The sequence below is a fragment of the Onychomys torridus genome, chromosome 8 (genome assembly GCF_903995425.1).
Source record: "Onychomys torridus chromosome 8, mOncTor1.1, whole genome shotgun sequence".
In the NCBI taxonomy this organism is placed as follows: domain Eukaryota; kingdom Metazoa; phylum Chordata; class Mammalia; order Rodentia; family Cricetidae; genus Onychomys; species Onychomys torridus.
In genome coordinates this window covers 79,291,345-79,363,433 of record NC_050450.1, presented here as the reverse complement: position 1 = coordinate 79,363,433, position 72,089 = coordinate 79,291,345, and the positions used below count along the sequence as shown (strand labels likewise).

General features: G+C 39.2%; 1 non-coding gene and 1 pseudogene across 1 annotated transcript; one reads left to right on the top strand and one right to left on the bottom strand.

Moving 5' to 3' along the window:
• Window positions 1–26,633: 26,633 nt before the first annotated feature.
• Window positions 26,634–27,846, bottom strand: LOC118588739 (annotated as a pseudogene).
• Window positions 27,847–53,208: 25,362 nt separating this feature from the next.
• LOC118590440 lies at window positions 53,209–53,315 on the top strand. The gene has a single exon (XR_004945743.1). It is a non-coding gene; the product is annotated as a U6 spliceosomal RNA (small nuclear RNA).
• Window positions 53,316–72,089: the final 18,774 nt, after the last annotated feature.

The following is a 72,089-nucleotide window of genomic DNA, read 5'->3' as shown; positions in this document are numbered from 1 at the left end:
ATGGATAAGAAGCAGATTCTAACACATATGAGACTATGAAGCACATTAACAACAGAAGTTACATTTATTGGAAAAATATTATAAAGAATTTAGGAACTTGTCTATTTATGACAAAAATTGTAAAAAAAAAGTATAAAACAACCTGCCAATGTATGTGCGTATGGTAATTGGGATATATGTATGATTCAAATGTAGAAGACAAAATCCATTTAGGAAAGAAGGCCAGTAGTTTTGTGGTAAAGTGATAGGAATCTTCATAAGCAAAATTGGAAGCCGACGTGTATAAACAAAACATAAGAGACATTTTACTTATAGAATGTTTCCAAGCTCCATATGGTGGAAGGAACTATGGATCAAGTAAAATAAATTTGAAACAGAAATTTTAAAATAATGGGTAGGAAAAATGTTTATTGCCTATAAAATAAGGGAAGGAAATTTCAAGCAATAAAAGTTTCCTATATTCTATACTGAATTTATATTTGACTAATAATTCTTGAACAACAAATCACAGAACAGTGTAGATGTAAACTATTCCTTTATTATCTAAACACAGAGCCTGAAACTAGGTGGTGAAGACAACAAAATTTATTATGAATATGCCAACTTTGTATTTGGGCTTAAAATTTAAGCCTTGAGCTGGAAAACAGCTTGGGTAGAGTTCTTACCAGGTGAGCATAAGGACCTGAGTTTGATCCCTAGAATCCTTATAAAAAGGGCTGAGCATGGTAGAGCATGTGAGAGACCTTGTCTCAGATCATCAAGGTGGACAGTGCCTAAGGAACAGCATCCAATGCTGGCCTCTGGCACCTACAAATACATAATCACAGCCCCATACACACAAGCACATAATCACTCCCCTCACACACACAGACCTCATTAAGAAAAACTTAAGTAGTATTTAATTCTATTACATGAAAATCTATTTGCAAAAAAAAGGGCAGAAAAAATACTGTGAGTGACCTCCATGTAAATGTGTTTTGAAAACTGAACACTTTTCAAATTCATATTTTTTTATTTAAAATTGACAAGCTTTTAAATATTGGCAGGAAATACACAGCAATCCAATAAGAGAAGAAGAGAAGAAGTAAAGACCAAAAATATATTCTTGGCACTCAAGGACCATGGCTCAGTGGGTAAAGGTACATTCTGCCGAGCCTCAAGACCTCAGTGGATGTGTGAGATCCACGTGATGGAAAAAGAACTGATGAACTGATTCCTGTGTGGCGTGAGTGCGCCACACTAAATACATAAATGTTAAAAAATTAAAAAGAAGCCGGGGAGGGGGGTGGTAGCACACGCCTTTAAACCCAGCACTCAGGAGGCAGAGCCAGGAGGATCTCTGTGAGTTTGAGGCCAGCCTGGTCTATTGAGTGAGATCCAGGGCAGGCACCAAACTACACAAAGAACAAAACACAAAACAACAAAAAAATAAAATAAAATAAAATAAGAAGAAATATGCTCATACTTACTGGTAATTAGGGAAATAGAAATTAAAATAACACTGATTTGCCATTTTACCACCAAAAAACAACTGTACCTTTAAAGGAGATTAGAGCATGTACTGCTAGAGAGAACACAAGTAGGAAGTGTCTTTAAAAGACAAAATAAAATTGGAGTTGTTTACAGAGTTTTCATGATCTAATACAGCAACACTCCATAAAAATTAAAAATCAATATAGCATTTGAACCCCCACCTACCAGGACTGTAGCTACAAACCAAAATTAATCTATTCAAATATGTGTGCATATAGTCTCTGTGTGTGTGGGAGCATGAGCTGGATGCTGCGGTCAACATTGGGAGTCATCTCTTTTCTCAGTTAGTTTTTTGCCTATTTATGTATATGTGCAAATCATGTGTATGCAGAAGCCTCGGGAGGCCAGAAGAGATGCTGAAAAACCCCTAGAGTTGGAGTGACAAGCTGCTGTGTTCCTCTCAATGTAGATACTGGAATCTGAACTCAAGTCCTCTGGAAAAGCAACAATCACTCATAACCACTGGGCTCTCTCTCCACCACCTTTAGGTAACTTCTTCAACTGATTTCTAGCTTTTATTCTATCTATCTATCTATCTATCTATCTATCTATCTATCTATCTATCTATTTATTTATATTTGGGGATGTCTCTCTCATTGAACCCAGAACTCAGATTCACTACTCTGGATGCCCAGCAAGCCCTTGGGATCTCTTGTAGAGACCTCCTCAGCTTGAGGTTACAGGCACCTCCAATTGCACCTACCCAACTTTTTATATGGGTTCTAGAAGATTGAATTTGGAACTTCCTTTTTATGGAGCGAGCCTTTCACTGACTGAGCCCTCAGCCCTGCACAGGAATTTTATTGGTTGAAGGGTCATACATGGTGGTGATAGACTCTCCATTCCATGAAACACTGACATTGTAAGAAATAAGTGGAATTGGACCTGTGGGTTTGAAGGAATGACTATGATGTATTTGTGAATGAGAAAATTGAAGGCTGAAAATGTGTCTTTAATCCCATACCACACAAGAAGGGCAGCCTTCAGGTATGTGCATTTGTAATTTAAAATTATATACCACTAATTAAATGGGAACACAAATTTAGGACAAGTGAGGAGGTTATATGTTTTCTGTAGGATGGGAGGGCTCTAAGAAAGGAGCCATATGTGAGGGAGGAAGCACGCAGGGCAGGCAGATTTTCGTGACTGATTCTCCATGTGGGTGTTCATGACTCTGATTAGGACAACCCAACGAAAACTGTCTCAGTTCATGCAAAATAGATTCACGGCCCACCGTGTAGGAGTCTGCACAGCACTATAACAGGACTGTGGAGGTGGAGTTTCATTTTCTTAGGTATAAGGATGAGCATTCAAGAAAGCTAGCTTCTGAGACTGGTAACGGTTGTACCAGGATTACACAACACATAGAAACTGACAGCATCGTGACATTAAGGTAAAGGATATACTATGTGGTGTAGACATAAGCTGGGTAATAAGCAATGTTCTGTTTCAGGCAAATCACAATAATCCATGTCAGCCACTTAAAATCGGTTCCTAAAATCGATAAAGTCACAAAATCCGTGTTAGTTTTCCAAAGTAAGATATTATATAATGGTTTTAAGTTTTATTTATTTTTTAAATGTTTGAACACATCCAACCCTCTCTCTCAACTCTTCCCCCTCCTACTCTCTTAATCTTCTCATCCTTTCCCGTCCAACTTTGAGTTTACTTCTTTTTTTCCTTCTTTTCCCATAATATTTAGCATAATAACCAAAGATTTTGTTAGACACCCCCAAGGGTCACTAACTTAGGTCAGTTAATAAACTCTCTTGCTATTTTTAGATGTGACTTGTTTTTTTAAAGTTCTTCAACACTTTTAGCTTCCCTGCCAAAGCAGATATTGTTTCATTATTCGCTTGGATGCAGATGGTGAGTTTTCATGTCTTTCTGCAATTCTTGCCAACAGGCTTACAAGAGATTAAATGAACGGAGTGTACCAGAGAGTAAATGAACAAGCTGACTGGGAGAATAGGAGCAAAAAACCAAACCAAAACAAACAAACAAAAACTCCAAGAACAAACAAAGAAACAAAAACAGGCAGAAATGTGAATTGGATTCTCTTTACAGTCTGCTGTCTCGCAGGAGCTGGCATACATCCTAGTCAAGGAGTCAAGAGGAAGAGATCAACAGGCTTAGTGCTCGTGGACATCCTCATTCTGTGTTCTGAGGGATGCTGGAATTATTACTCAGCCATCTTATACTCAGGCTTTCAGAAAAACAGTGATTTCTTCATAATCATAGGAAGTATGAAAAGTCAAAAGGACATAAAATGATTATCAAATCATCTTCTTTAAATAGTTAATAGTGTGATAGGACAGAAGACAATCCAGAAGTTTAACACAAAAGGAAATAAATAGGATGAGGTCCAGTGGCAGATTCTGTAGAGTGCTGTGGGAACACAAAGACTAGGAATTTAGGTTAGACAGGATGACTTCTGGAAAATGAGTATATTCTATATTCCAGAAGTTTCTTCATTGTAGGAAACTATACTAGTCTAAATACCTAGATATTCAGAAACCTTTATTTAAATGCCAAGTTGTATTTAAGAAAAATTAAAGGCAGTTCTTAAAGAATGTATCAATTTAGCAAAACCAAACAGAGGTTTTCTTGGAGATGTCAGTTGATTCTTGAAAACTTCAGTGACATGTTTTATAAAAGACTTTTCAGCCTCAATGCTTGTGGTATTTCTTCTACTAATTCACAAACTTTTGTGAGCAAACTGAAGATTTTGAAGAGTCTACAGTTTAGATGTACCATTAGATGTACCAATACAAAGTGAAAACACATTTGGTAGCTTTACCCTTAAGTAAATGGTACAATAATCTAATTTCTAATCCCTGTAATGTTTCAAGCAACAGAATTAAGGGTCAAGTTGCCTTTAATGACCCATTTCATTGAACAATTCTACTGTTGTCTATTTTATATGTTTAATAACAACCTCCTAAGTGATGAGAACTTTTTTTCCCCTCATCAGTGACATTGCTCCCTCCGCAAGATCCAAAGTGATATCTTAACACATTACCTGGTATGCTTCCATTTTGTATTTTAAATACAGCCACCAAAGCTGTAAATCCTTCTCTTCAAATTCAGGGTTCCAGGAAGATGAGATAGAGAATCACTATAGGTTTAAAATGTTCTATGATAGACAGATTATGGAAATTTTCTAAAAATGCTAGCTACCTGTCCAATCTAATTGCTTATGTCCTAGAACAGTGAGGATTCCAGAGAGTTAAAAAAAAATTCTTAAAGACTTCCTTTAAGCAATAACTTCTTAGGTGTAAATCCTTTGATAATTTCTTGAGAAATTTACAAAGAAGAATTGAAAGAGTGAGGAAGGAAGGAAGTCAAAGAATGTTGTACATGTTTATTTATCCCCAAAGTGTCCTTACTTCCCTATTACCTAAACAAAATTCAGATGGTTCTATTTATGACACTCTTTGAAGAATCCTAAGAGTTATAGCCTTGTGAAGTCTTCAGGGAGCAATTCTGCTTTAGACTTCTTATTAGTTATTGAAGGAAGACAGTTTTTATACTGGGAGAATTTCCTTTGCCTGTTAAAAATAAGTGGAAGGGCCGAACAACTGAAGTTAGGAAGCTCTTACTGCAATGACAAATGCTGTGAACCATCCACTTTGGGCCAATTAATGAGCAGTAGTTGATGCAAACTGGTATCAGAATTAAATAAATAAATAAATAACATGACTGCATTGCCTTACAACAGGACAAAAGCTGGTAATCCGGTAGTTTTTGAGAAGGTAACAAGTAAGGTTATGAACATAAGGTTTAATGAAAATATTTCTTGTTCTCCTGAACACCAACGTACAATATATGTCTACAATGCCATTGATACAACTGTTTATGTACAATAATGTGTAAGACTAATAGTAATCAAAATAATGAAAATCGCATTTACTCCTTCAGCTCTGAATAGCTGACCAGGTACAAGAGAAAAACAAATTTCATCCTTTTGACCAGACATTTTTGCATCTTTAATCCTAAGGAAGAGCTCTATGCTATAATTGTAGGTATTAGGACAGATATCCTTCACAACTCTAAAAGTAAAATTTTTAGTTACAGATGTGTATTTCATATACATAAGCACATTGATTTTTACAGCAAATATAGTTCCTTTAGAAGACAGTAGAATACTTTAGATAATATAAGCATATGTATAAATACTACCATACTTTCAATGTGCATTTTTTTCTTCTAGGCTTAACTATTTGTCCATTTTACAGTTTTAGTTTTGTTATTTACACAGAACAAAGATATTAGTGGGAAAAGGAAGAACAAGAACACCTGCCATACCAAATGTTAGAGAAATGACCTTTGCTCTGGACATTTCCTAAAACAATCCAGAAAGACAGACATTACTTTTTGTAAATCTGGGACTTTCTAATCCATTATTCCTTATAAATATCATTTTATTTAGTCTATTACTCCGAGGAAAAGATGGTTAATAATGTTATACCACATAAGATAGGATATGCATATTCATGAGGCTTCATGAACTGTTTGTGAATTTGAAATAAATAAACCTTTAACATGTAGGAAAGCCACTGAAAATACTTGCTTCTCATGATGATAAATCAAAAGCAGAAAGTGTAATCCCCAAGGCATACACAACTTAAAGCTATGCAATGTGGCGTTACCCCCCAATGCTAGGGTAAGCCTCCTAGAGTGAAAACAGGATTCTAAATATTCACGTTACTTTGCGATATTGTATGTATGTAAAAATAGAGTGCATTTTACCAAGCAAAGCAGGTAGGTGATTTAAGGCACTTTTGGACAGTGTGTCATCTCCTGACATACTTGTGTTCTGAAAACCTAAAAGGTTTTATACTTCTTTATACTCTCATTAAATTATCTAGGTGACACTGAGAACCAAGAGGACTCCTTGGGAGAAGATTTAAATTTGCTCAGGCTGCACAGCAGAAATTAACAAATGACACAGGGACCCATAGCTTTCTGCTGCATTCTCTGTGCTAGTTTAATAATCAAGTGATATATAAAGTTGTCAGAGGCAGTGAGTTTAAAAAAGGAAAGGGGGTCTATAATTGAAGTAAATAAACTGGGGGAAGAGAAAGGATTGATCACACACTACTTTGTATAGGAAAAGCATAAGGCTGTGCCCTGAGGTTAATAATCTGTAGGAAGCAGTTTAACAAACGGTGTTCTAATGACATCCGATCTGGTAACACATTTCTCTGTCTTTTTCCCACTCAGGAGGATAAACACAGTTAAAACTTCTACCTGAGGAAACTTTGCTTTTATGAGTGCCTGTGTGACACAGTTGGGAACAGCACTTCTCTGCTTGTCTTCTGATTGCCAAGTACACCTTGGTGGTGTTGCTCTGTAACATTAATTGGCATTGTTTAATATTCTGTTTGAAATACTCTTAGTTCTTTCTAAGGTGTCAGGATGACTACTCCAGTTTTAAGACACATGCGGGTTTTAAATTCCGTTTATTTTGTATGACTGCCTCCTATTTCCCTAATAACCCTTTCCCTGTCAAACGTCCCACACCCTCTTAAAAACAAGACAAAGAAGAAATACCTGTCTTGTCCAGAAAGCTGAATTGAAAGGTTATTGTCTTTTCTTGTTGTTACTTTTTTAAATATTTATTTGTTGTTTTGGGTTTTGAGACAGGGTCTCCCTGTGTAGCCCTGGCTGGCTTGGAATTCTCTCTGTAGACTACCCTGGCCTCAAACTTACAGTGATCTGCCCTGTCTCTGATGCTCAAGGGCTAGGACTAAAGTCATACACTACCACTTTAATTCTCAATGTTTTCTTTTTTTATCCAGTAATCCTTCATTAGTTATCTTATTTTCTGTGGTCTCTGAAGCCTGAGATTATTTTATCTACCTCAGATGCTTTTACTTCATTAAAAGGGAAAAGTACAAGCACGATGAGTCAATTGAAATTAGCCAATTCCCAAACACCCAAGAATAGTGGAATAATAATTGACCTGAAATTAAGATTAGAGTCATAGCCAAAATCCCATTTTGATACTTACTATTGTTTTCGAAAGAAATTATCTCAATAGATTCAAAACCTCAGTTTCATCTATAAAGCCATAAGTTAAGACTTGATGTGATGGTGAATAAAGAGTGGTGTATACTGTAAAGTACTGGGAGTGCGAAAAAACACTGAGATAGATTTCATAATGGCTATGACAGCTGAGATACTGCAGCTTTCTTATTTCAGGACTAGGGTTGCACATGCTGATATTGCTGATTCCTAGAAGCTCACACCTGGATGGTTGCAGCTTGAGATCCTCCAGGAAGGGCTTGGGAGATAGCTCAATATGTAAAGTACTTGTTTTGCAAGCATGAGGACCAGAGTTCAGATCCTGATACCCACAAAAATGTCAGGAATGATAGTGCATGCCTGCAATCCCAGGGCTGGGGCCAGAACCTGAATGATCTCAATGGATCACTGGGCACACAGTCTAGCCAACATGGTGAGCTTCAGACTTAGTGAGGGACACTGTGTCAAAGGACAGAGACTAATAGAGGAAGATATTCTGGTGTCAACCTCTGGTGTATAACCCTAAAATGGCCCCAAACCCTCCCTATCTCCTCCCAACATACACATGCAAAAATATGCATATACACACCATAAAAGCACATACATATACACATTCACACAAATAAGATGTAATAAATGTAAGGAGAAATGTATGGTTCAAGAAAATCCTTAAAGCTTGACTAAATCTTGATATTTTATGCCACGGAATGTCTCTAACCACCCAAGACTACATGTATTCTTTCATCTTCTCATTTCATTTCATTCACACTGGCACATGGTCATAAGTCAATGACAGGAAAGATATGGCCCTTCGCCATCATTTACTCAACTTTGAATGTACCTAAGAATCACCCTACCCTCATTTTTAACGTAATTTTTATTGATTTGGGGGGGATTTCACATTATGCACCCCAATCCCATTTATTCCCCAGCTGCTCCATATCCACCATTCATCCTTGCTGTCCTTTACCAAAAGAAAATTTAAAAAAATAATAATTAAAAAGAGACACTTCACTCCTCTGTCTTTCCTGCCTCTCCATCATCTCTCCATTCATCTTAGTAGCACTGGGAGCTGTGGTACGCCATGCACTATACCCCTTTGTCCCAACAGCTTTATTTGTAAATATTCATTTTAATGAGTTGTTGGTCTGGTTCAATGACTCTGGCTTCTGGTACACCATCAATACTGGATACCTCACCAAAACTCCTCTTCGATAGCTTGCTGTTGCCCTGAGTCACAGAGATCCTGTGGCTATGATTCCAAAGAACAGTTTCTTCACATGCTCCAGCAGGTCACAGATGGGGTGGGTGTGGGTGTGGGCCAACTCAAAGCACTGGATGTGGGCCTGAGTGATAGCTGAATTGGTCAGTCCAGGTCTCCACCGGAACAGCAGCTCCCCTCAGGTGAGGGGTGGAGCCAGCTCTCTTCCACCTATGCTATTGGTGTCAGTTCTCCTACACCTGTGGTGAGTAGTGGGGCTAGCTCTCTGAGTGTGGGGTGAGGGGAAGCTCTCCCACAAGGAGCAGGTCCAGCTCTCCCACGAGGAGCAGTTCCAGCTCTCCCAGGGCCAGTGAAGGGCAGGGCTGACTCACTATGGCTTTTGGACTTCAACACCCATGGTTTGAATATTCCCCCACCGCTCAACCACCTTTGGTAATATGGGCTATGTACATCAGACCCTGGCTGAAGTAGGGCCATGGACCCAGATATGACCCTTGGCAGTTCAGGTTGAACAACACCATGGTCCTGGGTGGCAGTACAGGCCACCCGGATCTGAATGGCCCTGGCAGTAGCGTGGCCATTAGACACCAACATGGCCACAGGTGGTATCCCAAACCTCAGGTATATGTGTGGCTTTTTGTGGCAACACAGGCCAGGGACATCAGCACAGACCCTGGCTGCAGCAGAGCTATGGACCCAGCCTGAGCCACATGTCACTATGGCCCCATGTGGCAACACAGGCCACCCACCCACATCAGCCTGTTCCTCAATGCCTTTGATTTTTTAGTTCTGTCTCTCTCCACAGCACGTGAACGAATGCTCCGCTTCTCTTTCTCTCCCATTTCTCCACCATACATTTGCTCATCCACTGGGAGGGGCTGTGGGTATCTTCTACCTGCCTGTCAGAAGCACCCTTCTTAAAAGAGGAATAAAGATTACAGATGTTTATATCTGAAGGATTAATGACCCAAAAGCCTCAGGTGGATTGACTTGATAACACCTGTGGAAGTTTGGATAATGAGATCAGCAGACCAATGCCTTCTGGTATCTACCATTTTGAGGCTGCAAGGGAACTGCCCTGCAGGAGAAGTCTTCCAGCCCCTAGTGTCCCCATTTTCCTCCCTATGAGACCCCACATGCACACAGCTTCCTCTTCTATTGTCCTTCGGTTGTTCTGATTAAAGAACCACATGTTTTTGTAGATACCTATCTTTTTTGTTTTGTTTTTGTTTTTTATTTTTTTTCTTTATTATTATGTGTTTTAAATTTTATACATCAGCCATGGGTTCCCCTGTCCTCCCCCCTCCCGCCCCCTCCGCCATCTACTCCCAGCCCCTCCCCTCCATTCCCATGTCCTCCAGGATCTAGGCACCCCTTGGGATTCATTTAAACCTGGTGGATTCAGTACAGGCAGGTCCTGTCACCTCCTTCCAGACTGAGCAAAGTGTCCCTGTGCAAGCCCAAGGTTTCAAACAGCCAGCTCATGCACTAAGGACAGGTCCTGGTCCCACAGACTGGGTGCCTCCCAAACAGATCAAGCTATTCAATGGTCTCACTTATCCAGATGGCCTGATCCAGCTGGGGGCTCCACAACCTTTGGTTCATAATTCATGTGCTTCCATTCATTTGGCTATTTGTTGCTGTGATTTTTGCAATCTTGGATTCAACAATTCACGCTCTTGCAGACCCTCCTCTTTCTCGACAGTTGGACACCTGGAGCTCCACCTGGGGCCTGGCTGAGGATCTCTGCATCCACTTCCATCAGTTATTGGGAGATTCCAGCTGGATCAAGAACAGAAAGGGAGAATGAGGAATAACAGACCATGATAAATGAAGACCACATGAGAACAGGAATAGGCAGAGTGCTCGAGAGGTCCCCAGAAATCCAAAATGATATATCCTCTGTAGTCTGCTGGCAATGGTTGAGAGAAAGCCTGATCTGACCTAGTCTGGTGATCAGATGGCCAAACACCCTAACAATTTTTTTTTTAATGTTGCTTCCATCAATACCAATCAAACAGGGTCTGAGCTAGGACCTCAGACTCATCTCTGACAAGTTCTCATGACATGAAACCGTTACTCTGGGAACCGCACTTTGATTGGTGAACCTCAAAGACACTGGTTCTTAACCGTGTCTATAAATCAGAATCACTGTAGACATTTTTTTAAATCTATGCTCATCTTCTGAGTTCCACATTCCAGATATTTTGATTTAATTAGATTGTGGCCGATATGTACGTGTTTGAATGTTTCCTTATGACTCTCCTGTGCCATATTCTTTAGAACCACCAATCTTTGGTAAGGTGTCACACCCCTAAGCTGGTAAACGGATCCATGGCAACCTCACATCCCATTTTTCAAGTAAGTCCTTGGAACTAACATCTACCCTGCACCTTTTTTTTTTTTTTTTAAATAAAGAATCATTTTAGTTTTAGGGTTTTTTTTTTGTTGTTGTTGTTCGTTTGTTTTTTGTTTTTAGTTTTTTTTGTTTGTTTGTTTGGTTTTTTTTTTTTTTTTTTTTTTTTTTTTTTTTTTTTTTGTGTGTGTGTGTGTGTGTGTGTACAAGTGAGTGCAGTGTTCTCAGGATCCAGAAAAGGCATCAAATCTCCAGGGGGCTGGAGTTAATAGATACAGGTGCTGGGAACCAAACTTGGGTCCTATGCAAGAGCAGTACACATTAACTGCTGAGCAATCTCTTTAGCCATCCATAATCTACTTTAAAAAGTTGTGTTTCTCATTGTGCCATGTTGCATTTTCTTCCTCCCATTCAAGGAGAGAAAGTATTCATCTCAGGCCTCAGGGGGAGGGATGTGACAGAGAGAAAACTAAAAATAGTCTACAAGTCACCCAAATTCTAATTTCCCTCAGCCTGAGTCACTGGAGGATTTGGAAGTGGGCATGAGGAGGCAAATGGTTAAACAGAGCGAGAATGAGTAAAATTCACATAACAACAACAAAAAAAGAAAGGAAGTTCTAGATTTGGGGCACAAATGGCCCAATTCTCTTTTCTGGAAACTGTGTAGTCCTCCAACACAGACTCCAGACAGGTATTTCCACTTCATTCATACAGTTTCCACTTCATTCATAGAGACAACAGGCAACATGAATGCTGAAAAATGACCAGTAGAAACAGTGAGCTGTCTTAGCAGCAGAGAAGTATGTTGATAATCTTTCCCCAGGTCTTTCCTCCCATTCTCTGAGACAAATGCTTAGCATATTTGGGTTCTGGAACAATTCTGAGGTCAAGGAGGAAACTCTAGAAATACTAATTCTGAGTTTGGAATTGTCTTTCTGAAGACCTACTTGAATAGAAGCTTTAAATCAGAAACAAAGTTAAGCTGATGAAAAACAATCATTTGTTGTATGCATTTTTTTTTTACCAACTCTACTACTATGGCATTCTATCATCAAAGAAATATATTCTGAATTTTCTATGTCTCTCTAATCAAATTAATATATAATTGCTTTAGAATATTAGTAGAAGGCAGTCCCAAGGTACTCTTGCGATGAGGTATGGAATCTCTGCTTATCCGTATTTCTCCATAGCTTATCCTCACTCTGGAACCTGAGGCACTGCAGGGTTAGTATTCCATTAATGTAGTATAAGCTACTTTTAGAATCTTGTAGGTGAAAAAATATTCCCAAGTTTATGAAAACACTTTTTCTACAAGAAAGCATTTTTGTTGATGTTACAATTAATGTATTTTGTCTTCTGTAGCTATTCAAACATCATTTCATTTTATTTATTTCCCTGTGGCAATTCTCTGACTACTTCCTTGTTCATTACTGGAAGAATACATTACATAATAAGACTACATAAAATTTATTGTACTTTTAGCTCACTTTGTGTTTGGTATCTAATTTTTTTTCTAAAAGTAACTTTCCTCTTAAGCATTTGACTTTTTTTAAAAAAGTACCTAAGTAAGATTTATTGTTGTGAGAATACATGAACTGAGTAACTCTGAACAAAATACAACCATTTCAGGCCTACTCAATATGGAGAGAATTGGCTGTTTGTCTATGTCAAAGAACTGTTCTGAGAAAAGGAGCAGAAACAGAGAGAAGGCCTTGCCTGGCAGAGGTGGTGCACGCCTTTAATCCCAGCACTCAGGAAGCAGGGGCAGATGAGTCTCTGAGTTTGAGGCCAGCCTGGTCTACAGGGCAAATTTCAGGACAGCCAAGACTACATAGAGAAACCCTATCTCGAAAAACCAGAAACCAAACCAAAACAACAACAACAACAAAAAAAAAAACAGAGAGAATTCCTGGCAGCCTCTGCCCATTGTGAGGTTAGGGTCCAGTATTTGAACCTTGCTTTGGTCTGAACATTTGCATTTCCCTGAAAGGCATAAATTGAGAATTTAATCACCAATACAAGTGGTGATATTATGCATATGATTATCTTGTGAAGGCAGAGTCCCTGGAATGAGATTAGCATCCTCATAAAAACTCCATTGGAGCTGTGTTGTCTCTCACACCACCTGTAGGTGCAGTTAGCAAGAACCTTCTAGAGTAAGAGAGAAGGTTCTCAATAGACACTGAATTTGCCAGTACCTTGATCATGATCTTCCAGATTTTTTAAACTATGAGAAATAAGTTTCCATTGCTTATAAGCCACCAAGTTTGTGACATAACAAACCAAAATGTCCTAAAACAGGCATTTCTGTGGTTCTGAAGGAAACCATGTAAGAGAACAGCTACAGAAAGATGCCTCTCCCATATTTAGATTATTGAGAGAGAGAAGTAAGATTATTTGGAGAGCAGTGAGACTGAAGCAGAATATAAGAAAATGAGTTAGTCCGAGGAAAAGGAATAAATGTTCCCATTTGCTCTTCAGAAACCAATTGAGACACAGGGACAATATGACAGATTCTCTGGCATAGACACCACATTTGATAGTTGGTAACACTTTTTCAAACGTGCATAGTGCGTGCCTCCCATGTCTAGATAAGGCCAAGAACTTGGAAAGGGATTTTGTCTCCAGCTCTTCATGATGCAGATATAGATTTCAGAAGATGTCTTCACATCACCCCCATTAGACGTGTGTTTTCATGCACCCTCTCATACATTTACTACATGGCTATACATTACTAAGCAGATTATCTGTTGCATTCACTTAGTCTGTGAGGGTCATCCTTGCTAGTACAGAACTCAGTCACTCATCTTTATTGTCTCATGCTCCACCGTGGGATGGCTGGATGCATTCACACTTTATCATTTATTAAGCATTAATATACTGATTGCTGAACTGATCTTAACACGTTTAGCTGAGCCATCAGTGTCATGACTAGATCTCTCTGTGCCATACAATCATCATAACTTGGTAGAGTCAACTATTTCATGAGTGTGAGGGGAACCATTACAAATTTTCTTCTTGAGGTTTTTCTGTCCGTGTAGAGCAGAGGAGTGACTCATTCTCTTCCTATATTTTGCTTATTTTTCTATTGAATTCTAGGAATCATAATTTTCACATGGCATAAGATTTTATATTTTAATTAAAATTTAGCTTTTCTTTCATGGATTATTATCTTTGAATAAAGAAATATTTTCTTAATTTAAAAAGGTCAATTACATGTTGTAGCACATCCCTTTAATCCCAGCATTTGGAATGCAAAGGTGAAAGGATCTCTGTAAGTTCAAGGCCAGCTTGGTCTATGTAGTGAGGCTCTCTCTCTCTCTCTCTCTCTCTCTCTCTCTCTCTCTCTCTCTCTCTCTCCATACATACATACATATATACATGCATACATACATATGTATGTGTATGTATATACATATATATTTATAATCATCCATTTTTATTATTTATAAGCTTTAAGCTTTTCTTGATTACTACATATTTAGAGTAATCTTGTGATCCACTACAATAATTTTCTTTTCTTTGGCATCTCCATAAACTATAAATTTCCAAAGCACAATACTATAGATTCAACTTTTAGATTAATTTTAGGATAATATTTCATTTGTAAACTTGAGGCCTCCCATACCCAAACATTGTTTTTCATTTGTTTGTTTTTTCCTTTTATTGAAAATAAATTTTTTTCTTCCATAATATATCCTGATTACAGTTTCCCCTCCCTCCACTCCACTCTACCCGGTCTTCCCCACCTCCCCTCCCATCCAGATCCATCCCTTTTCTGTCTCTCATTAGAAAGTAAACAGGCTTCTAGTGGATAATAATAAAACATAATAAGATAAAACAAAACTAACACACCAGAATAGGACAAAACAAACAAACTGAAGGAAAAGAGCCCAAGAAAAGGCATAAAACCCAGACATAGACATGAAGACCCACTTGTTCACACACTTAGGAATTCCATAAAAGCACTAATCTAGAAGTCATATTATATAAACAAATGACCTGTGGGGTAAAAAGAGAAGGAAAATATAAATAAATTAAAATTAAAATAAATAAAAAAATAAGATAAAAATATTCCTGACATGACATTTTAAGACCAGAAACCTCCAGAAATGCTTTGTTTTCTGTTGGGGAATGCAGCCTACCTTAAAAGTGGTTTGTTTCCTTAGTGATACTCCCTTTAAGAAAATTAGCTTTTATTTGCAAGTGGTTATCAACTTGAGATAGATTCTGGGTTAGGGATGGGAGCACATGCCTACTTCTCCTTTCAGATCTAGAATTCCACCTGGTGCAGACCCGCGCGGGCCCTGACCATGCTCCCTTAGTCCTCTGTGAGTTCATATGTGCATTGATCCTGTTGATCTAGAGGATCACATTTTCTTGGGGTCGTCCATGTCCACTGGTTTGTCCATTCTTTCCACCCCCTTGTCCATAGGGTTCTCTCAACCCTGAAGGGAGGGATTTGATACAGGTATCACCTTTAGAGTTGAGTGTTTCAAGGTCTCTCAATTTCTGCCTACTGTCTGGCTGTACATCTGCTATAGGAGGAACTTCTCTGATGATGGCTGAGCAAGGTGCAGTTCTATGAATATAGCAGAATATCATTAAGAGTTATCTTATTGCTATGTTCTTTTAGTAGAACAGTAGTATTTAATTTCACTCTAGGTCCATGGGCTATCTAGTCTTAGATTCTTGGTCACGCAAGCAGTATTGCGTATGGGTTCCATCTCATGGAGTAGGTCTTAAGTCAAATCAGATACTAGTCGGTAACTTCCATACATTTTGTACTACTATTGCACTAGCATATTTTTCAGGCAGGACACCATTGTAGACCAAAGGGTTTGTAGCTGACTTAGTATTTATGTTTCTCCTCTGGTGACATACAGAACACCTTCCAGTACCAAGAACACTAGCCCAGAAGGATGAAGGCTCTATGTAGGCACCAGCTTGACTTCTCCATATTCAATGAGTTGTATAGATGTTGTAATCAGCAATAGGCTCTTGCTGCCAGTTTGTGGAGACCAACCTGTAGTCTTGGCAACAGTTTCATTTGTTTGGGTTCCCAGATGTCACCCAATCCCTGTATTGCAAACTTCTTTTGGTGAAAAGAAATGTCCAGTTGGGGCCATGTCTCCCCCACTATTTGGTGATTTCACTCAGATCACCTTCATGTGTATTTTAGGAAGCTTCTGCTATATGCGGTTTCCATACTACCCCTCAAATGCCCCCTTGGTTTTGGCTGTCTCTCTGCATATTCGCCCTCTCATCTCCCTCTTCCTTCTCTTTTGTTTTTTGAAGCTTTGCTGTATATTTTGGATACTAGATCTCTATCAGATGCACATATATGTATATGGGTGTATTACGTATATTCAATATCCATGGCTTAGAACTAGGAAGCCTACTTCAAAATGAAGGAATGGGGTTATAATAGTCAGGAAATACCAGACTGATGCACAGTAGAAAACCAAAAGTGAAAACACTAAATTGTGTGGCTGCACGTGTGACACCTTGATCTGTGGCATGATTTGAGATCCAACAGCCTCAAGTTCTGCCGTTATCAGTTCCTACTGCATCTCTCTTAGTACAGCTCCATCTGGTACCTGCAGCTGTGTTTGGCAGAGCTCACACAGTCCTGCCATCTTACCACCCTGGCATCTCCTTGGAAATTTCACACAATGGGCCTCCTTTTAGGGATCCGGGTCTTTCCACGGTGCCTAGCCTCAGAAGCATTCTGTATCCTCAGCAGAATATTCCAGATCCCATTCTCTTGCCTTTTATATACTTGTAAAACCAGTGCCCTATGAAGGATGGTGCCAGGTTCTACTTGCCAGGACATACATCAAATGGCTTCCGTCTAACTCCCAATTGAGTGCTCACTCTTCTGAAACACTGTGAGCTGTGACTTCACTGTCCACATTTCTCTTAGCCATTTGTCTTACAAAACTCCTAACATTAAGCTCTGCTTAGGGCTCATCTCCAGCCCACAAACCTGAAATCTTTCATATTCTCCCTTTAAACCAGTTCCAAAGGCAAGTGAACCATGTAGTGCCTGTTTCTTAGCCAATTCACTCACTGGAATTAGGAACATTTAAGAAACAGATTTTTATTTTTTGTTTTAAATTTTTTATAAATTGTATTTATAGTAGTTTGCCTAAAAGTTGACCTGCATTTTTTTAAAAATTGTGTCTCTTTCTGTCTCTGTCTCTCGTCTGTCTGTCTGTCTGTCTGTCTCTGTCTCTCGTCTGTCTGTCTGTCTGTCTCTGTCTCTGTCTCTGTCTCTGTCTCTCTCTGTGTGTGTGTGTGTGTGTGTGTGTGTGTGTGTGTGTGTGTGTGTGTGTGTCCTGTTTGTTTAAGTGGCCATGGAGTCCAGAAGAGGGTATCAGACCTCCTACAGCTGGAGTTATGGTGCCTGTGAGTCACAGGATTTGAGTGCTGGGAATCAAACTTGAGAACTTCCTTTAGAAGAACAGTGAGTGCTCTTAACTGCTGAGCCATCTCTTTAGTTTTGTTGTGTATTATTATTTAGATAGTGTTGTTATTTGATAATAAGGGGAATTGTATGATTGTCTTCAGTATTTTAATTTCCTTTATTTTGTAGTTTTCCTGTTGTACTGCCTACAATTTTAGTACAATATTGAATATTATAGGTAATGACAGATTTATCTGTATCATTTAAAAAATTTCCTTATAGTGTGTGTGTGTGTGTGTGTGTGCACGCATGTGTGCGTGTGTGTGTGTGTGTGTGTGTGTGTGTGAGGATTTTCGTGCCATAGACCTCATATGAAGAATGGAGAACAACTCTAAGGGTCTCTCCTCATACCTTTAGGTGGGGTCCAGGGATTGGACTCAGGCCCTTAGGCTTGCATGGCTTCTCTTCCCTGTTGTCATCTTAGTAGCAGTCTAATTTTTGAATTAAGGAATTTCCTCAAACTTCACTGCTTCCTTTAACTTTGCTATAATTTCCCCACATAGTAACTCTTTATCAATTTAAAACTAAAGTGTTGTTTTTCTATTCCTGATGAAGAAAATGATATCAACAGCAGAGAGCACAGATGGCTCTGCACTAGACTTCTTGGTCTGGGGTGGGGGCACAATCATCCAGGTGCCCACTGAACACTCAAACCACCATACCGCCAGAGTTTTCTAGTCCTGGGCACATGAAGGAAGAAAAGCAACAGCTCTGTACCATGTCTTGCTGTTGGGGTGGGCAGGACTCAACCAAGGACCACCTATGACCCAGCCAAGAGTTTTGGTGCCACACACTTGGGAATCATTACGGTGAGTGACACAAGGGAGATGGAAGAGAGAGAGAGTCAAAACAGTTCATGGGCTGGCGAGAGAGGCAGATCTGAAGAGATGAGGGTGAAGGAACAGGCTAAGTCCATGGCCCTGCAGCAGCTACGATCTGGGGTGATATCCATGGCTCCTGTTACCACCAAGAGCTCTACAGATGCCCAGTATCTGGTTAGCCACCTAGAATCATGTTGGTGTCCAAGGGCCATGCTGCCACCAGAGCCATACTGGTTCAGAGGGCCTGTGCTGTCACTGGGGCCATGGTGATGTCAGGGTATGAGAGGCTGCTGAGGGCCATGACTGGGTCCATGGTCCTACAGCAGCTGGGGTCTGTGATGATGATGTTCATGGCCTGTGTTAGCACAGGGGTCATTGGAAACATGCAGTGCTGAGCCAGTCCTGCCCTTCATTGGTCCTTTGTTTAATGTCTCTGACCCTCACTGGATACTGCAGTAGGAAAGGTGCACTCCTCAGGGGAAAGCTGCCCACCCCCACTCAGGAAAGATGGCCTCAGCCCTCACCGTAGGCATGCACCTCACTTAGACAGCATACTAGTGCTGACCTTTTGGTTGGGGACACAGGTGGGCTGACTCTGAGGGCCTGAGAGCAGGAGAGCTGACCATGGACCCCTCATCTGCCATGTAGTGGCATGGGTGAGAGAAAAATGCCCTCCCCGCCTCACCCATGACCACCTGCGGCAGGCAAGGGAGCTGGTTCTGGAGTCATAAGAGTAAGAGCACTAGGCCTGCGCCTCACAGCACACAGGAGAGCTGGACCTGCACCCTTCCTGAACAGCACACCAGAGCCGAACTGACCCTGTTGTCAAGTGTGCAAGCAAGCCAGCCCTGAAGGCTTGAGATAGCAGGAGAGCTGACCCCGCCCCACCCCTCACATGCCCTATCCAGCGATGGGGAAAGAGGGTCCCCTACACCTCACCTAGGCAAAACAGTCGAGTGGGCTCTAGGGGAATGAGTGTGGGTGACCTGGATCTGAGGACCTGATACCAGGGGAACCAGCCCTATTCCTTGATGCAGAATGCATTGGGTAAGCTAGCCAGGGCACTGCTGGAGAACTTGCCTGGGTAGTAATGATGAAGGAAAGCTGTCGGGCTGACCAACCCCGCTACTACCCAGGCCCAGAACCTGGGCTATGAGCTGGCCTATCCCAACATCCAAATCATCTCATCTATAAACTGTAGAGCAGGTAAAGGGGACAAAACTACCGATCCACAACAGCAGGGTATCCTTGATAGGACAACAACAGAATATCCAAGAGGAGCCCCAGTGAGAACTCATTATCAGTGGCTGGCAGAGCAGAAGCCAGAGACTGGCAATGAACACTTGCAAGTAAAGATAAATGGACTAGGGGCTGGAGAGATGGCTCAGAGGTTAAGAGCACTGGCTGCTCTGCCAGAGGACCTGAGTTCAATTCCCAGCACCCACATGGTGGCTCACCACCATCTGTAATGAGATCTGATGCCCTCTTCTGGCCTACAGACATACATACAGGCAGAACATTGTATACATAATAAATAAGTTAATTAATAAAAAAAAGATTACATTTATAAAAAAAAAGAAAGAAAAAAGATAAATGGACTAAAGGCTAAACTGTGTGACTCAACAGCCATAATATAGCTTCCACGACAAGATTCTTCTCTCTCTCTCTCTCTCTTCTCTCTCTGTTCTGTTCCTTTGTTTTGTGTGGTGTTTTTTTTTTTTTCTTTTAAATTTGGCTTTGTTTTGGAGGGGAAGTTGCAAGGGCAGACAGTGGATGTGAGGTGATGGGGAGATAAGTGGGATTGGAGTGCATGATGTGAAATTCACAAAGGATCAATAAAAGTAAAAAAAAAATTTAAGATATCAAATAATTTTCCATACTTAAATAGGTATGCAGTGTTATGATTTACTTGAAGCTTTTAATGTGATATTATGACAAAAATATTTTTAATATTTAATAATCAATATATTATTTGGCAAATAATATTTTTGATTGTTTGAATAGTTTTGTGTACATGTGTGTTTGTATTAACATATATGAATGCACATACTTATTTTTGGTAGATTCATACATCTGTATGTTACTTGTGAAAGCCAGAGGTCAACTTTGGGTGTCACTGACAAGGAATCATCCAGATTATTTTTGAAATAGGGTCTTTCACTGGGACCAGAGGTTCACCAATTCTGCTAGGCTGTCTGACCAACAAACATTAAGGGGTCTCCTTGTCCCTGCCCCCCACCAAGCAATGCTTTTTACATGGATTCTTGAGATTAAACTTGAGTCTTCAGGGTAGAGGACAAGCCCTTTACAGAACCAGATAGCTCCTCAGTCAAGTTTTGTCTTTTTGTTAATACGTGAACATATTTGATTTGTTAATATTACATATACAAATGTTGAACCTATACATTCCATAACTATAATTGGTTTATGCTTCCTTTGACCCACTTTTTGATCATTTAGAACTTCAAGTTTGTTGAAGATTCACAAAATAAGTTTAGTAAAATGATTTCTTTATGCTACGAAGAAGTTTGCATTTTATAGATTTTTGTTTTTGTTTCTTAATAGTCTGGCACCTGGTCATTGTAGAAAAGATGCAGGTGTCGAATTCAATGAGCACTGACTTATTCTACAACCCATTTAATTTCTAGATCTGAAACAGTTTTGCTGTATTCATAGTTGTACAAATTTCTAGTTCTATTCAATTATTTTAAGTAACAAGCTTGGTTTTCTATTCATCTCTATAAACCCTGGGGACAACTTACTATTTTATTTAATTTTTATTGTCTTGCTTGAAAGACCCCCACTGGAGATCTTCCCTCAGGAGAGACCCCGAACCCAAGGAACACGCCAAAACCACGGATCAGATGCAAACAGCAAGAGGGTTTATTTAAATGCACAGGTACCTGGGGCGACAAAGTCTCTTGGAGGACTTGCGCGCCTTCCTAGGGAAAGGGGGACTTTTTATAGGATCCCAGGGGCAGAGGTGCGGTTACAGAAGCGAGAAGCATAGTTACAGGGTTCCCATTGGTTGATTCAAATAAGGCCAGGGTGAACTTGGGGACATCTTGGAAATTTGATGTGTGTGGCTGACCTGGCCTTGTCTAGGGCACAGTGGGTGTTTTCCTAGCCCCTAGCCCAACTGTTTATTCCCCAAGGCCAGGTGGCCAACCACAGATATCCTGTTTTGACTCAACGGTTTCTCTCCCAAGGCCGGGTGGTTATGAACTCCTGTTTTTCTGGTACTTGCCTTGCAGAATGGCGTTTCTTAGGCTAAGTTATTGGGACCGGGGGTGGGGGGCTTTCAGCTCACCATTTTTAAGTTTCTTTTAAACTTTTATTTTGTTAGTTTCATATATTATATATATATGTATATGTATATATATACTTCTTATTTTTTAATCCCCTTCCTTTGAACACAGAACAGAAAAGGCTCATAGAAGAAAACTTTCCATATCACATCCCTATGTAGAAAGCAAAATAAATTACATAGACTTGGGATTACCTCAGTGGTCAATTGCTTGTCCTGTATGTACAAAGCCTTACTTTTGCTCCCAGCATCATATTTAATAAATAAATAAGCAAACATGATTTGACTCCGACACCAATCACTCTGAGGCATTACATCTTTCTTTTAAATCAGGGTTAGTCACCATGAAAATTGGGCTTTTCAACTAAGTTCTCAGATACTGACATTGCTTCTGTTTGGAGGATAACCGATCTAAAAAAAAAAATTCAAGTTATTTTGGGGGGCCGGGCAAGCTCATTTCCAATGAATACTATGATTTTGTCTTGTTGTGGTTTGAATGTGAAATGTCTCTCACAGGCTTACACTTGGTTCCCAGCTGGTGGTGCCAAGAGAAAGAAGACTATGGAATCTGTAGGCGATGAAGCCTTGCTGGAAGAAGCATGCCACTTAGAGCCTGGCCTCACTTCCTGTGTGTGGATGCAGTGTGACCTTCCATCATACCATGTCTGCCACCATACCTCTCCCACCAGCTGCCATGTCTCCTCCATCATGGTGGCGTATATCCTTCTCACCCTGGAAGCCGAAACTAAACTTTCGCTCTCAAGTTGCTTTTATTGGAGAGTTTTGTCACAGCAATTGAAGAAAAACTAAGGCATGTTCATTTCCGTGTAGAGAGGTGAAAGAAAGAATTCCACAGGATTTATTAGCTGTCACTGGTAACATTTTCAGGCATGCCCAACCTTTTAAATGTGACACGATGTTGTTATCTACAAAGCACACGCCTGAGAAATGCACAGTCCAGTTACTAGAAAAATCACAAAAGTGCCTCCTGATGTTTTAGGTGAGTTTATACTTTTGTGTTAGTCTCATTCACAGCTGCCCTGGTCCTCCTGCCGACCAAGAGCTATAGGTCAGATCCACCTGCTAGTTTAGAATATGTGGAGACTGAAATTACTCGAACATGTCTGTTGTTGGTGTCCTTCAGAGCCTTGTACAAGGCTGTAGTGATGTTTCACAGTCATAAGCTGTTGAAACTTCTCCAACAGCTGATAATTAACAGTTGAAGATGATGCCAGTGACTATTGGTTGGTGATGCATTTCCTTTCCCTGGAGTTAAACACATTGAGCAAAGCTCTTCTTTTGACAATTTAACATTTTGGCTGAGCAATTTCTGACATTTGTTTTGTGTTTCGATGCCATATAATATATACCTATAAAACCTCCTTGCTGTGGCATGGCAGGTGTTTCTGAGTTATCCTTGCTGGGACACAGTTCCAGGTTTTGATGAAAGATTTGCTCTTTGAATCAGTTATCTTCCTTGCTTATTCTCAAGATAGAAATGTCTCTTTGTAGAAGTAATAAACAAACAGACATTCTGAATTTATCATCATCTGAAAAGGTCAGAGGAGAAAGAGAAGTGTTTAAGAACTCTAGCTACCATTAAGGCGTCTACAGTGCAACGTCCTGTAGATGGCTTTAAAGGGGACTTTTGTGCTCAAATTATGTCTAATATGTAATCTATTTCTCTTATTCTAAAGGTTGCGCAAATACAGAAGTTCATAAGAAAGAACAAAGATTTGTTTCTTCGCCAAAGTAATAAACTGAAAAAAGTGTTGTCTGGCTTGCATGATTGCCTGAAATCTCATTAAATGTTAAACACGCTGAGTCTCTCAGATAAATTAATAAAAAGCTCCAGTTACTAGTTAGAAAACACCCGTCTGAAATTTGTAACGATGAACTAATTAACAGAAGAGCATTTTAAGCAGATTTATCTGACATGTGTTAACTGTGGTCTAAATATGGCAAAGAGGATTCTTCCCTCTTCTTCCCCTGTCTCTGTGCTGTTTGGAATGGGCTGTGCCTGATGCACAATGAAATGCTTCTCTAGTGAGGAAGGCAGTCAGAATCATTTTGAACACTCTGGATGGGCTAAAAAGATGTATCAATGGCTAAAGTACTTGTACAAGGGTGGGGTCCTGTGCTTGAATGCCCAGAACCCATGTTTGTATTGTTTTATTTTCATGTCTAAGCCAGGTATGGTAACATATATCAAGAGATCTCTCTGTGTTTGAGGCCAGCCTGCTATGCATAGTGATTTCAAGGCAAGCTAGGACTATGCAGTGAGACCCTATATTCAAGACAACCTTCCCTCCTCGGGGTCATGGTTTCAATCTATAACTCCTATGCTGAGGTTGCTGAGGATCCCAGTATATCCTGGAGGTTTGCTGGACAGATTGTTTAGTTGAAATGATGAGCAGAAGGTTCAGTAAGAGGCCCTATCTCAGACAAACACAAATGGTGAAGAGTGATGAGAGAGGATGCCTGACATCAATTACGGTTGCCACACACATGAAAGAGAGAGAGAGAGAGAGAGAGAGAGAGAGAGAGAGAGAGAGAGAGAGATTAAGGAAATAAATCCCTCTCAGCACTAACATTGGGTTTGCTAAGATTTGAACATTTTCTTGTTACTCACTCCATATTTCATTAAATAGTCCTTTCTGAGAGACTTTCACACTCAGTCTTCTGAAAAAAAAATAGGTCTAAAAGTAGATTTTATTTGTGTGTTTTGCATTTTTTCTACTGAAAATACAGATTTATTTCACTCAAGAATGCTGACTATTTATTAGGAAAATACCACTCTAAATGCGCCCAATCTCATCTAATCCTGGAAAAATATTTTAAATCAGATATACATCTTTCCAAAACTAGATACATGTGCTTACTGGCTTGTCATTCAATGCAAAATAGTTGCCATAACAACCACTATCTCAACTGGAAGCAAAGAATCATTTGGGGTTTTTTTGTTTGTTTTTTACTAGAACAGGCAAGGGAGTTTATGAAGGAGAATATGCTAACACCTCATTCTCATTATACTGTCCCACTAAACCACCAGAGGAAAGTCACTCAGTCTCCATGAATTCAAATTTACTCTGGATGTCTCTTTGGGGATGTACATTTTTACCTCACTCCTTGGCTTAAAATAGACCTTGACACAGTCTCTCTTGTTTTGTCTGAAATCCTTCAGTGATCTGCCTGGTTCAGCCTCTGGGAGTCAAGTCATTTGGTAACTTGATATGGAGTGTGAGGAATGTTACAGGATCTCATTGCTACTTCCATGGAGGACTTGGTACTTCTATTTCTTAATTCTTTATCCTGGAGTGCTGCAGTTGGTCAAATTCGCATCTTAACAGTTTTTACCATTTACCTAGTTCTTTCCCATCTTCATGTACTGTCTTTCAGGTCTGGGACTTTCTCCTAGCTTTCCTGCAGAGGGACTTGCTGTCAGCTGTTCTTGTTAAATTGAGGTCCTGAGGAGAAGTTAGAGAAATATCTTTCTTAAAATAGATAGCAACCCGAAACTCTAAGTTCTGAAAGTTTCAATTCTATAAACATGGGATTTCGTGTTCACTGTCCTAGGAAAGTGGTCATGTTAATAATGAGTTATTATGACATATTTAAAATATTATTTTGTTTGAAGACACTTCTGGTTAATGTCAAGTAGTGATTCTATAATTAGTACTTCTCTTTGCCATATAAGGTGCTTCTTTTAGAATTTCTCTTTATTGTTTGTGAGTCTCATATATTTGTGTGACTGAATTTTAGTTCATTTCAACCCCTATTCCTGTCTCCATCCCTCTTCTTCTCTTGTTAGGAGCCCTTCTTCCTAATAAGATCCTACTTCACGACTTCTTTGTGTGTGGCCCATGCAACTCAAATCAGTTTCTTGCCTGAGTGGGTGAGAGGTTGTTTACTGGAGCAAGGGCAACCATGAATGGATACATTAGTAAAGAAAGTGACACCCCTAAATGTCATGGCCACATCACATCCTCTAAGATCCAGAGAACATCACAGAAGAAGGGCAGAAAGAATGTAAGAATGAGCATATTTGGTACATACAACATCATCTGAATATGGCACTCAGGAACTTGCTCTAACTGTGATTTTACCTGCACAGATCAAGCTGTCAACATTTCATTAAGAAGTTTCTAGTCTGGTGATCAGATGACTAAACACCCTAACAGTCGTCTTGGAACTCTCATCTAATAACTGATGGAAGTGGATGCAGAGATCCTTGGCCAGGACCCAGGTGGAGCTCCAGGTGTCCAACTGTCAAGAAAGAGGAGGGACTGCAAGAGCGTGAATTGTTGAATCCAAGATTGCAAAAAGCACAGGGACAAATAGCCAAACGAATGGAAGCACATGAATTATGAGCCAGCAGCTGTGGAGCCCCCAGCTAGATCAGGCCCTCTGGATAAGTGAGACAATTGAATAGCTTGATCTGTTTGGGAGGCACCCAGTCTGTGGGACCAGGACCTGTCCTTGGTGCATGAGCTGGCTGTTTGGAACCTTGGACTTACACAGGGACACATGCTCAGCCTGGAAGGAGGGGACCCTGTACTGAATCCACCAGGTTTAAATGAATCCCCAGGGGTGTCTTGGTCCTGGAGGACATGGGAATGGAGGGGAGGGGCTTGGGGGAAGGTGGGGGTGGGAGCGGGAGGGGGGAGGACAGGGGAACCCATGGCTGATGTATAAAATTAAAACACATAATAATAATAATAATAATAATAATAATAATAATAATAATAAATAAAAAATAAAATAAAATAAAATAAAAAGAAGTTTCTCATTTGGGTGTACTGGCTATTGCATTGCACCTCATGTTAACTTTTTTTTTTTTGTCACTGGAAAAACTTTTATTGAGACCCCACCAGCTGCACAAAGTGCTTCTGGCATTAGGTATCTTCCTCCTTGGCAATGCCGTCTTTCTTGAGTGGTCCCATAAATGCTTTCTTCTCCTCCATGGTCTGGAAATGACCGTGGCCAAACTTGGAGGTGGTGTCAATGAATTTCAGGTCAATCTTCTCCAGAGCACGTTGTTTGGTCTGCACCAGCAAGGACTTGCGTAGAGTAAGCACTCGCTTCTTGGTTCCCACCACACAGCCTTTGAACATGACGAAGCCATTGGTCACCTCACTATAATGGACAAAACCGCCCAGAGGGTTGATGCTCCTGTCAGACAGGTCATAGTCGGTTTACGCGTTGTTCTTGATCAGCTTACCATCCTTGATGAGGTAGCCTTGACCAATCTTGTAAATATTCTTGTTAATCTCTGTTCGATGATGGTAGCCTTTCTGCCCAGCTCGAGCCACAGAGAAGGCCACATGGGCAGGGTGCCAAACCCCAAAACAGGCAACCTTGCGCAACCCTGGATGGGTCTTGCGGGGCAGTTTCTTTGTATGCCAACGACTGGTCACCCCTTTATAGCCTTTGCCTTTTGTCACCCCGATGACATCAATCATCTCATCCTGTCCAAACACCTGGTTCACCGGAACCTGCTGCTCCAGCCTCTCCCGGGCCCAGTCCAGCTTCTCAGCCACAGTGCCCCCATTTACCTGGATCTCCATCAAGTGTGCCTTCTTCGGGCGCAGAGGAAGCAGACACATCTGAGCGTGAGCAATGATGCGGATAACGTGGCAGTACTTCTTCATGCTGTTGAAGTCCTTCTCCAGCTGTTTCTTGCCCATGTCATCCTGTCATTTCTTACAGTATTTGGTGAAGGCCTTCTTCTTAGATTTGTGCCAATTCTTGTAGAAATGCCTTTTACACTCATCACAGATGTGCTCAGCAAATACTGTCTTGAAGGTCTGGAGGCCTCGTGGGGTTTCAACATATCCCACGATGCCCACAACCACCATGGGTGGTGTTTCCACAATTGTTACAGCCTCCACAACTTCTTTCTTATTCACTTTGGATCTTGGTCTGTCAACTTCCTCGACAATATGGGTCACACCAGCCTTGTAGCCGAGAAAGGCTGTGAGATGAACAGGCTTAGAAGGGCCATCCTTGGGGAAGCTCTTCACTTTCCCTCGGTGCCGGCTGCTGTGCTTCCGAGGCAAGAAGCCCAAGGACCCATGCCTGGGAGCAGAGAATTTCCTGTGAGACATCTCGCCGTCACACGCCGCTGATCATCATCTTAACTTTTAAGTCTAGCACAAGAACAAATTAGATTTATTGGCTTATTAAAAATATATCTAAAGGTTGACAGTAGTCTGTGGGAAACAAAGGAGTATAAATTCAATTTTATATATATATATATATATATATATATACACACACACATATACATATATATGTATATATATACATATATATGTGTGTATATACATATATATGTGTGTATATATATGTATATATACATATATATGTATATATACATATATATGTGTATATATATATATATATTAAAAATCAGAAAGGCAAACAATGGCCATCTCAACTCATTGTCAAAATTATATTCTTTCAGCCATCAGGACATTACAAATTATAAATCCTGAATAGAAATGGCTCAAAAAGTGGAAAAGAAAACTAATAAAGCCTGAACACAGAATAAAAGCATAGCATGTATTCTTTCTCTTTTTCAGAAATGGGTGCTGTTTGATTCTGAGCTTTTCAACATCATTGGACATATGTCGACAAAGGCACATTCTAACTAGTGGCAGTCATATAGGCAGTCTCCCTTTGTGACACTGGTGTTCTGATTTATTTTATAGGTGGCTTACCTGCAGTGATGGGAACACCAGGAGCTGATGTACAAAAGACCTCCTCTGGGAACACACCAGCAACCACTTCATGCAATTGTTAGGCTTAACATGACACAAAAATACATCTGAATGAGTTTGAAGGATTAGGTTTGAAGAATTAGGTTTTAGCTTCCTCTGCGCAATGGCAATTAATCTGTGGCCTTGAGAAGATTTATGATTTAGGCTATATGTGACTCTGGACAAAAGCCAGACAAAAGCAAGACAAGTACATCCTAGTCATTGGAAGTTTAATGCTAGCAGAGTGAATAAAGTATGCTGCTGATCTGTTCATCAAAGCAGAAATAAGCGTAATTCTCTCTATCGAGGAAAAGAAACATTGCCAGAAGACAATGTTGACATTCTGGGTACTGAAGTGGATGCCTCATCAAGTGAGAGGTCTGCAGAGACTGGGGTGCTCTGTGCATGCATGCCAGTTGGGAGCACAACAGGGGAGCACTGTATGTTTCCTCTGGCTTCCTTATCCAAAGACCAGTTTAATAGAAAGGTGGAGCTTGGATTTATGTAGCCCACCTTCATAATAAAAGAGATTAAATAAAGGAAATTTGAGGGTTTAGCAGTCAGTATGATTGTGTATGTCTGAGAATCAGTAAGTCTCCAATTCAGCCCTCCATGTATCCCAGAAGTTTTTGTCACCAATTGTATGCCAGCCAGTAAGCCAGTAAGCATCATGCATTAACGTCAGTTCTGAACTCAGTAAGAATTAATAATAATAATAATAATAATAATAATAATAATAATAATAATAATAATATAAGTGACAAGTCTTTCTCTAAGCTACTTAGGAAGTTGAGGGGTGCACAGCTTTTTTTGTTGGGTCTTCCATTACTCTTATTCTATGTGAATTCTGGTGGGGTTTTACCAATTTATGATTTCGGGGAGCATAGGATGGTCTAAATAAAGTACCCACCTTGAATCCTTCAAATAGCATGACTATATTGGTTATTCAATGGACTTTTGGTATCAGTTCATAATAATAAATCTCAAATATATGAACATCCACATTATCAAAAAAATCACTTATCCACATGACCAGCTGGCTTTTGGAAACTCCTATCCCATCCTTCCTCTCCCCTCCCCCTCTTCCGCATCTCTCTCATTTAGCAAGATCTCAGTACCCCAATGGCAAATTTTGTCTTTCATTCTTTGTTCTTTTCAATTTCTCCTTCAGATTGTGAGGTCTATAAATATTATATAATTTACTTTTAAATATGGTTTCTAGGATTTCAATTTGGTTCTTTTTACATATTTTATTTTCATAAACACTATTAGTCATCATTCTCTCCTGTTCCAGGTACTCTGATATCTGTAGCTCCTATGAGTCTGTTTCTATTGTCTGTTGCTTCCAACAGTACTATTCTTTCTCCATGTACTGTGTTATTATTTTTAACTTAATACCTGACGTATTTTCTGAAAAATAATTATAGGAGTAATTTTAGGGACCAAATGCTACCTTCCTGCAGAAGGCATCTACAAAGTCTCTGGCAAGGAGTTATGTAAGAATCAGGGTATGTTCACCCAGAGGTTTAATTCACCCAGCTTTGAGTCCAAAGTAGTTCTGTTTTTATGAGTACTTGGTGACTTGGATTGCCCTTACTTCAGGAAGGTGGCTTGTTCTGCTTCTTCTGTTTGTTATATCTATTTGCTGTTGTTTTGTGCCTTAGATGGCAGGTTTTAAACTCCAATTTTTGGCCCCTTTAAATGCTATAATGTTTCAAATAGTTTTTCTCAGTCATCAACTCTTTCGAATGCTTTACTGGAAAGAGCAGACTTGAGAATCTGATTATACTATATGGATTTCTTTTTCTTTTTCTTTTTTTCAGTCTTTAAGATTTTATTGCCTTGGTATTGCTAATTTTTGTTGTCATTGGTAGCTCTGAACATTCTACTTAGTTTTTCACATTTTATGTTTGTCTTCTTATGGAGAAATTCCACTGCTATAAACTAGTTATCTTAATGGAAATCAGTGGCTGAATCCTGTACACTGCCATTGTCTATTATAAGATCTTTGCAAATAGACTCATTATATGTTGTTTAAACAATGCATGATTAAGTTGCATACTGCTTTTTTCACACAATATTTGTAAAGTCATACATTTAAATATTCTTTTTAACATTGAAATCAGAACATCTGTCATACAAAGAAGGCTTGCTTGTCTATAATGCTAAAGTTATTCTCCTTACATTTCAAACTGAAGTAAGCATCATTCATTCTTCATGAACTAATAGATGACATACTTTATGCCTGGATATGACATACACTACATTCATAATGGAAGACGAGACATCCTAAAGCTTCATTTATCTGAATGTGCTTTCTCTTCAGATACTTACCTTAGTTAGTGTTTCTAGTGATGTGATGAAACACCATGATCAGAGCAACTAGAGAAGAAAGAGTTTATTTGACTTACACGTCCAGATCATTGTCCATCATTGGAGGAAGTCAGAATAGGAACTCAAGCAGGGCTGGAACCTGGAGGCTGGAGCTGATGCAGAGGCCATGAAGGGGTGCTGCTTAAAGCCTTGCTCATCCTGCTTTCTTATAGAACCCAGAACCACCAGCCCAGGAATGACCCTACCCATAATTGGCTGGTCCCTTCCACATCAATCACTAATTAAGAAAATGCCCTACAGGCTTGCCCACATCTTGATCTTGTGGAGGCATTTTCTCAGTTGAGGCTTCCTCCACTCTGATGACTCTAGCTTGTGTCAAGTTGACATAAAACTAGTCAGCACAATACTTTATCCCTCTACTCTTCTTCTCAAAAAGTAAGTTTTATGATAAATATATTTTGGAATATTCATATTTATATCCCCAGTTTAGGACATGAAATATGATAATATTTCAGATGCTCTGAAATGTGAGATAGTAAGTGATGTACATCTTTTGAAGTTCCCTTTTCCTATCATATTTAAGAAGAGAAAAGAATTTAAATATGTATTAACATTCCAAAGATGTAGCTTTACATGAGGCATATTTTCAACAGCTCTATTGTAACTGAAAATTGTCACATGGAATCTTTACCTTCGGGGGATGTTTAATGTAGTTGGAGAGAAAAAATAAAGCATATTCACATTAAGTTAAACTGAAATATACACTTCAACTCACTTTATAAGAAGCCAGCACAAAAGAAATCATGAGGAGTTCCGATTAGGGGAGAATGTGATTGCCTAGTTCTTTGCGATCCAGTAGGACACATTATCAGAATACTGAATTTTGTCCCAGGTTTAATTTCATTAGCATTATACATTTACAACAAGGAATAGAAAGTCCTTAAGGTCAAAATTATAGAAGAAGCAGCTTCAAAAATCCCAGTACTGGACCAGTGTTGTTTAGCAACTAAGTGAAGGTCATGGTATTTTCATTTATTTATTTACCATCAGGGAAGGCAAGGCATAGGGTGCTCGCTGCAAATCCAATGCAATAAAAACATGAGCCACTAAAGCAGCCTCACTTTCTCTATGCAACAAGCCCTGGACATTCCAGAACACTCCAGAATAACACACGACTGCTTTTTTGTATATGTTTTCATTAAGTTTTTAAAACCTCCTGACTTTGTGGAGTCACTGCACTGAGTTCTAAATGATGTATGAAATAGAAAAGAAAATACAGGCTCCCCCACTCCCTGCCCCATCCTCCTAGGCAGTAGAATATCTATTCCTTTTCAAGTTATGCTTAGGAATTTCACTCTGTCCCATATACACCTTTTAAAAAAGCACTGGGGAAACAGGTAAGAATCAAGACTTCAGAATTCATTCCAATCAAAGAACATGTCACCCACCAGGACCAGGGACTTAGAATATTCTCATTCTCTTCTCCTATATTTTTCTTTATTTCCCCTCTTACCTCCTCCCCACACCCCCAAATTTGTTCCTTCTTATCTTCCTTCCATATCCCTCTGTTTCCATCACATCACAGTTGGGTGCTGCCTTGGACCAATTTTCCTTCTAAAGCATGAAGTCCAGTGGAGTTCCTGACTGTTAATGGGGCTAGAGAAAGACAAAGAGCATCCATGCATCCCAGCTTGTCATCACAGGCTACCTCTCTCCCTATTTATATAATTCAAGATGAGACTCCTACTGCCAAGGTGTTTGAGACTTATGAAACATCATTGCTATCCATTGCCTTCCATGAAACCAGAATGCATTTTGGCACTATTTGATAGGTATAGAACTTGGTGAGGGGGGCAGGAAGGAGATTTAGAAGACCTCAAGGAACAGAATTGCCAACTAAAACTGAATTTATAGATAGTATGGGTTTAATCTTTAAAAATCAAATTTGGTTATGTGGCTCCTTAATATCTGTTGTTGAGATGTCATCATTGTTTCTTGGTCTTGAACCATGGTTACAGGCTCAGTGTGGCAGTGCTATGACATCCCCCCCTTGGATACATACAGAAGCAGAAATGAAGGGGAGGCTCTTCTGCCTCTACTACTGCTTTTTATTCCAGAAAAAAATTACTACTAACCAGAAGTAAAAGTATTTGTCTGAAGTAAATGGCATTTCTGTCTCACTGGTCAACATATTTTCTCTTCCATCTTTTTTTTTACCTTACTTACTAGGAATACTGGAAAACACATTACATAGCAGGTCTGCCCACAGTATTAGTGGGTAGATTCTGCTAACAAGGAAGAGAGTTGAGATGCATGTTGAGAATGCATCCAAGAACATCTTCTACAGGAAGATCAGTCTCTCTCTCTCTCTCTCTCTCTCTCTCTCTCTCTCTCTCTCTCTCTCTCTCTCTCTTTCTCGGTGTGTGTGTGTGTGTGTGTGTGTGTGTGTGTGTGTGTGTGTGTGTGTGTGTGTGTGTTGAGGGGATGGTAGTAGACCATGAGCTACTATTCCTATCTAGGAAAAACACACACGCTATGTATTTTACTTTTATGAGACATTAGACTATCTACTCTTGGCTCAGTCACCAAAGTACTTGCCATGAAAACATAAGGATGTGAGTGTGTTTCCCCAGGCATGATGTTGCACACATATAATCCAAGCCCTAGAGAGGCAGAGACAGAATTCCTGGGCCTGACCAAGCAGCTAGTCTAGCCAAAATGGTAAGTTATGGATTCAATGGGAAACTCTGTCTCAGAAAAATAAAGGAAGAAAACAACAAAGTAAGACTGATCCCTGGTTGTCATGTGCACATGTATGCATGGGTGGATGTGCCCACACATATATGCACAGACATATATAAATAGGCATATAATATCTAGTATGCCCACATAAAATACATGATGTTCAAAAGGCATATTTTATTCACTTTATATAAATGTAAACCACTAAAATATATTATTGCATTATTTATGCATTTATTTGTGTATGTAAGTATTTGTGTGTATCCATATGAGCATGCATGTGCCCCAGCATGCCTATGGAGACCAAAGAACAACTTCTAGAAGTTGGTTCTTTGCCTTTCCAACTCTCTCTATATGATACTAAATCCAAAAGTCTCCTTGTTTCACAAGTATCATTTTTTTTTCCCACAATGGATATTTAGAGTACAATCTATAATGACTGTATAGGGGAATAACAAACCCTATTTTGAAGACCCTACACATTTAGCTGATACAAATAGGTAATTTTATAGAATTCAAGGAAAATCTTCAAGAATATAGTTTTACTGACAGTGTTGTATGCTCTGCATTGTATAGGTGTTCTCATGGTTCAAAAAAGCTATAGGCATAAATATATGAGATATATTCTGTTTGATTTGTGATTCTAGATTCTAGCTCTAAGAGCATATGTTGTATGTGTGTGTGTATGTGTGTATGTGAGTGTGTGTGTGTGTGTTAAAAATTGAATTGTGTAGTCATCTTGAGAATGTGAATAATTTTCTCATGTTGGGAATTTAATGCAGTTTAATGTATGCTAAGTAAGCACTTCACCCCTGACATAAATCCTCTAACTTTGGTTTTGTTTTTTTGTTTTTTGAAAAGCTGAATATCTAACCAACACTTTTTCTATGAAAATCATTATGAGTTATACAATTAATTAAATGTGATTGTTTTCCTTAATTTTGTGTCACACATAATTTAAATTTTCATTACTGTTAATTGCCATTGGCGCCAGAAAGAAAGCCTTTTAAAGTCCTGTTTAATTTTACCTTAGCTTTATACAACCTAGAGTATTTGTTTCATTATAAAGTGTGATGGAGATAATAATTATGGGAAGGTAAAGACCAATATACGTCTCTGTCATGGGTCACCAAACAATGTTGCATAGCGTTTCTGCAAGAGTCAAATATCCTATTTTTATGTTAGTCTCAACAAATGGAGCTTGAAATGCAGCCAGCTGCAGCCATGGTGCAGAGTTCTTCATTTAAAAGCAGAAATGATTACCTTCTGGTCTTTTCATTAGTTATCAGCAAGTTGCCACAATTAGATTAGGAATGGATGAAGAACTTATTCTCCATTTCATTCCGCATTACATTATCTATGTATTGCATATTGTGCACTTCATAGAAGTTCAGGGAAAAAAGGTTAAATAGATTTATAATTCTGATGAGTTCAGGAGAAAACAGCACCACAGCTGATCGCTCAGACCTAAAATCAATTTGTATGTGTTAAAATGTGAACTGCTGTCGGTGCCAAGGAGCACCATTGCTAGGCCATATTCACAGAGCGTCTGGCCCTGTCTTTTCACTGGTGCCCTATGATGCCTATGCAGCCCCTGAATTGTCACACTGTAACAGTGCTCTAGTCACTTGTCTTGTTGCTGCAAAGAACAGTCTGGCAAAAGCATCTTAAGAGAGATGGAGTCTCACCTGGGCTCACAGTTCAAGGATGCAGCCCACAGTGGTAGGGAAGGAAGTCATTAGGACAGGAGCATGAGACAGTTGGTTATAGCCAGGAGCAGAGGTGGCAAGAGCTCTGCTTACTCTTCCCTTTGTATTCAGTCCAGGATCCCAGCCCATGGAATGCCGCCACCCACAGTGCAGGTTTTCCCACCTCAATTAACCTGATGTTGATAATTCCTTTGAGGCTAGATCCTAGGCTAACCTAATCTCCTCTAATCCCTATAAAGACTTGTCTCCTAGTGATTCTAGATGCTATTAAATTGACAAAGGAGATTGACTATCACAGGCAATGATTATTTTTACCATTGTTAAAGAGCATACAAATTTAACATTGTAAGGACTTAACAAAAGGCCAGTTCTCTTGATTTTAATTATCATGTGAATTATGGGCAGTATCTAGGATGCACCAGTGATGCCATCAGAAGCTTCTCTGTATTCATGCCCTTTCTCATGTCATGGCTCACATTCATGTACCAATGAGCAGAATCTGATTCCCTGCCCTTTAGATATGGGGTAGACGTACAGTACCACTGACTAACACACGGTAGAATATAAATCAAAAAAGAAAAATCTCAGATACGTCTATTTGCACCACTGTATCTTTTCACTGCCATGAGAACATGCTCAGCAGGGCTTCCTGGAAGTCGAGATATGCTTCTCCAGTGACACCATTGCTCTAGCCAATTGCTAGCCAAGTGGCAGGCATGTATGTAATCCCAGAAGAGACCAGAATTATCTAAACTTATTCTTAATAACCAGTCTTCAACCTTGATGGGTTTTGTTTTGTTTTGTTCTGTTTTGTTTTGTGTGCACTGGGATGGATGGCTAGGTAGTACCCATGGTGACTCTAGGAAACTCAAGTGCCGTAATGGCCATCATTTCATATTTGGAAATTATAGAGAGGGAACATCAAAACTATGTAAGTGGTGCTTTTTTATGGAGAACGTTAAGAGAAAGGAGAGAATTTCTCTTCTTCCCTTATGTAACAGTATTTGTCCTTTACTATTTGGTCTGTAATGAACATGATTCTTGGAGACCATATTTTTGATTATGAGGCTGCATAGTGACTGGAAACCATTACACTTAGAGCCAAGGCCAAGTGTGCTGAAGCAGAGGCAGTTGGTAAAGGCCAGTGGTTGTTAGGGGAAATAGAAAAGGTATATCACCTCTGACAGAATAATCCTACAAGGTTTGATTCCTCTCCATTAAGTAAGCAAAGAAGTTCATGCATATGGTTTGTCAACGGAGGCAAAAGATTTAGCAAAGAAAATACAGGATGCTCAGTTAACTGAATTTCTGGTAAACAACAAATAACATATTATTCCAATTGTGTCTCATATCATGTGTGTGCTGTGTATTCTACAGGCATAGAGACAGGGGGATGGAAAACTGATTTAGTTTTGATTGCAGTTTTGCTGTTATTATTGTCTGACTTATAGTTTGAGGAATAATGTCCACATTGTCTGCTTTTTTCATATTTTATAGAAAATTAGGTAAATTTTAAAATGAACACAGCTAGAAATCAACATAGACTGTGAATCTGGTAGAAAAACCCAGGGACTCCTAAGACAGTTATAAATTCACCCTAAACACCACAGCAGATTCACACAAGGGCTATGGCTTTTTAAAATCTCTACTGTAATCTAATCACTAGAAGCATATATTATTTATATTGTCCATACTCGATTAATTTAAATTATTTTTCATCGAAATAATTTTCTGTGTTTTATAATCATAATATAATATGGGATCACTATAAATTTAATCAGAAAATAATGCAAGAGCATTAAATCAAAAAAGTAAATAAATCACTACTCTCTACTATAATCTTTAATTTTTCATATATTCTTGCATGTAGTGTGTGAGTGAGTGTGTGTGTGTGTGTGTGTGTGTGTGTGTGTGTGTGTGGTGTGTGCTTATGTGTGTTCTCATATGTGTAGGTACATGTGCATATGCATGTGTGGAGACCTGAGGTTGACATTGAATGACTACCTTGATTGATCTCCACTGTATATATCGACACAGGGTTTCTTGATGAATCCAGCTTGTTCTGAAGAACCATGTCTCAGCAGTCCACTATGGCCTTACAGGTTGGCCATACAGATGAGCTACTATGCTCACCTGGTTGTTTTTGTTTGTTTGATTGTTTGTTTTCAATGTGCTTTCTGGAGACCAGAACTCCAATACTCTCATTTGTAGGACAAGCATTTTATCCGCTGAATCATTTCCCCAGATCAACAATTCTTAATATCCAAGTAAAATCCTTGGACTTTCTTTGTGCATATAGATAAATATAAAGATATGTGCACTGTTTTGTCTCTGCAGAAATGGAACTATATTATGCATGCTGCTTGGCAACCAGTTATTCTTGCTATGTTGTAGCTTCTTCTCATTGTCAATAAATATACATTTATATCCTTGTTTTTAAGGACTGCAGTCAGGAAGCTAACAATATTTATTGAGTTTTTCCTAAATGTAAAACACACTGAACCTCATTGTATGCATATTCCATGACAGATTTAACTAACCCAATAGTCAGACATATTCTATCATTTGTAATTATTCACCAGCTCAATCAAGCCTACAATAGATATCCCTATAAGCCCACAACTCAAAAGAAAGAAAGAAAGAAAGAAAGAAAGAAAGAAAGAAAGAAAGAAAGAAAGAAAGAAAGAAAGAAAGAAGCATGTTCAGATGCTCGAGAGCAAAGCCAATGTCTCTGAAAATTTCTGGCTTGTATTGCCTTCACATTTCCAGATTTTATGTACATTACTAGATATTCAATCAATACACTGCAAAAAGACTATTCTACCAGTGAATCCTGTGCTCTCTTCATTATTGCTAGCACCATTTTCTCTTTCTAGTATATTTATATATATACAGTTATACTCCTAGGAAAAAATAAGCGAGACAGAGAGAGAAAAAACAAAATCAATACAATCAGTCTTCAAGCAAAGGGTTTATCCATGCCAGAATTTATACATATACATTCTTTTATTTATTGAACATTTTCCCAATACCAAATATCTGGCAGTTCCTCTTTTGAGTATAAATAAAATAAGGACAGGATAGCTCCTTCTAAATGTCTTATAGTTCACAGCAGGGGAGATGACTTAGTGGGTAAAAATGCAAATATCCAAGCATAGTGGCCATCTGTGGAACTATAGCATTAGAGTAAACAGCACAGGGTGTATAGATCCCAGGTGTTCCCAAAATAGTGATGATACAAGCTCCTGGTCAGTGAGAGGCCCAGTCTCAAGGCAGTAAGAAGGAAAGCCACAAAGGAAGACACATGAAATCCTTTCTGCCTTCTGCGTGTGTATGTTCTATCATATGCATGCACCACACACATGTAACACACACACACACACACACACACACACACACACACACACACACAATTAGGAATAGTATGGAATTGGACATCTCCATGCAATAGCTTAAAATTATTCTTTTGAAAGCAGTTAGCAAAATACCTCTGATATTTCTACAATTCTGTGGTGTGTGTGTGTGTGTGTGTGTGTGTGTGTGTGTTGTCTGCCATGGTGATATAAATGATATAATATTAATAAACCTATAAAAAGCTAATATGATAAGTTGTTGTAAGTCAGCTTTCAAGCTGACGTAAGTGAACATGGAAATATTCCACAAGTCACTTAAATATTAGAATTTATTTAAAATACATTAAGTGATTTCATTTCTAATATTTTTATGTATAGCCAAAGCACTTTCTATTTTAGGCTCGTGCCTTTAAAAACAAACATTTTGGGGGATTTTGAACACATTTGATAGTATTTTGGACTTGTTTCAGGGAGAGTAGCTCCACATACAGTTTAAATATTTAGGAGAAAATCATTTTTAAAGGAAGAAGTGGGTAATGTCAGATATACTTCCTAGACAAAGTATAAAAATAGCAGTATTTATTTAAATGCCCTATTTAAAAGCAAATCCTCACTCTTTACAAGTATGTTGGCATACTTATTTATCACAACTCAACTTTCAGTTGGCCAGGATTAGTCAGGCTCGTCTTCTCTTGGTTAATTTCAAAAGGTCAAAATTGGTCTCAACAATTCACGCTCTTACACTCCCTCCTCTTTCTCGACAACTGGAGTCCTGGAGCTTCACCTCGGGCCTGGCCAAGGACCACTGCATCCACTTCCATCAGTTATTGGATGAGAGTTCCAGTATGACCATTAGGGTGTTTGGCCATCTAATCAGCAGACTAGGTCAGATCAGGCTTTCTCTCGACCATTATGGCCCTGGAGGAGATGGGAATGGAGGGGAGGGGCTGGGGGGAAGGTGGGGAGAGGTGCTGGAGGGGGGAGGACAGGGGAACCCATGGCTGATGTGCAAAATTAAAACACAAATATAAAAAATAACAAAAAAAATCGAATTAAAAAAAAGATCAAAATTGGCATACAGAAACACGTCAAGCCATATAAAGCCTTAGCTAAGAATGAACATACTGTTACATCTATGCAATTTGTACTGGATAAAATAAGTCATATGCAGAAGCCTGATGTCAAGCAGGGTGGGGACATAGACTCCTCTACAGAGGTTTCATGACGTGAGCGAATAGTGGCTGAAGAGAATACAGATGACTCACACTCATTATCAACTGTGGAAATTAAAAACTAGCATGAAAGGCAGACCAAGTAAATAGATATACTGCAAATCAGTACAGACATCAAACAACAGTGTTGCTTCAAACAAATTCAACATAAACTGCTGGAGAGCATTATTAGAAATGGTAGGTGGCTTTTACTTCTGTTGGTACTAGAGGGTTCTTTTGTGGGTTTTGTTTACCTGTTTTTGATTTTTGTCTTTTTTTTTTTCAGGTCCATTATGGAGATTTCTTGTGTATATGACTTCTATAAGCCATCTTCTATGACTTCTATTTTCTATTCTATTAAAGTCAATACTCCTTGTATTCTGAATATGTAATACTAGACTCTTATGTCCCTTTAACAGAATTTATTTGGCCTGTTGTAGCAGGAATCTTAAAAGTTCTTATTAATAAAATCAAACCTGAGGCTAGGTATTGGGATGAATGCTGGAAGATCAGAGAAGTAGAACAAGCCACAGCTACCTCACCTCGCCAGTTCCTCAGCTGGTCTTGTTTCCTCAGACTGGAAGCCTCTGAGTCCTCATCCAAATGAATCTCAGCTGAACTGTGCTGCTCTGAAGCCTAAAAGCTTAATCAGCTAAAAGCTTCTAGTTTCTGGTCCTCACACCTTCTATACCTTTCTGCTTTCTGCCATCACTTCCTGGGGATTAAAGGCTCACTTCTAGGGATTAAAGGTGTGTGTCACCATGCCGGACTGGTTCCAATGTGACCTTGAACTCACAGAGATCCTCCTGACTCTGCTTCCCGAGTGTTGGGATTAAAGGCATGTGCTACCACTGCTTAAACTCTATGTTTAATATTGTGGCCGTCCTGTTCTCTGACCCCAGATAAGTTTATTAGCATGCACAATATTTCAGGGAACACAATACCACCACATTGTAGATAATTCAGTTCCTATATTTTTCTCACTCATTTTTACAGAGCCTTCCTAAGCACCCAACTTAGCTCTTTATATGAGTACATCTTGTGATTATGCTGATAAGTGTTGCTAATATAAAATTAGGTATGAGAATATACTCATGAATCACAAAATTACTGTGTTCAGGATGAGGTATCACTGGCACATGCCACAGTGTTCAACCATCTTTCCCATTGTGCTTGCTAGTTTTATGTCAACTTGACACAGGCTAGAGTCATTTGAGAGATTAGAACCTCATTTGAGAAAATACCTCCTCCTTTGTAAAAACGAGGCTGCAGGCAAGCCTATAGGGAGCTTTCTAAATTAGTGATTGGCATGGGAGTCCCCAGTCCATCATAGGTAGCACTACTCCTGAAATAATGGTCCTGTGTGTGATAAGAAAGCAGGCTGAGCAAACAATGGAGAGCATGCCAGTAAGCCACTCTCCTCCATTGCCTCTACATCAGCTCCTGCCTCTACAGAAGGTTCCTGTCCTACTTGAGTCCTTTCCCTGACTTCCTGGAATAATGGACTATGATGCATAAGTGTAAGCCAAATAAAACCTTTTCTCCTGTGTTGGTTTGAAAGAAAATGGTCCCCTATGGGAGTGACATTATTAGGAGGTATGGCCTTGTTGGCAGAATAGTGTCATTGTGGGGGTGGGCTTTGAGATCTCTTTTGCTCAGGTTTCCCTGAGTGTGACAGTCAGTCAACTTCTGCTTCTGCAAAATGTAGGACTGTGGTGATATTGTGTCCCCCAATATATTGTGCACCCTAATAAATGTATCTGAGGTCAGAAAACAGATCAGCCACTAGACAGACATAGAGGTCAGAAAGTGGTGGCACACACTTTTAATCCTAGCATTCCAAAGCCAGAGATCTGTCTGAATCTCTGTGAGTTCAAAGCCACACTGGAAACAGCAGGCATAGTGACACACTCCTTTAATCCCAGGAAGTGATGGCAGGAAGCCAAAAGGTATATAAGGCATGAGGACCAGGAACTAGTGTCCTATTAAGCTTTTAGGATATTAAGCAGCAGTTCAGCTGAGATCCATTTGGATGAGGACATAGAGACTAGAGTTTGAGGAAACAAGATCAGCTGAGAAATTGGTGAGGTGAGGTTAGCTGTGGCTGGTTCTGTTTCTCTAATCTTTCAGTGTTCACCCCAATACCTGGCTCCGGGTTTGTTTTTATTAATAAGACCTTTTAAGATTCATGCTATATAAGACTCTCAGCTGTTCCAGCACCGCATCTTCCCTGCATTCTGCCATGATCCCAGGGTCAAGATGATAATGGACTGAACCTCTGAAACTCACCAAGCCATCTCGATTAAATATTTTCTTTATAAGAGTTGCCATGGTCATGGTGTTCCTTCACAGCAATATAAAATCCAAGACATCATCTCATCTTGGTCATGGAGTTTCATTACAGCAATAGTAACCCTAACTAGGATACTCATTAATAAATCACTGTGTTTATGATGGAATTGATGGTTTATTGAATCAAGCAACTCCATCATGTGCAAAGTGTCTGTTGCTTTAACTTTCAAATCTTTAATTACTAAAGGAGTCAATATTTTTACACATGTATTATCTGTATATTTTCCAACACCAGACTAGGTCAGTTCAGGCTTTCTCTCTACCATTGCCAGTAGTCTATAGTGGATGTACCATTGTGGATTTCTGGGGGCCTCTCTAGCACTTTGCTTCTTCCTGTTCTCATGTGGTCTTCATTTATCACAATATACTATTTATAAAGGCTAAAGTTTTGTATCCAAGTATATGCTTAAATGTAATGGTATCATTTTATGGCAAGTGTCTTGATTTGTATGTAAAGTTTGGTTTTTAATAAAGTTTTTAGATAAACTACTGCTAATTTCAATTTTCATTAATTATGCTCAACGTTTGATAAGGAAAACCTCATCAACAGGAAAGTTATTTAAGAAAACATCATGCCATCTGTTGCTTGATTTTTTCCCCCTTTACTTAAATTTTTGCTTTATTTTTCTTTTGTTTTATGTCTAAGATCAGTTATTGACATCAAGGCTCCTAATATATTTTGCTCCTATGTCAACTTGACTGGGTCACAGGATGCACATATATTTTCTTCTGTGAAGGTATTCCCAGATGAGATACTCATGTAAATCAATAGGCCTAGTACAGAAGATTCTTCTATTATCAATCCAATCCTATGGAGGCCTAAAGAGAACAAAAAGCCTGTCCAAGGGGGAAATTACTATCCTTAGTTTCCTTCGAAGTGCATCATTTGTTGCCTTGTGCTCACTGGAATTTACCATATTCGCTGCCCTGGTATTCAGAATTTCAACCTCACACTGCAAGTACACCTTCAGCACTAGCTCTCCTGTGTCTCAAGCTCATATAAACTTCTTAGCCTTGATAACAGTGTGATCAAAGTTTTAACACAGAGTCTCTATTTCTTTACTTGTTTCTGTCTTTTTCTCTCTAGATGATTAGGTGATAGATGTATATGCACATATTTACCTACTATCCATTAAATATTTTGTGGAACGCTTGAATAACGTAGTTTCATCTTCCTGGGAATAAGTCAAAGGTAAGGTCAAGGGCTTATTTGGCAAGTCTCAAATCAGGACTCATGCCCACAACGTTCTGAGCATTAGCATTGGTTCCTCCTCAAAGATGGGGGAAGGGGACAGCTGTGGAGCTCTTGCCAAGTTGGGTTACCTCATTTGCACTCCTTTCTTGATGACAGGCAGGAAAATTGAGCTCCCAATTCAACATAAATTCCTCTAGAGAAAGAAGTAGAGCTGATGAGCTCTAGTTTCAAGCTATTTATGGTGATCAGATTGGATAGGTGTAGGTCAGTAGGAGCATTTATCTTCCACCTCACCTAAATTATTTTTGCTCAAAGCATTATTGAAAGCAGAGGCATTAACAGTCCTTATATTTAAATAAGCTCAACAAAACCCAGGCTCAGAGAGAAACTCAAACTTTGATATTTAAAGATGTGTTGCAAATCTTTTGGTAGAGTTGGAAAGGTGGCTAAGAACAGATTTAATTGAAGGGTGCAATTTTTGTATCTTCAGAACCTCAGATGACAGACTGACTATTTCTCTTCTTTGTATTTATCACAGGGAATTAAGTCTGGTGTAGGAAGAGAAATTAGGCTAAGGGGGAAAAATTGGTTCCAAGTAAAGCTTAGGAAGCAATTTCAACCAATAAAGTAATTAATGAGTGAAATGGGTTTCTACATTAGCTCTTGAGGCAAAGTTATCTTAATGAGAATCCCTCTTGGGAAATATGTTCAAAGTAATCTGACTCAATGGTCAAGACACAGCTGATCTTGAAGTAATGAAAATACAGTCCTTCATTGGCAAAGGGTCATCTTGCTCAACAAGGTATTAAACTAGGTCATTTCTTCCATCCTAATGACCACTGCCATTCCTGAGGAAAACAGAGGGGAAAAAAGAAGAGACTGTCCAATGTAGAGTGGTCATCCCCGAAACCATACATACAATAATATACAAACAATAGGAATGGATTTGTCAGGTTGTATTTATGTATTTGTGCCCATGCACGCATGCATGCACACACTCGTGTACACACACACACACACACACACACATATGTGCATGTGCACATGCACAACAATAATAAAGAGAAAGAAGCCATCAACTTGAGAGCTGAGAGAGCATGAAAGAGGTTGAAGGAAGAAAAGGAAGGGGAGTGAAATAATTCTATTTCAATTAAAAACACAGTAAAATATAAAGAAGAATTTTAGAATTTGTTTACACTGATCTTTGTTTTGTTTTAATTAAAAAGTGTGAATGTTATATTGAAAAAGAAGTAAACCAATAGGAGTGTAAAAGTAAAAGATGTAAGGACTCACTAAACCTGCCTGTGTTTGAATGCACTCTTCAATGCTCCCCAGGAGAGCCACTAATCTCCATCTCTGAACCTGGGGATATGGACTTTTTTTGAGGATGATGGTGGTTAGTGTTGAGTCACACTTCATCTCTTCCTTCAAGTGCACAACTTACAGAGACCAGTCTGTAGACTTCAAAGAAGTCAATAATCTGGCTGAGAAACTCTTGACTCAGACTAAAGACCAGTGTTTAAATAATAGCTCTGGAAAAGGAGCCTTTTCCTTTCAAAGTACTCAGAAAAAAGCTAATGACATGTGACTTTGCTGTCACTACATTGCAATACAAATCAAATCTGTGTCTAGGGTTGCCTAGCACTAAAGAAATTTCAAGGAATAATTCTTTGCCAATTTTTTTTTTACTTTTATTTTTCTTTGTCTTCCTTGGTTTACGTTAATTACATCTGTTTTGATTATCTTGTTGGCATCCTCCTGAATCCAGCATAAACCTATTTAAATCCAAAACATTTTGAGTTTTTATGCAAATTGTATACCAGATATCATCTTTTCATAGAATTTTGTGAAAATATTATGCAGAGTGAATTACTTAGCTCCCTATTCTTATCATTTAGACTCTCTATTCTATTCGATGTCCAGATGTTATTCAAACAAGGGATTTTAGGCTCTTTAGAATCCAAACACATATTCTACATATGGGTTACAGGTATCTCTGCAAGAAGTTGGACATATGGTTGGGAATGTAGGTCAGTTTCTACAGCATTTATGTAGCATATGCAAGACCCTAGGTTCTATCCTTAACACCACTCAAATCAGTCATGGTGGCACATGACTAACTCTGCCATGCAGGAGGTAGAAGCAGGAAGATAAAAAGTTCAAGGTGATCATTTGTTACATGGGGAGACTCTAGACCAGCCTGTACTAGGGATCCTATTGAAGAAAATGTTAATAACTGCTAAGCATTGACTTTAGTCATTAATTTTGGTATGTGTGTGTGTGTGTGTGTGTGCATATATGTGTGTGTGTGTGTGTGTGTGCGTGTGTGCGTGCGTGTGTGCGTGCGTGCGCATGTGTGTGCGTGTGTGTGTGTGTGTGTGTGTGTGTGTGTGTGTGTGTGTGTAAAAACAACTTGAAGCAGTCAGTTCTCTCTTTCTACCCTTCCACTGGGCAGATCCAAAAGATTAATCTCAGATCGTCAAGCTTGGCTGTGAAAACCTCCACCCAGTGAGCAATCTTGCTGATACTGACAATTAGTTATTAAAATAAAACATATAAGCATAATCACAAGTAAAATCATCACTAGAATGAATTCCTTTAAACTGTGAATTTTTAAGTAAGTATGTACAAGAACAATGTGTAGGGGCTTAAGAGAGAGCTCAGAGGTAAAGCTCACTGGCTGCTCTTCTACAGGTCCTGAGTTCAATTCCCAGCAACCACATGGTGGCTCATAACCATATATACTGAGAACTGGTGCCCTCTTCTGGCATGCAGGCACTATATATGAAGGCAGAACACTGTGTATACAATAAGTAAATAAATCTTTAAAAAAAAAGAAAAAGAAAAAACATCACTTATGAAAAATAGAAAAGAATAATATGTAGACTCATGCTACCTTTTCATTTATGATTAACTTAAAGGAATGGGTTATACTTTAGCCTTGACTACTTAGCACTGAGCTGACCTTAGGGAGGCATTACCTACCACCACACTGGCAACAGTCTATTTTGTTTTCATGTGGGCTTTTTAAGCAGTAATCAACATTAAGTGTTCTTTTGTAAGGATAATTTGAAGGATATGTTTTGCTGTGGATATCGCTCTGTATAAATAAAATGCTGATTGGCCAGTAGCCAGGCAGGAAGTATAGGCAGGACAAGAGAGAAGAGAATTCTGGGAGGTGGAAAGCTGGGTCGGAGAGAGCTGCCAGCCACCGCCATGACAAGCGAGATGTAAGGTACAGGTAAACCACAAGCCACGTGGCAAGTTATAGATTAATAGAAATGGGTTAATTTAAGATAAAAAAAATAGATAACAAGAAGCCTGCCATGGCCATACAGTTTATAAGTAATATAAGTGTCTGAGTGATTATTTTATACGTGGGTTGTGGGACTGCAGGGGCTTGGTTGAACCTGGAGAGAAGGTCTCCAGCTACAAATGGCGCCCAATGGCTCGAGTTTCCACCTTAAATCTGAGATATTTAAAAACCAATTCAAAACAGAGCTAAAAACAGCTTCCTAGTTGTCTCTCTTTACTTACTGGCAGCCTGCTTGTTTGAACTACTCTATGGTGGTTCTTGGCGTGCTTCTGTGCGGGCTTGACCTACACAGAGGTTTTTCCAAGCTGCTCACTATTCTGTTTGTTGGATATAGTTTTTGCTAGTTTAAAAAGAAAAGAAAAAAAAAAGAAAAGAAAAAGAAAAAATGAAAAAAAAAAAAAAAGGTTTCTGGTCTACATGCTGCTTTGATACAACTGCTTCTGATCGTTGATGGTACACATAGCTCCAGACCCAGAGCTGGCAGTAAACTATACTACTGCCATGTTGGGAACCTGACCGGGGTAGAGCCAACAGCCACAATGCCATTTCAGTCTTAGAAATACTTCAATTTAAAGCAATTGATTCACAATAAGACAAATTCAGATGAAACAAGACTTTAAAAGCTTTACAGTGTATGTAAAAAATGTACATAGGCTTCAAAGAGAGAGAAAAATGAATATATACAGTTATATAAACAAATAGTTTTTAAAAATAAAGTTTTTAAGGAGACAGTAAAGGTAGTATAAAAAATAAGCCACATAAAGATGGATATTACATAGAGAATCTGAATTGTGTTGTCTTTGAAATTTTTAACTGAAGAGAGATTATTTGATTGTAAAGGCAGTGGAGTTAAGCAAATATGTATATTTTAAAAACACCTTGACTTCAAAATTTGGATCTAAGGATATGTTGCTTTTGAAAGGAGGCTCTGCTTTTGTTTCCACAGAAAGCCAGAGGATATGGATTTGTTCCAGATTAAGATACATCAGGTTTCACCAGCCGAGACCATCTGAAACACCACAGCCCAGATGATCCAATATCCAAAATGGTTTCAAGGCAACTGGCTCAAAAGATATACTCTCACAGACTACTCCATAATCCTAAAATTTTCTTTGTGTCCCCATAAGATACAGCGATCCCCTCCAGCAGGAAGTAGTAAGAGAAGCTATGCCCAAATTCCCAAATATACCAAGCTGGCTGTAGAGATGGAATTGGCTCATTCCTTCTCTAAACCTAAATATATTGCTTTAAAAAAAAAGTTAAAAGATTTTTGTGTCCCAAATCAAAAAAGCCCTCTAGTGTAGGACAGAAAAAAAACAATATTTTTATTTAAATCAGGTTGATTATAAATATGATCTCTTTCTAAAGAAGAAAAGGGGATATGATATAGGTATAATAGGATGAAAGGGTAGATTAATGAACTTACTTTTAAAGAGCAACAACTTGTTTAAAATTTTTTACATTGGTATAGATTTTAGTCTATTGATATAAACTTAAAGTTAATTTTGTTATACTGTGTGTATATTTCTACTCTTGTTTAAGGTATTATGTTTGTACAGCTCATTTAAAATTGTAATAGATAATTTAAAATAGATTAATAATTAGTCATCTATGATAATCATATTTGTAGCCATTTTAGTTAAGTCTTCTAGGTATACATAGATATATTTCAGATAGATAGTCTTCAAATACTTCAAAGACCTACAGAATATGGCATTTAAAATATTTTAAAAATTTAGACTTTCTGGACAGTGAGACATATCTGCTCCTGATAGCACCTATTTACTTCAGAGAGGAGGATGGGCATTGAAGACACTCCATATGGAGTTTATCTTCACCTTGACAAAAATAGCCATTTGGGCAAGAAACTGTTCTTGCCTGGACTGCTTGATCAACTGGACATTCAGGACCCATAGGAAGGTAACTACTAAACTTTGCTTGACAAAATGGTCCTTCAGATTCCTGCTTTGCAGAGGAAACTGCCAGACATTCTACAGGACACTGAGAGAAGTGACTGAGAGACTCTAGCCCTGTGTGCTGAAGATAGATGTCCCAACTTTACAAAGAAACATTAGGTAACTATCCAGGCTGCCAGCTGTTTTGTTATATGTAATTTTACTATGTAAAAGTTAAAAACTTCCTTTAAAAAAAAAAAAAAGGGGAAGTGCTGTGGATATCACTCTGTATAAATAAAATGCTGATTGGCCAGTAGCCAGGCAGGAAGTATAGGTGGGACAAGAGAGAAGAGAATTCTGGGAAGTGGAAGGCTGGGTTGGAGAGAGCTGCCAGCCACCGCCATGACAAGCGAGATATAAGGTACAGGTAAACCACAAGCCACGTAGCAAGTTATAGATTAATAGAAATGGGCTAATTTAAGATAAAAAAAATAGATAACAAGAATCCTGCCACGACCATACAGTTTATAAATAAGTGTCTGAGTGATTATTTTATACGTGGAATGTGGGACTGCTGGGGGCTTGGTGGCACCTGGAGAGAAGGTCTCCAACTACAATTTTTAGAGAAAATGAATAGTTCTTGAGTTGAGACTGGTTATCCATTATAAAAATGGCATTTGGAAAGAGTGACACACTGTGATTTATTATATAATTCGTGGAGGATGGGGCCGGGCATCTTACACAACTGAGGAAGAACTGACCATCAGAGAGGGGCACTGGTAGTCAGCAGGAGTCAGCCTATGTAGCAGAGGAGAGGGTAAAGTCAGCACAGATGCAAATGTTTGATGGGAGGGGGAGTCTGCTATTGCACAGTGGCTCATACACTAAAGAGAAGAACTCAAATGATTTTATTGGATTTATTAGCTAAGAATTGTTCCGTTCGTGTGTGGTAACTATTGTTCAGAGTGGTTAAGTGAGTTAGCTGGGGCCACACAGCTAAGCAATGACAGGCTTGGATTACTATTTTGTTGAACATTCTTATTCAGCAATGTGTGTTACTCTGAGAGCATTCTGTTTCCCTAGCTTACTGTCCTGGTTACCATCCAACCATGTAATGGACACTATTAGGTAAGCAATTACACAAACCCAGAAGCTTTGTGAATGAAAATCCTGTTGGAAAATTAATGATGAGTGAAATCCCAAAGACCAATATATATCTAGTGTCTTTTCTGTCCCAATGGCTTTAGGGGACTGATTTGGCCAAGACATATGTACTAAGTTTTCACTCCACAATTAATTTAGACCATGTCCCGTTTTACATTCTCCACCCTAAGATGTTACTTGATCACTTTCTGTCTCTGGAAGTGGTCCTTGTTCTCTTAATGAATGCCATTTTACACCTTGAACTTGATGTCTCTGTTTAATTCTGCTACTGTCTGTTTAATTGTACTACTTCTCTGTTTCTGAGAAAAGTGATAGCTGAGACATCAAAGACATTATTTATACACCAAATAAATTCTCTTTGGAAGACACAAGTATCTTCTTGGCCAGTTTGTTTTAAGTCTTGCCTAAAAGTCTACCCTTCACTCTTATCTTGTCCATTCCCCAGTTTAGACTGTTTCTCACAAATCAGACTCAGCTCTCATTTTGTATATACCTTGAGGCCATACTCAGAATTGTGTAACTATCTCTAAAAAGTAATCAAAAGCTGGAGAAATGGCTCAGTGTGTAAAACTCTTGCTGCATAAAACCTATGACCTGAATTGGAGCCCCAGAACTCACATAAAAGCCAGACCCAATTAGAACCTTCATCCAGTAACTGACGGAAGCAGATGCAGAGATCCACAGCCAAGCACTGGGCCAAGCTCTGGGAGGCTAGTTGAAGAGAGGATGAAGAGATTATATGAGCAAGGGGGCATCAAGATCATGATGGGCAAACCCACAAAGACAGCCGACCTGAGCTTGTGGGAGCTCACAGACACGACCGACATCTAGGGATCCAGCATGGGATGGACCTAGGCCCTCTGCATCTGGGTAACAACTGTGTAGTTGGGTATTTTGTTGGGCCCCCAGCAGTGGGACCAGGAACTGTCCCTGATGCATGAGCTGGCTCTTTGGAACCGATTCCCTATGATGGGATGCCTTGTTCAGCCTTGATGCAGGGTGCAGGAGCTTGGTCCTGCTGCAACTTGGTATGCTATGCTTTGTGGATTCCCAAGGGAGAGACCTCACCCCATCTGAATGGAGAGGGAGGAGGAGTGGATGGGGGTGGGTGGTGGAAGGGAGGTCAGGGAAGTGAGTGAGAGAAAAGGAGGGAGGGGAAACTGTGATTGGTAAGTAAAATAAAATAAAGAAATACATATATTAAATATATTTATATTTTTATATTTATTTTTATATATAAAAAGCCAGACACAGTAGAACAGGCATCTGGAATCCTATCACATTCCTATGGGGAAATGGGAAGCTGAGGCAGAAGAATCCACAGAAGCTTATAGGCTAACTATGTGTGCTGTGAACATCAGAGACCCCTTTCTCAAACAAAATGAAAAGCAAAAACTAACATCTGAGGTTGGGCTCTCACCTCCACAAGCATACTGTGGCATGTGCATACCTGTACACACACATACACACATAACAACAACAACAACAACAACTACTACTACTACTACTACAAAGTCTTGCACAAAATGTTACTGTTCTAAGTACGCTATAAAATATAGGAAGAGAAGTGGAGGAAGGTTCAAATGACAAGCTAGACCGAAAAACCTTAAAATTTCCCATTAAGTTTTAAAAGAGATATTTAGTTTCCCACAAAGTTCCTCTTGGGCTTCCACCCACATATTTGATCTCTCTTTTATACTTTGCCCTCTAATAGCCTTTCAAACCCTTATGTACTGCCCAGAAGCTTCTTAGAAAGCAGTTCCATCATTATACAACCATGGTCTAAGGGACCCCGAGCTCCTTGGTGCTTGAATTGAAAGTAAATTATTAATTTACAAAATGAAAACTTTTGGTAGTTTGTGAAATCACAGGGTTATAGAAGTGACAGAAACGATTCCAGTTTTCTAAGAAATAGAAAAATGTTACACATTCTTACCAACACCGAGTTTTCACATTTCTGCTTGGTTTTCAAAATTATCTAAAAATCTTCTGGATGTTTTAATAGATCTCTACTGGGATTTTTATATAGCAGTGTTCATATTTAATAATTAGATTCCTTCCATTTCTAAGTTAATACAATAGGATGCAGAGGAAACTAGCACTGGGAGGTTTAAAAAGTTGCTGAAGAGAATCCTTGACATACACAGAAGGCTTTCTCAACATTGTAGAATCTGGTTCTCAAAATAACACAAAAGATAAGCAGAAATTGTGGTTGTACAGCTATTTTACATGCGGAGAAAGTCAAGATTATTAAGCTTACAAAATTACTATCTGGCAAAAATAAATTAGTTAAAAGCCATGACATGATGTCTGTAGGTATGGTCATCTTAGATAGTAATCAATACTTGTAACCAAGGATTTCTGGCTTTTCTGCCAGACATAACAGCCTTGCACTCCCTCAGTTGAACTGAAGATGAGCCTTGTAACTTGTTTTGCCCAGTTTGCTATAGAAGGAACCAATGTGTCAGTTCTTAAAAGAACCTTAAGAGAGCCATCCTGAATCTTCCTCATTCCTTTCAGTCTACCACTGTGACAGAAGAAGTCTGTACCAGAGTGATGTTCTCCTTAGACACATCCATGAAGTCTACAATGAGAACAGTGATGTAGCAAACTGGCTTCAGATTCATAATTTTATTTCATTATTTGAGAATAGGATACTGTTCTTGAAGTTGCTTGCTGCCACAGGATAACTAAGCCCATCTTGAGATATATGCTTTTTGATATTCTCTTTGCCTGTATCTTGTAAAAATATCCCTCAGTTTATGAAGTCACTGGATGATAATTGCAAAATGTATCTGAATCATTGGATCTGCTATAATTATTTATTTATTTTTTGCAGTGCCTTGGGTGAAACTTAAGCCTTATGGATCCTGGCCCATTACTCTACCACTGAGCTTCAGCCCCTGCCCCACCCTTACCCACCAGTTTAGCATCCCAATGTCACTGTGTAGAATATTACTGGTCACTCTGATTAACAAAAATAATTACAATGCTGCTTATCCCAGCCTTGTTTCTGTTGCTATGATTTAAAAATATTCCAACAAAAAGAAACTGAGAAAAGAAAGAGTTGATTTGGATTTCAGTCCGAATGGGGGAGTCCAGGTGACAAAGCTGTGAGGTTATTAATCACATTCACAGTTAAGGGCAGAGAGAGAAGAGATGCATGCTTGGAGACTACTCAGTCAACTTTCTCTCATTCCAAGATTCAAAACCAAGAAATGATGCCCCCTACTTTGAGGCTGACTCTTTCCACATCGTTTTGGGCAATGGTAACAATGTTCCACAGACATGCCCACAGGCCAGCCTGATCTGGACAGTCCCTCATGGAGGCTTTCTTTCCTGCTGATCCTAGGTTATGTCATGTTGACAATCAGAACTAAGCATCACACTACTTATTTGTACTAATTGATTCTTTCCTAACATAAAAAATGACAACTTGTACTCACTTCGGCAGCACATATACTAAAATTGGAACAATACAGAGAAGTTTAGCATGGCCCCTGCACAAGGATGACACACAAATTCGTGAAGTCTTCCATATTAAGAAAAAAAAAAATAACAACTTTTACTCTTTACCACTTGCCTACAGAAAAAAAAACAGTAAGTAAACGAAGATTAATCAGTGGCCACCACTGCAAAGAGTTGTGTCCATCAATTTCTCTAAAGCATCTGCAGGCCACTTCCTGTGTGGAAAGGACAGCAAAGAGCATATAAAGAGATAAATATATGGTGTTAATGAAAAAAATTAAAAACCTAACCAAAGGAAGACTAATTGTGGCTATTTAAGAAATAAAGTTGCACGCTGCCAGGATCCCAAGTTGTGCTGACAACAAAACAGTGTAAGTGGAGAAATGAATAAAACAGCCAATCAGCAGAAGGTGGTAGACTAAGTGCGGGTATGACTTGGGATGCCCCCAGAAACTCCCGTATTGTTTTTCCCACTCTTGTATCTCAGGAAAAACATAGATGAGACATTTCTAAAAACAACAAAATTGGGCATTATGAAATGTCTAAGCTTGCCATATTTGCATACAGACTCAGTACCAGCCTAAAGCATTATTTTCCCTGTGGTTTTACCAACAGTGAGTATTGCAAGATGAAATGGGTGATGGTAATTTGAAATGAAGTCAATACCTTAACAATTGGGAGGTTCAAGGCCTCCCAAATGAGTTAGATTTCATTACAATTTCCAGTGCCAACTAAGACAAATTCAATGACCATATGCTGTATATAATAATTGGAGGGGAGGGTTATCATTGTCGTGATGAAACATCATAACCAAAAGCAGCTTGTAGGGAAAGGCTTACATGTCCTTAGTAGCTGTCAACTTAGTAGTTGAATGATTCCAAGGAAGGAACTCAAACCTTTCAGAAACCTAGAAGTCATGGTTTACTTACCCTGATTTCTTTCAGTACCAAGGACCACAAACAAGCCCAGGGCTGTCCTGACCTACAATGGGCTGGGATCTCTCCCACCAATCACTGAGTAAGAAAATACTTTACAGACTTGCCTACAGCCTGATATTATGGAGGCATTTTCTCAACCAAGGTTCTCTCTTCTGAGATGACTCGAGTTGTGTCAAGTTGACAAAAACTAATCAGCACAGTGGGTAACTAAAGATACATCTGTGTCTCCAAATATAAAGTGGTGTATCATTTTTCTCTATTATTGCTATATTTCTCTTTAAAAAGCTTCTTTAAAACTATAACAATGACCAAGATTTGCTCTCTGCTGATATTCCTCTGGGATCTATAACAGTGAGAACCTTTCTATGTTATTACTTCTCTAACATTAATATGCATCAAATTGGCTTAAAGAACACATTAAAATAGATGACTCAATGGGTAAAGGTACTTGCTGACAAGTCTGATGATGTGAGAAAGAGAAAACTGACTCCTACAGGTTGCCCTATGATTGTGACAGGTGTTCTATGGTGTGAGGACATGTGCATACATGCACAATCATGTACACTCACAGAAAACACACACACAAGAATGAATGAGGAATATGCTTTAAAGTACTGCATCTAGCATAGCTTGATCCTGGAAATATGACTAGGACTAGCAAGGGAATCAAGAAAGGAAAGACATATATACATACGTGTGTACAGAAAAGGAGGGCTATGAACACCGATCCCAGCAACAACCCAGAACCTCATGGTGCTTATTATGTACAACACAGTGAGAGGAGATAGCTGGTTATTGGGGAGCACAAAGCTAGTTTTTGCATATACTGCCAACATCCTCACTGGGACTAGAGGAAGACTTTGTCAGTTTCAGAGCCTGTATGGACAAGTTTTTGCCAATTTCCCTTGAGGAGTTGGTAATTGTCAACTGCACACATTGACACAGGACTTACCCACTCCTTACACATTCACTCAGGACCTCTTCTGTTCCTCATAATAAAGCTTTTTGTTTTGTTTTTAATACTGATTCTTATTCCATGGGTTGTGGGAAAGGTTTCAAAATTCTGTGTTGTAATCCTTACCTAAGTGCTCCTGATGGTATCCAAGAGTAATCCAGCAAGTAGCAAGGCCTTCATGTCTCACAGTAGTTAAGTGTCTTTGCACAGGACCATCATGCTATGGTAAGGAGATGAAGTGTCCCCAGAAAGTCTCGTGTCTTGGTCCAGAGCCAGTGGCACCATCATGGAGTGATTCCACAACAAAGTTACAACCCAACTGATGGAGTAGTTAAATATAGGTGTGACTTTGAAGGGTATATCTTGTGTCCAAACCTTTCTCTGCTGTCTTTTTGTCTTCTGTCCATCATAATGTGAGCAGCTTCCTCAGCAAACCCCTTCCATCATGATATTTCTGTCTCTGCAGGGTCCTAAAATCAGTGGAGCCAGTCAAACAACAACTAAAACTTTTGAGCTGTTCCTCCTGGTGGGCATGATGATGTAACCCTCTATTCTCAGGACTTGAGAGGTAGGGAGAAGAAGAAAAGCAGAAGTTCATGGTCATCCATGACCATGCAGCTATTTCAGTGACAGCCTTTGTTAAAGACCCCCATCTGAAAAAAAAAAAACAAAACAAAACAACTTTCCTCCTTCACCTTGCTTATTGTAGATATTTTGTCACAGTGATAACAAGCTGACTAGCAAACCTACTTAATAGATGATAAAACCATGGCTAGAAAGCAAATTTGTTTGATTCTATATCTCATATTCTTGGTCAATACCATCAACACCTCCCCAAAGAAAGAGGCACAGACAGTACATTCTGTGAGTATGCACAATGGGAGACAGTGGATTACCAAGACAGAAAAATTAAACAAGGAAATAGAAAGTAAAAACAGACATCTTGGTTTTCATAAACCTTAAGAAACACATGCCAATCTTATAATTATTAGGCAATTTCAGCCTTGAAGAACATTATCCCTTTTCATGGCTCTATGTCACAAAGTCCCACCATTGTTCCATGGAAGAGATGCAATCAAAAGAAAGATGTCACAGCACATGGTATGAGCACTAGGTACCAACACACACAGATGGTACAGTATAAACTCTGGAGCTGGAAACCAAGCTCAAGGAAAGTATTTATTAGGAAGGGTCTTAGCCTTGAAGTTGAGAATCAGCCACCCAGGTGCTATTCTGGGAGTCACCCATGGCACGTAACCTCCATGGCATACACATGCCTTGAGCTCTAGGTCAACATATACTTCAGAGAACCCCATGGTTTATTTTATGTTTAAGCACTGCTACTCAACAGTAGGAGACAATTTAGATGCAGAAACAGAACCAAGTGTTAAAATGTACTACCATAATTTCAGGAGAAAACATCAACAAATCTCAGGCCTTCCCTTGACAGAAACTCCTAATACTGACAGGAAATACCTAAGGAAAAGTCCTACAAAGGAAGAAAATCTAGTTGTGAAGGTTAGTGTTAGTTGTCCACCTGACAGAATCATCCAGGATGCAGGCCTCCAGACATGCCTGTAGGAAATTATTTTTATTACATTTATTTGGATAGGAAGACTTGCCTACTTGGCTGATACCATTCTCAGGCTATAATCCTACACTGTATACATGAAGAAGTGAGATGAGCAGTAGCCTGCAATCATCACTCTCTGTTCTTGATTGTGGATATGATGCGACCAATTGTTTCAGGTTCCTGCCACCACTGGCAGAATTGGTATTGTTTTCTTTTCCCAATAAAAGGTGTCAAGCATGAGTTCAGTCTTATGGACTGGGCTTGAAATCCAATCAAAAAGTGGATGGTTAATCCAACATTGGTACCATTCTTGAACCAGTAGGTATATCTTGCCAGGAAAGTCATTATTGTAGCTCACAGGTTTCATAGCTGGGTAAAGCCGTTGATTACTTTTCTCTCCTAGCAACATGCACAGCACTTTCCATCACTGAAAGCTAAGCTATAGGGATGAAGCTTCCACCTCAGTACCAGCTTGATTTCTTCATGCCCTATAACTCAAATATTTTACATCTTTAGCAATTGGGTCTTAACCTCAAGTTTGGGAGGGTAACTAAGAACAAAGCCTATATTTTGACATTGTGACATGATTGATCTTTCACCTACAAAACTGATGCTCAAAAATAAATGCAATCTAAGAAAACAAAAATAGGAATTTCATAATGCTTTTAGTAAATTTAGAATTTTATGTTGGGTCACATTCATAGCTCTTCTGGAGTGTGGTCTATCTTGGCTTAGCAATAACCTCAGTCATTATTTTAAAATTAGGTATAACATGTAAAAGAGGAGGGAATTTTGAGAGAGACATTGTTTAGAGATGCTGGCACATGTTAACAATAAAAGACAGATAGACGCCTACTCTGGTGTATCATTGAATTGTAATTGTCTACAGACCATGAATCCCTCAATATTCCTGCCGTAGGCAGACCACTCTTACTGCCCTGTCTATGGTACACCACTGTTTATAAGAAGTCAAAAAATCTTGATGCATAGCTCTCCCTCACTTCTATCAAAGCCTCAGATAATTAAGAGCTAAAATTGAAACTACAGGGGTCCTCATGGCTAAGCCTTAGCAAACAGGGACACACTCATCTGAACTCGAGACTTTGGTAAATGGCAAATGAAGCTAACTGTCTATTTGCTATAAACTAGCAGACATTGATATTATGAAGATGAGATGCAGCCTAACTGTTTCAGAGTCAGTGCTCATCATTTGCCACATTGCATTTAAAGAAGGAGCCCAGAGTCATTTTTCTGTGGGGTGTGATTGCATTTATTTTATTGAGTACTTTTTATTGGAAAAGTAATACAATGCTTGTTGTCACAAGGCAAATAATATACAGGTATAACAACTTTAGCATTCTCCTCTCTATCTCTGTAGTCTAAATTCAGAATCCTGAGGCAACCTGCATTAATTTATAATTTGGAATATATCCCATCTATATTTTTCTAGGCTTTTAGAAAAATAGAGAGATAGAAATAAGAATGAGTCTCATGCTCTACCGACTGAGCTAGCCGGGTGCTGTGGGAACTGTAAGAGTGTGAATTGTTGAGACCAAGATTGGAAAAGCACAGGGACAAATAGCCAAACAAATGGAAGCATATGAATTATGAACCAAAGGCTGTGGAGCCCCCAGCTGGATCAGGCCCTCTGGATAAGTGAGACAATTGAATAGCTTGAACTGCTTGGGGGGCACCCAGGCAGTGGGACCCGGACCTATCCTTAGCTTATGAGCTGGCTGTTTGGAACGTTGGGCTTACACAGGGACACTTTGCTCAGCCTGGAAGGAGGGGACTGGACCTGCCTGTACTGAATCCACCAGGTTTAAATGAATCCCCAGGGGAGTCTTGGCCCTGGAGGAGAAGGGAATGGAGGGGAGGGGAGGGGATGGGGGAAGGTGGGAACAGGGGCAGGAGTGGGGAGGACAGGGGAACCCATGGCTGATATGTAAAATTAAAACACAAATATAATAAATTTAAAAAAAAGAAATAAGAATGACATGGATATACACATACACATATATTTCATGCTTTTATTTTAAAAAAAAGTCATCCATGGACTTGCCTAAAAGCCGCTTTCTCACAATGATATATTCTAATTCCCTCTGTATCATTATACATGGCTATAATTCATTCTTTTAAACTTACATATCTCATCATTCAACATAACATATTATGATGTTTATCTCTTTCTGGTTTGGGACATTCAGATGAACAAAACATACAAAACTCTTGTGTTCACAGAGTTCACACTCCATTATGGGAGACAAACCATAAACACTTACATGGGTAAAGTGACAGCATGTATCACGGTGGTGAATGCTGTGAAGAGCAGAAAGCCACACACTCCAGACAAAAGGAATTCAGAGGAAAGGGTTGCTGTCTCTCATTAGTTCTCAGGGAAGATGCATAAGCTAAGAGCTGATTCAGAAATGGGAGGGAGCCGATATGCACCTGTTTAAGGCTAGACCTTCCTAGGCAGGGAACACAGCAAATACAAACTGCCTAAAATATCCTGACAAATCTTACTCACAAAGACTTCTTGGATTATTGGACAAAATAGATTTATAAGACAACACAGCCCAGATCCCTGTTTTAGCAACTTCTTCCTAGAAGCCACATGCAAGGATGGATGCCTTTTCATAACAAATGTATCAGTCCAATTATAATCAATCCATTTAATTTTGCTAAAATTGATGTCTCCCCATTTCTCTGTTTACTGGTACTGTTTTAAAAAAAACCCATTGAATGTTTTAGCCAATACTAGATTCTCAACTGGAAGGCTTTAGAATATTTGAGTGAATATATTATTACTAAGTCTAATTTTCTGTCACAGTAAAGCAGGGGACACTAACCATGTGGCAAAGTAATGGAGCCTTCTCTTAGCATCCTGAGATCTGAGGCAGGTGAGAGAGAAATAAGAGGATAAGAATTTGGAACAAAAGACTGCTTCCTGACCTTGGGGGATGGAATAGGATCAGGGAAACTGGAAGGTTGACTGATGTTTTCTAATGACAGTTTAAACAGGAGAACACACACACACACACACACACACACACACACACACACACACACACACACACACACACACACACACACACACACACACACACACACGGACAACTTCTACCTCTGACAATTTATGGTCTCAAAGATATCCTTCTATATATAAGCTTTTATGGGCTATTTTAAATGCCATCAGCATATGCATGCAAACACAGGCCTATGCATTTACCTACTAGCCCATAAGCACCATAGAAAGATTTTCCTTTGTAATAAGTTCAGATTGTGAACTAAATCAAACAATGCAAGGGTCTTAATGTAATGTATTTATTGGCCCGTCATAGCAGAGTAAGTGACAGAAGTTGGTTCAAGCTAACATGAACCAAAACTAGAAAGTGATATGTCCAGTAAGACTCATTCAAACTCAAGATGCACTTATGAATGAGCTTCTGTGGCCTGCTTAAAATTGGGGCAGGGGTGGAGAGTCTCACAAGATACACTTTGCAGTACCATATATTCAGACACCCAACCCAGTTTGTAATTCATATTTACATTTTACAGAACTTGAGTAATCCTACCAAATTTGTTCTATTTTACTAAATAATTTTCAAAATAATTGATTCATGGAACATCTTATTTTTCAATGTTTTGCTTAAAAATGGTTTAGAACATATAGGATTACAATGACATAAATTTGAAAACATGTTGGGAATTTCACATTCTGTATTGCTGCACAGTTCCTAATAAGCTAAATTTAAGAACAATTTTGTTTGTTTAATAATGGACACTACCCTGATTTTTAGATGTGCATGGAAAAAATATGTAAACTATACTATTGAAGTAGCAGACTTCAATCCAAGGATCTGTTATTTTTCTTATGATAATATGGGCTCTCCCAATTTAGAATATTGACTGTTGCCCTATGTTGTGCAGGATCAATTATGAGTTATGTAATCATGAAAATCTTATGAAACAGGTAATAGCATTTCCTATTTTAGAGGCACCAAATCTGATGTTTGTAAAAAGTAAGTACTTTTTCACAGGCTCCAGAACTCGGCATGTTTAGAGCCAGAGATTTGAAGTCACATAATTCAACCATAACCTTTTAACAACTAGAAACATTGTTTTTGTAGACCTCAGGCTCAGAAGCCCACATTAATCATTGCTTAGTAACACATGATAGCTATAGTTATCCTTGGTGTTCTTCATAATAAAGAAAACCAAGCACTGACAGGTATACGGATGGATTGTGGCTGTGGAACACCTTAAAACCTGCAATGTTCAGGTCAGTAGGAAAGTCAAAATTTGTTCACGGAAAGAAAAAAAAAAAAGGACAAAATCTCCAAATGAAATCTCCAAAGGAAAGCTGTTAAACAATTCCTTTAGCAAATTCTCTGCTTGTCATTAGTTCTTATTTTTTATCTTTTCTAAGAACTAGGACATTATGCGAAGGTCATTATAAGTCAAGGAATCAACTCTAATTCAAAAGGATAAGACAGGCACCCGGACTAGAATTAGAATAGTAGAGGCACTTAGTTCAAGAAGAAAAGAAACTAGGCCCGGAGAAGAAGCCATGGGTCAGGGGCTTGCGAGGTGCCACGTCTGTGTGAGACTGATGAAGGCCTTTCACTGCCTCTTCCTCAGTTTCATCCCACCCCAAAGCAATAGAGACATGCACTCCACCCCAACATGCACACACATACCCCAGAGACGAATTTATTATGACTAAATCATGTAGCACAAATGATATCAACTATAAAAGACGAAATCTGTTTCTTTACTCCAGCTCCTCAACCCTTTAGTCTATCTGCACCCCCAAGTCTATCTGTTGTAGTGCCCCCCGTGTCTCCCTATTTAGAAGCAGAGGTCATGCACCAAACACCAACCCCAGGCTCATCTCTGGGTGGTAGTGTTCACTCTGTGGTGTCTGAGCCAGCAAGAAAAACTGAGGTGCTACCAGTGAGTTAGATTTAACTTTTTCACATTGAGATAATATTTATCACCGCATTCTGGCTCCCATACAGTTCTAAGTAAGAAGCTTAGACATGTGCATATGTGCATGTGTGTGTGTGTGTACATGCATGAATGTGTATAAATGTATTAATACATGTTCACATGGGTGTGCGTACATGTGTTTGTGGAGGCCAGAGGTCAATGCTGTTTCCTTAGAAACTCTACACTTCAGTTTTTGAGATAATTTCTCACTGAACCTGGATCTCAACAATACACCTCAGTGATGCAACTGTCTCTCCCCTATAGCACCAGAATTACAGATAAGCCATGCCCTTGATTTTACGTGGGTGCTGGAACCGAACTCTGGTCCTCTTGCTTGCATGGCATGCACTTTACCAACTGAGCCATCTTACCAGCTTTGTATATTTTATATATTTAAAGTGAGCAGATACAATGACTATAGATAGACATCTTGCTAGGATCCCATGAAATAATCCATGTAAACTGTTCAGCACAGCACAGCAAATCCCCAGCACGAGCCAGCTCTTTTTATGATGTTCGTAGCAGGCAGTCATTTTTGTTCCTAAGACCGCCGCACTGCCAAAGACAAGTTCCTAAGTCTGAAATTTCACTGCCATTTGTGAGCAGAATCACACGGAGGCCTTAATTTTGCTCATCAGGCTGGTGATTGATGCTTGTTTGCTAACACTGAAAATGCCGGCAATGGAGGGAAGGAGGGCTGGCAGAGGCGCTCTGCTAATTACCGGAGGTGCAAATCCGACACACAGCGCTCTCTCGTGAGGCATAATGAGCCTGAGCTGAGGTGAGGCAGAAGGTTTGTTATGTATGTTGAATCAGAGGCTGTAATTGCTTAGCATCCCAAATGTGAATGATTCCTTGGGAAACAGAAGAAAGCAATCCTCCCAACCTCCGCCCAACATGAAGAGTCCTCTCCAGTCCTTCAGTGATGGGCAGGGGAACAGAGACAGAGGGTTAATTTCCTCCAAGCAGCGGTTGATTAGATAAACTGCTATCTGTCTTCAAACACTGCATGAAGAAACCGAAGAATGTGATGCTGGAACAATGTCCTTCATCAAAGGAGACCGGTAGCGTTTCCTCACTGGTCAACGAGGGGATTGGTAGTGGGTCATTTGAACGCGGATTTATTTAAAACATAGGAACAGAAGCAGTCAATCAAGCAGCAATCAAAATAGGAATAAGAACAACTTCTTCTTTTGCCTTAAGTAATATTCCACATTGCCTTGAATGGGCTGAAGTAAATTGTGTGGGTTTTTAGACTCTAAGGCAAACAATGACGCTGAAAGAATATGTATATTACATAATGTGGCAATTAAGTCATTTAATAATAATTATTTAATAGTGCCACCTGTAGGCGGCTGTCTATGCTCCCTTAATAAAGAGATGAGTGTGTAAAGAGAGAGATTCAGCACTGTTCAAAGCTTGATGAGAATTTTCAGGTCAGACTAAATTTTTAATTCAAACTCTAAGTTTCATGAGCTCTGCAAGCTTTCACAAGCTTCTCAACCTCGCTGTGTAATAGCTGCTTTTGTGCCTCTAGTGACAAGAAACATATTTTTAATATAAATAGGAAGCTGCAAAGGCCTTTTAGTGATCATCTTTTTTTACTTTTATTACTTACTTGTTCCTGTGCTGTTTAGCACAGGGTGTGGCCCACAGCAAATCCCCAGCATGACTATTGAACAGTCCTTGAAGGGAGGAGTGAGGATTAAGAAATAATAGACAAACATGAAGGAAAAGACAATGACACAGGATAGCATCTGGAGGGATCTGGGTCAATACCACAGTCACCCTGAGTTTATTCCTCATGGGCTTTTATATACTAGCAAGGGAAGAGGCAAACGATCTCCCCCTCTCAAAGACACACTGGTTTAAGGTACAAAGTACAGACAAGTGTAAATATTTTCTTAATTCCCAAAACATCTAGTAGCCACACCTTACAGTAAAACATCCTGTAATTAGGCCTTAAAGTAAAGACACCTGATAATCACACCTTTGGCCAAAACATCCTAATATAAAGCCTTGTGGGGCAAAACAAACCCAGACTCCCTGACCTTGAGTCAAGATGGAATAAGACTCCATTATGGATTCTCTGTGGGCCCCCACATGTGTGTGGACTTGTGTGCATGCCACAGAACACATGAAGAGTTCAGGAATGCCTTTCAGGAACTGGCTCTCTCCTTCTGCCATGGGGACTCAGTGATAGAACTCAAGTTGGCCGACTCAGCAACAAGTGATTTTACCAGGTGAGAAACCTCTTGGGGCCTTTACCTCACCCTGAAGTCATTTTATTATCAGATCACCATTCCCTTCTTCTGGGATATTCAAATGTTGGATCAACATTTCTTAAAATACCAGCTAGGTCCTTTCATTTTCCTTCCTCCAGTCTAGTTATTACTGGTTTCCCTTGAGACTAATGTCCCCAAAGTAAACATAAAACTTGATCCCACACATCATTTATGGATTGCAACTATTTTTTTCAGAACTTCCCCTTATATCTACTATTTCTTTTGTTCCATGATCCCTACCTTGTATTGTTATGTATTATCTTTTTATGCATTTGGTAAAACCCAGTGATGGTGATGCAATCCTCTCTCTCTCTCTCTCTCTCTCTCTCTCTCTCTTTACAAAATAAGACTGTCATCTGATACTTAGGGAAGCATGCTTTAAAGTTTTGATAAAATCAATGTATTCCCTAATTTATGTCTGTTCCTTAACCTATACGCAGGGATCAATAAACCTAAAGTTTTATCTTTGGTATCAGCTCATCAGAAAGTCTATCTGTTACTCAAGTTTTGGAGTTTTTTGGGGGGAGGGGGAGTCAAAATTGTTTTTTCTGTACCTTGTTCTCACTTTTCATTCAGCTTCAATAACTATCTTCCCTCCACAAACTCCAAAAAAGGAAACAAATCCATTGGTTTTGTTGACCCAGTAAACACTGATGCTGTTGTTTCCACACCAGTAGATAGGATTGACTGAGAAGAGGAAAAGGACCTCAGAAAACTGCTCTGCAATTTTCAGTTTGCACGCTTCTCCAGTCTGAAGTACCTTGGAGATTTCAAACCTTGCTACAGGTGTGCACCAAACAGCTTCCCTTGGGCCTGGCTTCCGGGAAGAGTTGGCACTTTGACAGAAGAAAGAAAACATTCCTGTCTGGTTACAAGATGGAAGGCTTGGGGTCAAGAAGGCAGCAGATGTGTGAATCTCAAGTTTTCGGAGGAGAGAATGCGGATTGCTTTCTGAGCTATAATTTTCAGCTCTGTGAAGGCACTTCAGCTACAGATCATCACTATGCAGCTATTGTATTTCAGGCATTGATTTCTTTTCTTTCTTTTTTCTTTTTTTTTTTTTTTATTGTGATGAGGTACAGGGAATAAGCAAACACTGAATTTTCATTAGCTCCTTGGGGAAAGGGAGCATCCTCCCCAAATCACACTGCCTGGGACACATTAAGGGGAAATTTATAAGATCTGGCCAATGTGACTTAAACAAATAGCAGCAATAAAAATAAAGCATTTCTGGATGGGTTGCTAATTGGAACTAAATCATGCCCATGGTAAAGTGCTAGCCATTCAAATCACTAATTTTTTCCTTTAAACTTTTTTTTTGTTTTTGTTTTTCCAGACAGGGTTTTCACTGTGTAGCTTTGAGCCTGTCCTGGAACTCACTCTGTAGCCCAGGCTGGACTCATTTAACTTTTATAGGGAACTGTCTTTTGTTTCCATTCTATCTTCTTTTGGGTATGTTTTTACATTGAAGGGTACTATGATAAACTGGAGGAGTTAAGAGATATCTCTGGGCTGGAGATATATATATTTGCTGGGGAGATATTCAGAAACACTTTTTTACTCTAGATATGGCACCAAGAAATCAAAGATATGATTCTATTCAAGTCTAGCTTAGTGAATCGATGAAGATATGATGAAGATATTGAGATTACTTACAGGAATGTGGATGACTCACCTACAGGCAGCTGTGTCTTCAAAAAGCCTACACCACTCACAAAAGCTGTGTGACAGAAACCTCACCCTAGCCGACATTCCATCCCCTAGATATCTTAGTGCTTCCAAGGATTGTATGCAGCCATGCATATTACATGCAGCTGGGGGCAGAGTGTACAGAAATGAGGAAGTGGCTGTAATTTTAAGTGAGGGTCTAAAGGCTCTCTCCTCCTCCTTGTACTAAGAACTGCCATGAATCATCATGGTAACTTTGATTTTTAAGGTGGGCACCAAAATAGGCACAGTCTGTCCATGCTGCTCACAAGGTAATGGAGAGATCGATATTAGTCAAATGGCCAAGCATATTTAGTTACAAACTGTGATAATGAGTCTGAAGAATAAATATTTGATTCCATGGGAGAATATACTAAGTGATCTGGTCTATTAAAATGACTTGGGAGACTCTTCTAAAGGTATAATGATGGTAGGATGCATGGAATTGAGAAGGCATGAAGATGAAGGGTGGAAACACAGTAGGAGAGTGCAGCACATTACAGGAGTAAGGAAGGCTAGAAAAGTAAGCAGGTACCAGACCATGCAATGCTTGGACCACGCTAAGGAAATTATTTCATCAGAAGGATTTTACCACATGGTCCTTAAAACATGGGCAGTGGAGATTGAAAATAGAATCTACATTTCAAGACATTTCTTTTTCCCCTACTTTGAAAAATGAAAGAAGAATCATTCCCAGGGAATCAGTGTGATGGGGTGTGCAAGATCCAGGTATTCTGACGTTCTAAGAAATTGGTGCAGATGGAGCCAAGGATAATATTACATCCTTAGAACCCCCACACACAAAAAGCCCAATGTAGTGGCTATGAGTGCTAACCCAGCACTGAAGAGGCATCTAGTTGACAACAGTTCCCACTTGGAGAGCCCATGTCAAAAGCAAGGTGGATGGTTTTAGGAAATGACACCCAAGCCCAACTGGCCTCCACATGCACACGTATACACTGTACATATGTAGTTACATGCACATGTTAACCCCCACACAATAATACACACACACACACACACACACACACACACACACACACACACGCACAAATTGGTGAGCATTAAGAAAAGCATATACATTTGAGAAAAAAATTATAAACAAAGTTGATAGAACTTAAAGAGGAACTTGGTGGAAACTAAATGGAAGATGAAAGGTCAAAGATATTATGAATTCACTCTTCAATCTGTACATTCCCAGAAGGCCAGGAAATATGCTGTGGAAGCTAAGTTGTCTATGTAACATTGATCTGAGAGATAGAACATGTGTGTCTACCTCACAATTCCATATCCTTCAAATGTCTTGCTTTGAATAGAATTGCACAGTTTAAGGAATATTTCAGTAAGTGCCATAGATAGGTGATAAAGAATAATAGCTACAGGAATTATCTGTCTGCATGGGAGGCATTTGTATACTTGTTAAAGCATGCCATTTCCTGCTGCCACAAATGTGTGTATACATGCATTGTTTCAATTTGAAAAGGATTTTTTTCTCAAAGTTGGTAGCTTATACAACACCACAGAACTAACACATTCTGAGATCAGCCTGTGTTCCTCCTCTTATGATAAAGAAGTGGCAGGGATAAATTGAAAGCATAATATTTAAGGAATTAAATACTGACTGGAAGAGTTTAGCGAAGATGCATTTGGGGAAAAATGAACAAATATCATAATTTTGTAATAGAAGCAAATGTATTCTGTGTTCTCCCAAAAGGATTAAATCAGCAAGAGAAAAACATTTGTAAAGTAAGACATTTACAGTAAGATATAAATTCAAGACTGTGGGGCTGGGAGGATGTATCAGCGGCTAAGCACACTTGCTGAGAAAGCAAAGGAGTGTGTTTGGGTCCCTCACACACATGTGAAAGCTGGGCATGGCTATATGGGCCTGTAACCTCAGCCTCAGCAATGGAGGAAGAAAATGGCTAGGGTTAGCTGATCAGCCATTTAAAAAAAAAAATGACAAACCCAAGTTCAGTGAGAAACTATCTTTGGAGAATATGGTGGGGAGTTACATAGTGGGACAGCTAATGCCATCTCCTGTCCTCCACATGTGTGTAGGGAGTACATACAGGCACACTCATGTTCACAACCATATACATGCAGACACACACACACACACACACAAACACACACAAAGAAATCAAGACTACACTCTACACTAAAGAAACATAGTCTATGCGTTAGTGTGATTCAATGATTGGGCTTTCTACCTGCCTCTGCATTTCCCAGTGCCCAGAATAAAAGGGAATGTGCTGTCTTTGGGACAAAGTTTCCCACTGAGTCTAGGAGCAATCTATTGTTCTCAGTCATTACAAAATGTTCACCAAACAATGAAACAGGGAATGCCTTCAACAATTGTTTCAAAACAATTGTTTTAACTTTTCAAAAGACAGTCATATCTTTTAGTAATGTTAGCAAAAAACTAAGGCAATTTCACTAAAACATTTCATATGGGCAGCAGAGCTAACATGCTCCTTTGCTGTTCTGTTGTTCTGGTTCAACTTTAAGATAACACTGACAACTGTCGTTGACAATCCTAAAAGGAGAGAGGCACAACCCTGCCCTCAGTGATAGCAACTATGTTGAAAGATACATGACTGTTTTCATATATTGAATTTGTTTATATTATTTAGTTCTTAGACTCGTCTATATTTAGTTAAAATGCCCAAAACATTATCAGAATATATCTACAAAATAAAAGCATGCTTATTTCAGTGATTATTCTGACATGGGATTTTTATAAACTTCTAAACATTGCTAGTTGTTCCTTTCACAGAATTATAACCACACATTGACAAACCATGCAAATATAGGATTTAATTTAATTCACACTGTAATTTTCATCACATGTTTAAAATGACCCTTCTAACAGAAGTACAAAAGAGTGAACAGTATCTAATAAGGTATGCTTTCAGGAATGAAAGGGTTTTTATAATTATATGACTAAGGTTTGCCAATTTCCCTACCAATTTATTTCTGTAACTAATAATTATCTACTAAAGGGCACATTCTACGTGGCAGGTTTCACAAAATAGATGTGATTACTCTTTGTGTATATCATACTGTTTACAAGATGGCTTTGTACCAATTCCCACCAAGATATGAGACCTACTTACTGGCTAGTTGAAATCTGAACTAGCCTGGTACAATGTTTTTCCTCAGCATGTAACAGAAGCAATAATGGTTCTAAACTCAGGATTAAAGGCTTTGCCTATGTCTGTGCACTTTCTTGAACCTTATAGGGTCACAATCTGAGAAACAACCTGAGACAATCTGACAGATGCTGAGACTCATACCCAGATGTTTTCATTTCATCAGTTGACTCCTCAATAACCTTAGGAAGATGAACCACTGGACCAGGTGATCTATAAATGTTCATGTAGGCAATTGAGGATTACTGAAATGTGGCACAATGCTAATTGGAGGAAAAGCATCTTCTCTATTTTATAAATCAGAAAATGGAGACAGAAAAAGAGGGAATCAGTTGCCCATATCACTTGTCTTTAAGAAATGCACCTCAGATTTTGTGTCAGTCATGGTGGTCCGAGGGTCAAGTATTTAATAACCCTCCTGATGTAAACAGGAATCAGGAGGCTGGGTACTAGATGAGTGGAGTGACACTCCTCAGTTTCTCCCCACAGCCCCTGAGTTGATATGGTCTTGGCTGATATCAACAAAGTCGAGGAAGGGGAAATCAATTATATCTGGCTTTTGCCTAGTCAACCAACATTGTCTTGTAACTATGCTGATTAATTAAATGAAGACATCTGCAGCTATTTTTATACAATTTTAACCTAAATTTTCAAAATTTTGTTCTTTTTTGTTGATTCAGATCTCAGAAAATATGTCCATCCTGAAGTCACTTAAGTAGAAAAGCTACTGTCTGGATAACTTTTATATTACAGGGTAAGACTAGGTTATTTGCAAAACCATGTTTCTCAAGTTTTAAGCACTGGTTACGTCTGGTTACCATTCTTGGAACTCTATTTCAGAACAGCAGCCTTGCCTGGCAAGTGCAGTTCTTAGCCCTCATCAAAGAAGCTTCTTTTTTCAGCAGACAAAGAAATCTATCTGGCCAAAGTACAGAAAGAAACTGACTATAGGGAGCCCAACCCTGACTGACACAACACTTACACCTAAGGCTCAGGAAACATTGTGAAAGAGCGGCTAGAAGACTGTGGGATCCAGTGTAGCTGGAAGTTTTCTTGTGTCTCAAAGCCTTTTGTCCCCAAATAAACACACAGAGGCTCAGTATTAATTACTGACTGCTAGCTAGCTCTTTCATCTTAAATTAATCCATTTCCATTAATCTATGTATTGCTATGTGGTCGTGGCCTTACGGGTCTGCTGGCATGTTGTTCCTTGCATGGCTGGAGGGCATTTGCCCCTGACTCCACCCTTCTTCTCCCTCTATCTTTGCTTGGATTTCCTGCCTAGCTATATCCTGTGTTGCCATAGGCAAAAACAGCTTCTTTATTAACCAATAGTAGCAACATATATTCACAGCACACAGAAAGACCATCCCACAGCAATCCAGAGAACCAGGACACCTTCTGTGAGATGATGTTTTCTACACTTGACAGGGAAGCTGTACCCATGAAATTCAAAAATATGGCTGCTCCCCCCCAAAAAAAAAACCCTGCATTTTGACTTCATCAGTTGACATTACAATATGGATGGGAGAAATCCCAAAAGAGCCAACCCTTAGATGAAAAGCTACAGGTAGTCACAGGCTGCTGAGAGAAGGGGAATCAGTCTTTTTCATAGACAAGCCCCTTCATAATCTAATACCAAGTCATCAGCCCTAAGCACATATACATATGAACAACACAAAATGGACTCAATATGTGTGTGAGTATGTGTGTAACATAATAATTAAGGGAGAAGAGGTCATAAATTTGAGATGCAGTTGGAGGATACAGGAAGGGTTGTTGGGAGAAGACGGGGTTGGGGTGGGAATTATGTAAATACAGAACTCATGTATAAAACTCAAATATTAAACATTTAAATTATAAAGAGATATATAGTCCCCAACAAGTTATCCAATACAAAATGTTCATCCCTGAAATTATAATTATATATACAGCAACACTAAACACACACATATAATATGATACAGTATAATATGAACATATATTATAATATAATAATAATGACAATGATAATAAAAGAATAAGAGGCCATTAACCTGAAAGGGGGTGAAGGAGAGTGAGAGAGGTTGGAAGGAGGGGCATGGAAGGAGTTGAAGGGAAGAAAGGGAAGGGGGATAATTTACTTATATTTCAATTAAAATTTTAAAAAGAAATATAGCTCTATGAAATGTTAGAAGTAACTTTCAGGTTTACAAATAAGCTTACTTAAAAGTAAAATAGGAGTTACATTTTTTTTTTTTTTTTTGCTTTTTTCGAGACAGGATTTCTATGTAGCTTTGGAGGCTGTCCTGGAACTTGCTTTGTAGACCAGGCTGGCCTCGAACTCACAGAGATCCACCTGCCTCTGCCTCCCGAGTGCTGGGATTACAGGCGTGCACCACCACTGCCCAGCTTGGAGTTACTTTTATTGATTTTATTATCATAAAATCTATCACTTTTGTTGTTAACAGATGTTATAGAAAGATGGTGGTGCATGATAAAATGGGGTTGGGAAGCACAAATGTTACGAGGGGCTCCATTCTGTTATATCCACAGACAGACATATTTTAGATGTATCCTTTGTTAGTAAGTTTTGACTTTTTGAGTAGTCAAATGGAGGTTAAGAAAAGTCACCAGGTGACTAAATTTGCAAAGTGCACTATGTGGAAGAGCTTAGACTATGGTAGTTCAAGAGGAGTTGGATTCCCATAGATGCCACTGAAAATTTTTATGTTTAAAAAGCAATCTTGCATCTAAAACAGACCTGCAAGCTTGAAGTGGTCAGGGCAAAAGATCTGCTAAAGTACCGCTTGTTCCTCAAAACTGAAATTGTGGAGGAAAATGGACTACTTCATAACTAAGACTGGTTTACACAGAAAATAGAAGCATCAAGGGAGCTGGAAAATTATTGCCTAGTGTCTGAAACAGGTGCTAAGTTATTTATACCCAACTCTGAAAATAGGAGAAAAGTGGCTGAAAAGTACAGGGAGAAAAAACATGTTGCTGCCATGTCATGAGAATTTTACAAAACAAAGATGACTTCCAAAGTGTGTGTTCTAATTGGATCTTCAGAAGTATCAATGGAACTGTGAAGAGAGTTCAGTGAAAGTGCCTGGTACACAGTGTAAGGACCTAAGTTTGGATCCAAATACCCACTCAAAAAGTCAGCTATGAATGACCACATAGGTCTGAAGCCCAAACACTCACTGGGGCTTGCTAGCTGCTAGCTTAGCTCCAGGTTCATTGAGAGGTGCTGTCTCAAGA